We start from the raw sequence: 71,645 nt of genomic DNA, 5'->3' as shown, positions 1-71,645 counted from the left end.
TCTGAAACAAGCTATCCTCAGAAGCTGCTGTGTCTTAGAAACATGAAGCAAAATGCCTCTGAGTATGTACAAAGGGCTGGGGATGAAAACCAGCTTCTGATGAGGGCTTCAGCAAAGCCTCTGTTCAGAAAGCTTCAACAGAAGCCAAGACATTGTCTGTAGACACCAAGAGCCACTAAGTTGATGGTTCCTGAATGCTTCTTCCTAGCAGAGTTCTAAAGATGACTGCTCTGGGTCATTTCAGGCTCTCTCTCCCCCTATTTTGCCATCTACACAAACCCTTAGTGTGACCCAGAAGAGGATCTCAGACCTGCTCCCAGGTACAGTTGGGAAGGAGGAAAAAAAGGGACAGAAAAAGAAGTACTTTCTGTTTGTGGTTCTCTTTCCAAAGCTTGAAAAGTGGCCTTCTCCAAAGTCACCATTTCTCTCTCTAGTTCTATCAAACTCACTTATTCTGCTTCCTTTTGTGAGACTTTCTGGACCTCCACCTACTGGTGGAGTTCCCAGGTGAGTCTCCCAGCTCTGATCCTAAATAGCTGCCCAGCCAACAACACCCAACAGAACACACTGTGAGTTACTTCCTGGGAAGCATGCGCCCTGCTGCCTCTGCCAAACTCTTATGCGAAGCTCCAACCAGCCCAATAGTCCTTTGACCTGCAAGTAAGAGCCCTGGAAGACAGAGGGATTTGCTTCTGAAATGCAAGATATGTCCACACCGTCCCCTCGAGGTTTCAGCTGAGCCCCAACTTCCAAAGAGATGGGTGACGTACCACCTCCACACTGGCCTCCTTGTCTGCTGGTTTAAGCCTCAGGTAGCAATTCCTGAACTCGGATGTACAGCCCACCCCGCGAACAGGCCTCGGATCTGTCAGCCCGTGGAAGGCCTCTATTTCGGAAGGGGAGCAGCTTGTTCAGGTCTGGACAGCTCCCTCCCCACTCCCTGGACACAAGGATCGACTTGTAAAGATGCAATCCTATGTCCTCCCAGCTGCAGCCAGGCTAGTGTGAATACATGCTTTCCCTTTGACTTGATTTAGAAATGACTTCTGTCCAAGGCATTTCGGAATTCAGTCACAAGGAGTTTTTCTGGGGACAGATCTCTGGACTGGAACTTGGTTTCTGGAAAAGCCCGTATTCTCTGCACATGCACAGCATCCCCTTCCTTGGACCCAGTCTGCTCCCAGTCCGCCAATATTTGATGAACAAGTCATTACCTCTGAGCTTGGACATCTCTCTGAAATGCTCTCCAAGCCACACCAGCGAACAACACCTCCAGCTGCCAGCAACCTAACTGGAGTCCCGGACTTTCTGCACAGCAAAAATGGGACGGTGGACAGCCTATTCTTTCTCTCCCCAACCCTCTGCCAAAAGCGTGATCCAGAAGAAAGTCTGCAAAATCCAGGAGAGCCAGAGAAGGAGCCGAGCCAGAGATGTGTTTGCTCTGCAAGAGCTACTTTCTTTTAAATAAAAGAAATCAGAAAGTTCTCCTCGGAAGCCCAGCATTGTCGTGCAACCGATCTGAAAATTAATTTGTCTCCTCTTTGAAGGGTCGCTCCCTCTCTCTGAGGGCTGGCCTACCCTGTTTTTGAGGTGCATATCAGTGATCTCGCTAGGAACCCCCTCCGCACACTCCATCCCAAGGGACAGATACCTGCACCCCCAATTTAGAGAAGACAAACTTGATCTCCAAACAAATTAAGGCTGAGCCCACCGCAACCGGTTGCACTGTGTTGGATAACAGCTTTGCTCTCTGACCTTACAAACGTATCCATAGCCACTCAGAAATAAGTCCTTTGAATACTCCTAAGCACTGAACTTCATCCTTTGGACTGTCCTCAGGGCATGGTGACGCTCCCTTTCAGGTGGTGACATGCGCCCACCGTCGGTCCCACTGGCCTGCTGACAAACTGAAACTGGAGCCACTCAGAAGAGAACCCTGATCAAAACCCCGGGGAACCTCTGCCAGCACGCATGTCAATGGGCCTACTCTGAGTAGAACGAGCATGAGATACAACCCACTGTCTTTGGCAACCACATCCAAAGCAAATTTACTTCAAAGACCCCTTGTTCTCAATTGGATTTATTTCAGGGTAAAAATGCAACCTAGGATCTGTGTGTCATTCCAGTTCTGATTATGTTTTAATTTTAATATTTCTAAGCTACCTTCTGGGACTTGGAAAGAAAACATAACCAAGTTGCTTTGCCTTAACAGTCTCCTGTGCTCCACTTTTCTTTTATTTGGCTCCTTTCGGAGAGTTTTTCACCTAAAATCTCAAGACCATCGACTTCAAGCCCACCTGATTTCCCAACTGTGGTTTTTATGCTTGCAAACTTTCAGAACTCTTTTTCTCCCTCAGATCACTTCCAAATCCCCTCCTGCTGGGTCCCATCTTCTTCCCTTCCACCTCCACCCCTTTTCTGGGAAACCCCTTATGGAAAGAGGGGACAAGGCCACCAGGGAACATTTGCTCTCAAGTTAACATGCTACATAGACATGTGTTCACACACAATTTCTTTTAAGAACTTGTTCTGCATCCTGAACCCTTTAGCTGCTTCATCATGAATATGATGCCCCCCTTTAATTAGTGAGGTCAACCTCCTGAGATTCCCTTTTATTTGCCTGCATACTCATTATTATTATTATTATTATTATTATTATTATTATTTACCTTTATTAGACACATCTAACTAAAACAACCTTCCATTGTGAAGATGAGGAGGAAAGAGCATAAAGAGGCAGCCTTCCTCCGAAGGAAAACCAGGGTGATGCCATTTAATGCATTTAGCTCGAGGACAGAACACCCCTTCTACAATTCTTTGTCTGTCTCCAAACACTGAAAAAGTCCCACCAAGCAGAACTGCTGGTGAGATCCACTCATTTCCTGGCCCTTTTGGAAGCTTTCTTCTGTGAATGTACACACTGGGGAACATTCTTGAATGGCTACATGCCCCCACCGGCCATTAACCAACCAGTCAAAATCTGCTGAGTTTTGAACATCTCCAGTTTAAGCCAATTTCATTCTCACTGGTGCAATCGACACCACATTAAAACCACCTCTGTGCATACCTTGGTTGTGCCTCATTTTGTCCAAACTTGACATACTACAGTGAGGTACAGAACTAAAGCCTTTCATTTGTTTATTATTTTAAGGATTGTGATTGGAGGTAACTTTCACTGGAATCAGTGGGAATTACTTTTCCGGCAAAGAACTGATCCTAGTACTACTGTAACGAAATCCTTCTCCCTGGAATGCAGAAGTCTTACTTTCTAAATAATGCATTTGGAGGGGGGGAAGGTGTCAGGGTACGACATCTCTCTAAGACTTCCTCCCGGACAGATTTAAACCAACTGCAGTTTTCCTTTTAAGGGGTTCAGAAGTTCACTTTTGAGAAGACTGCGTGGATAAATGCATGTCGGCAATGTAATTTTTTCATTTTATATATGAATTCTCAACTTCCTTCAAATATCAGTTTTGGAAAAGGATTGAATCCTTAGAACATTAGGCCTTTAGCATCTAATCAAAAACACATTCAGAGCAAAAGTACAAATGTGTTTATGATGTCAGCGTAAATAATAAAACACTATTTCTTCCTGCAAATAAAACGAAACCTGCAAAGTCATTGCATTATGCTGGGAAAGCAGGCATGCTCCCTGTGTATGTTTTTCCTTCTCCCCCCCCCCTTGTTGTGTTATGTAAAGTGTGTACACGTGCATTTGTACAGTTTATGCTTGTTTTGGTCAATGTTATTCACTAAAGCAACCTCCACTGAATCTCAAAAAGTGGGAAACAGGCCAAGGTTGGAAAAGCACTGACCTACAAGAATGGATGCACTCTTAGGAGTGGGTACATCAAATAAAAATCCTATGGAGATTGCACATAAGTATATTGAGGACAGATCTTACTATCTAGACAACTAAGATTCTGAAGGAAATTTACTAACATATTTTGGGATTAGGTGCCCCCTTCCCAATGATTCCCAGAAGCAGGCAGAGTTTTGAATTGAGTGACAATTAGCATATTCTCTCTCTCTCTCTCTCTCTCTCTCTCTCTCTCTCTCTCTCTCTCACACACACACACACACACACACACACACACACACACACACACAAGCCCCTTCCATTATATCAAATAGGTGTTCATGGAAAATGTTGCTAATCAAAACAAAAACACATCATACTCCTTAGGAACTCAGAAACCTGGTCTGTGTTTATTTAAAGTATGGCCTGACAGAAGTCAAAGCATTTTTAAAGAGGCAACTAGTTTCCTTGAACAGAACCTTTGGAAATGGCTTATCTTCCTCATCCTATGCCATTAGATGACAGAAATTAATAGATTGGTGGCAGGATATTTTAATTTATTCCTCCTCCTTTCCCCTTTGCTTTTTGAATTTGTTAGGGCATTAATAAAAAACAAACAAACATTTATATTTCTATGCCAGGAACCATTATTACCCCAATAAATCGAGGGGCATCTATACCTCTGAAAAACTCTGACATTTATTTAGATACAGCTTGCAGCTTGAAAGAGATTCTGAATGTCAACTTTGTTTCTTAAGATAATCATATCCCAACTACTCTGACTGGTAGAGACATAAAAGAACCACCATCAACATCCCATAACCTTGGACTAAATAATGCAAAACTAATAACGAGCGACTCACACCCATTCAGATATTTCAGAGATCCCAAGAGAGTCCCTGATATATTTTGTAATAACAACGCATGCCAATGGATGCCAATTTGAGGTGCATTCTAAGTGTATCCCACCTGAATGAAAGGCCTGGAGAAGCTGGTAGAAATGGGCATCACTATAAACACTGGGGAAATCTTTTCTCGTGTTTTATGTGGCATTTTTAAGTTTACACTGACATGGACTGTACTGTGAAAGATTAACTCCACAATCCCATGAATGCCAATTCCAAAGGAATTCATCCATGCACACACACTCAGAATAATCCCTATTGAGTTCAACAGTACTTGCTCCAAGTTATGTGTGTATAAGATTGTGACCATTTCTTATCTAATCAGCAATTTAATGTACAAGCTGTATCCACTCTAAAATGCATGAGAAATCTTTGCCATCTTTTCCAATGTATGGAACTTGCTTCTAATTTATTTTGTTTAAAGGGGCAATTTCAGCTAAATGTACCTCCAAGAAAATTCAAGAATGGCTATTAATTTTCCCAACAAGAAAGACAGGAAAAGAGAAATAGTCTTATTATTAAATGGTGGGTCCCTGGCCAGAATAGCATTTCATTAACACCCAGTCCCCCACTTAATTAAAGGAAGTAGATGGAGGGATGGGTTAGTTTCATCTTTCTAAGGTACTTGGGAAAACAAGAAAAGAGAAAAACAAGACTGAGAAAGAAAACATGCATCTCCGAAAGAATCACGACACAGGGAGAGCTAAAGAGGCACTGCATCAAAAAATCTCAGGGTTAAATTTCCAGCGCTCCAAATGCTTTAGCAAACCAGAAGTCCGTTTTTCCTCCGCAGTCTTTCTTTCCCCTTTCCTCCCCAATGAGCCTGTGGACATCCTTGGGTCGAGGAGGCGCTTCTTTTCACTCTACCAAGGGGAGGGGAGCTGGGGCGGGGGAGGCAAGGCGAGAAAACTTCCAAAGATGAGGATGGTGCTTGAAATTCGGTACAAGTGTGACACCTACCTGTGAATTTGGGAAGCAATCCAAGGCGACTCGCCTCAACCTCCATTTGTACGTGCTAATCTCTGTATGGGAAATCCCCCCCGCCCCGCCGCCATTATTTCTGCAGTAAAAAGCCACCAATAGGGGGGATAATTTAATCACACTAAATTTGAAAATAGCGATGCAAGGTGCAGTCTCTCTCTTTCTCTCGCCATGCGTGTGCAGAAGACACAAACACATAAATGAATTTAAGGATGAATGATTGTACCTCTCATGCGCAGGCCAAGGGAAAGACTCACGACCACAGAGCCCAAAGAGACCGGCTCCCCCAGCGAATTCTCTTAATACTTATTCCCCCTTCTCTCTCTGCAGTAACTCTGCAGCCGTTTGAAATAGTAATAAGAGATAAATCTGGCATAAAATCGAACTCATTAGCAAAGTTCAGAAGCTGCCTGCTTTGCATAAAGCCCGACACTGATTGGAAGTAATTAGGTTAAGAGACGGTATGCTGAGACTACCCTGCGCCTTGGTGTGAGAGAGAGGGCCCCCTGCGAAAACCCCAATAAATTGCCTGAGATTGTCATTCGTGCATTGCTTTCCATTCCTAGTAGCCAGCTCCCCCTCCCCACTTAAAGCCAGGCACCGGGCACCTCTCGGGGGACTAGGTCCCAGGGGTTAGGATAGGTACCGAGAGCTTGCAGGCTGGACCCAGAGGCTGCTTTTCCGCATCCACCCAAATACTCGGGGAGCAAGTGGTGGCAGGACCTGAGGGCCTCTCCCCCGGAGATGGCCCCGGCTCACCTTGGGGCCCTGCCCAAGAGAGCTCTGCCAAGCTGTGCATGCACCTTCCAGCCCACGTGAAAACCCCAACCCCAACGACTGCTCCTTCCAAACTGAATTAACTTCTGCGATCGAAGCCGGCGGATCCTTCCTGGCCATCTGTCCACTTTTGGAAAGTCAATAACCTGCGCCTATCTGAGTGCCGCCTTCTCCCCTCCCCTTTCCTTTCTCTCTTCCTCCTTCTTTCTTCTCTCCCCACCCTAAATCTTCCCATTGAAACGCATCTCGTCTGCAGAGGCCTTTTGCAAATCACCCCTGTCCAGAGAACGACCTCTTTCTCTTGCCAAAGTTACTTTCTGCTAATGTTCAGAATTAATCTTTCAGCTCTCTTTAAAAAGGGGTGCAGTGGGCAGGGGAATGCCAGAGACAGAAACTCAGCGTATATATTCCTTTTTAGGGGTGCTTTGCCTGGCGGTTCAGCCTGGCCAACAGTGTTTTTTTATTTATTAAAAAAAAAGCCTAGGGAGAAATGCATATGTTTGGATGCACAAATGGTTTTATCGTGCAAAACCAATGCATGTCTCCCCAGATCTAGGTCCCATTGCTACCATTGGGGTTTATTCCCCTGCAAGTGAGTGTAGGATTGAGGAAAGAGTATCTGAGGTTTTACACCTAATACAGTGGTCCGATTGCCCGCTTCCCTCCCCTATGGCTGGTAATAATGTAATACTATTAATTCAATAGGCATTAAATTTTAATTTAAACCCGTGTGCGCGTGTGTAGCTCTTAAAACTAGGAAACAATCTGGGAAAAGACACCAATGTATATATATATTTATATTATTTATATTACCAAAAACCCAACATTAATGGCTGTACAGGTGGTTGGATTTAATAATTTACTTCAAAGATATGTGTTACCGATTTAAATACAAAAAAGCTACATTAAATATACAGAATAAGATTTCATACAAATTGCTTCTGCCTTTTTTGTAAATGTGTGTGCGGGACGCTCTTCCCTCCCCGTCTTGCGATCCCTTTTTAAGACTTCAGCCGTCCTTTCTCCTAGAAGCTTTCGCTTTCTCCTTTTTCAAATAAATTAGAAAAATCGATGGACAGGTTCGTGGCCGGGGCTTTACGCTTCCCCCTCCCTTCCTCGCGTCTCTCTTGCCTTCCTCTCCCACCCTCCGCCACGTGAAGAAAAAATACCGGAGCGCTCAAAATCAGGACTGAATCGCTTGTAAATAAATTAATAGCAGTAAAAGACCTCGAGATGGGGAAGCAGAGGGCGGGGGCGGCCTCCCGAGGGGAAGGCGTCCGGTGGCGCAGAGGGCAAGCCGAGATTAGATATGCGACATACCTTTCTTCAGTTCGTAAGGCGACTCTTTGCTAAGATCAAATTGGGACTGGCTTCGGAGGAGCTTCGTTTCTTTAGCCAGGGCCTCCGCTCTGCTTAGCAGGGTCTGGTTTAATCCGTTAAAGTGGGCGCCGGGCGCGCCCGCCGTGGCCGCGCCGCTGTGGAGGTGTCCGAAGGAGCCGTAGTTCGTGTAGCCCGGGTAGAAGGGGCTGGCGGCGTAGTACAGCGGCCGCGAGAGCACCGAGGCGCCGCCGGGGAAGGGGCAGTGCGCCGCGGAGGGCGAGCGCGCCGTCGGGGCGGGCGCGCCCCCGCCGCCGCCGCCCGGGCCCTGTGCGGGGGACTCGCCGCCGCCGCCGCCGCCCTCTTTGGCCTTGTCCGCTGAGGTGGCGATCTCCGCCAGCGACCACAGTTTGGGCTTGGAGAGGGGCCCCTGCCCGGCGCCCGGGGCAGGGTTCGGCGGCGGCGGCGGCGGCTGCGCGGGCGCCGGGGGCGAGTGGATCACCGACGCGCCGTGGCCGCCGCCGCTGGAGGACAGGATGGGGTGCAGGTCCGTGGAGGGCGGCCGGAACGGGGCGGGCAGCGGCTCCTCGCCGCCCGCGCCCGCGAGGTGGGGATGATGGTGGTGGTGGTGATGCGCGTGCTGCTGCTGCTGCTGCTGCGCCTGGAGCAGGAGGCGGCCGGCGGGCGGCAGGCAGTGCACCAGAGGCGGCGAGGCGCCCGCGGCTCCTTTGGGCAGCCCTTCGTCCGGCGTGTCCTTGCAATCCGAGTCGCTCGAGGCGCCGTCGGCCTCCTTGCCCGGCGCGGCGCCCTTCGGGTCTCCCGCGGCGGCACCTGCGGAGAAAGGCGAGCGAGGCGCCCGGGGCGCCCGTCAGGCTCCCGCAGCCCTGCTCGGCTCGGCCCCGTGCGCGCGCGCGCCCGCCCGCCCCCTGCCCCAGTAAGCCCCTTTCTCTTTCCCTTTCCCAACTGGCCGCGCTCAGGCCTGGGCCAGCCTTCCCGGGACAGCGTCCGGGGAAAAGCCCTCTTTCCTCTCCCCTCCGGCCTCCTCACCAAGTTAGGCCCAGAGACCTCCCCAAGCCGCCCCTTCCAGCATAACTGGCAGCCCATTATCCGCATCTCGCCCATCCAGCCATCCAGCCGGCCCCGCAGAGGTCCTCCTACCTATCTCGGGGGCCTCGGGGTCGGCCTTCTCCTCCAGCTTTTGCGGCTCCTCCTCGTCGTTCTTCTCCAGGTCGATGTTCTCCTCCTCCTCCTCATCCTCGCTCCGGTTCCGCGGGGTCCAGGTCATCTTGTTCTCCTTCTTGAGGCGCCGGCGCGCGTTGGCGAACCAGGTGGAGACCTGCGTGAGGGTCATCTTGGTGATGATGGCCAGCATGATCTTCTCGCCCTTGGTCGGGTACGGGTTCTTGCGGTGCTCGTTCAGCCAGGCCTTGAGGGTGGCCGTGGCGTCCCGCGTGGCGTTCTTCCGGTAGGCCGGGTCCCCGTAGGGGTAGGACCCCAAGGGCGCTGCGTAAGGGTGGTACCCCAAAGAGCCCGCCATGCCGGGGGTGTGGTCGTAGGGCGACCCCTGAGAAAGAAGCAGGAGAGAGAGGAGAAGAGGCGAAGCAGGCCTGAGGTGAGAAGGAGACTTCCTGGAAGCGGGTGGGCACGTTGGAGAGCCTGAACTTTCTTGTGGCGGTTGGTATACTGGAGTGGCAGGAAGCCCCCAGTCTTGCTCTCCCCGGGAAAAGCAGTCCCGGCCTAGAAGCCTGGATCTCCCCAAACTTGCTGCGGGGCTGGGCGTGGGGGAACGAATCAACCATCCGCGAACTAAGCGAGCACTGTCCACAGAAGAGGTGCTCCCAGCAAGGGGAGCCCCCCCCACCCGGTGCTTTCTAGGGTCCCGTGCAGTCAGTCACCTTAGCTCGTTTCCAGCTTTGCCATATTCTCCTGTTGTAAACAGCAACGAGTTACACCCCGCCTCCTTCTCCCTCTAATTGAATGCAACCTTTCACATAAGACCCCGCTAACCATTTTTCGCCTGGAGGCGTGACAGTGACCAGGCAGAACGCAAACTTCTCCCCCACCCGGCACACACACTCACACACACCCCATAGGCGCTAACCCAAAAATATTCCCTCCAGCTTGGTGCAGCGTGAAACTGAATCTTTGGATCCGCGACCGTTTCCTTCCGAAAGGCCTAATTCGCCTGCTTAAAAATGGAATGGCTGGTCTTGGAAATGCTCCTGGAATAATAATTCCAGCCCAGTTGGGACTGGGGGGCGGATGGGCGAAGGAGAAGAGGTCTTGTGCATTTTATGGGGTGGGGGCAGAAAGCAGAAATTTGCTTTCACCGTTCTGGTTTGTTGTGAAAACCTTTGACAGCACTTCTGAAAGGTTCCCCTTTTTCCGGGGGTGCTTTTGCAGAACATCTGAAGAGGTCGATTTGGGTGGGGGGCAGAAAAGGGGAAAAGGGTGCGGAAAACGTCACGAACCTTTCCTTTGTACCCATGCAAATAAAACTAGTAATAACAATCATTTCTCCCGTAGTCCGGTTTCACTATTTCCGCGCAGCCCAATTCAAAGTGGCGGAGAAAGCGAGCGAGCAAGCGAGCGAGGAAGCAACTCGGGCTACCTTCTCAGCCCCCATCTGCCACGGCAGTGAGACCGAGGGTCATTTAAACAGCTTCACTGGACTCGCAGGCAAACAATTGCGAGTCTCGTATGGGCGGGAGACAGAGGAGAAGCGCTTCTCTTAGGAATCTCTGGCTAAAGGAAGCGGCGGGCATGTTGCAAGCGCAGCCGGCGCTTTCGTGGCTTTTCCACCGCCTTCTGCACGGAGAAGAGAAGCCCTGGCCCTCCCGGCGACGCCAAGGGCAGCACTGCGAAGCTCAGCGCGCTCGGGAAGCGCTCGCTGGGGCGACCCCGAGCCCACGCGCTTGGTGCCGGGGCGCAGACGCCGCAGCCGCTCGGCCAAGTGAGCCCGCGCTCCGCTCCGCTCCGCTCCGCTCCGGCGTGCCCGGGAGGACGAGTCGGGCAGACCTCGGCGGAGCGGGCCCCTCGCTGCGGGGACGCGAGCGGGGGCCGAAACGCGCCGCCTGCAACTCACTTCTTTCCCAGAGGTCGTGGCGGGTGCGCCACAATTCGTTTGAGGAGATGCTGAGGCGGAAAGGGCGACAGCCGGAAAGACCTCTCGGGTCTTGCCTCGAACCAGCCCTTCCTCCTCCTCCTCGACTGCTCCTCGCGGGTTTGCTGGGCTTTCCCTCGCTCCCTCCTCTCGCCCGGCAGCTTCGCCAGACTCAAGCCGCTAGTCCTCTCGGCGAACCCCGCGGCTGCCCCGTCCCGCTCCCCTCCACGAGCCCCAGCCCCGGCTGCAGAACCCCTGTGCGCCGGCCCTCCGCGCTTACCACGTAAGAGGAGAACGCGGCCGCCGCCGCCGCCGCCGCCGGGTCGGTGCCGTACTGGAGATGCGAGTTGTACCCGGGCGAGGGGGCGCTGAAGGCGGTGGAGCCGGCGTACGGGGAGAAAGCTGAGCCGGACGACGACCTGCCCAGCTCATCCGTCCTGGGGCCCGAGATGACGCTGGTGCTGTAGGCCGGGCAGGAGTAGAGCGCCAGGGACGCCGACGGCTGGTACAGGTAACCCTGAGGATACGACATGGCCGGGAGCAGGCATATACCCGCCAGCCGGGGCTGCAGCAGCGAAATCCAGCACCGCCGCCGCCGCCGCCGCCGCCAGAGCAGCGCCCGCCTCGAGTGTGCGCGCGTGTGAGTGAGTGTGTGCGTGCGTGCGCGCGTGTGAGTGCGCGCGCGCGCGTGTCGTCGGAGCAGCCTTGTCCGAGGGCGCCTCTGCGGCCGGGGCCGGGGCCGGCGGGCGGAGAGCGCCTTCGCTTGCTGCGCGGCCTGCTTCGCCGCCTCCCCAGCGCAGACGATCTAGCCGGTCACTCTGGCGGACGGCTCCTTTTTTTTCGCTCGCTCGCTCGCTCGCTCTCTCTCTCGCGCGCGCGCTCTCTCTCCTTCTCCTCCTCCCGTGTCTCCCCCACTGTCGCTCCCTCCCTCCTCTGGACTGAGAAGGGCTCTCTCTCTCTCTCTCTCTCGCTCGCTCGCTCGCTCGCTCCCCCCTTTGCGCGCTCCGCCAAAAGGTCCTGCCAAGATGCTAAGTTAGAAATCGAGGATTCTGACGCCTGCGACGCAGCGCGACGAGGCTCCACCTCCGCGGGTGTTGGCAGAGCGAAAATAAAATAAAAAATAAAAATGGGGGGGGTGGAAGAAGCGGAGAGGGGGAGGAAAAGGTGGGGAGAGGAGGCTGCCTTCTGCGGGGCTTGCCTCAACCAAAGCCGGCCAGCCAGAAACGCTCCCTTTCCCCTCCAGCTTTCTCTTTGCTCTCTTCCCGGCTCAACTGCGCCGGCCTCTGGCTGGCAACCAGCAGCCAAGCTGTTTAGCGAAGATCACCTCCAACTTTCTTCATTTGCTAAATACACCATCAGCGCAATTTCTCTTTTGATTTATTGCAAGGAGTTCGCTCGCTCGCTCGGGCGCGCTCTCTCTCTCCTGGCTTCTTGCGCTGGAATGCAAAAGGCACTCAGTTGATGAAATAGATTTCATAACAAGATTTACTAGCCATTAAAAAAGAAGAAAGACAAGGTGGAAGGGGGGCGGGGGGGGGAGAAGCTAGGCTTCCCGGGTAAACCACTGGAAAAAGAACAGTAAAAAATAGAATTAAAAATGTATAAGAATCATCATTACATCACTCCCTCCCGCAAAGAAGAGGAGAACAAGCAACCCACTGGCCCGTGTTGCTTTGCGATTTACAGAACAGTCGAGATTCCGGGATTTTATTACTAGAAAACGAAGGATCCCCTAAAGGGGGACCCACCTTTACTTGGTGGCTGTAAGGCCGATGAAGCCTCTTACTCAAGAGAAATCCTGATGCGAATTCCTTAGCTCTGTCCTCCGCGCTACCCACCCCAAACTTTGATTCACAGACAGGCGCAAGAATTCTCCAGCCTAGCTCGGCCGCTGTAAGGGCTGCGAGAGCAGTCCGCAACCTACTTGAGCCGACACACTTGTGCTTGCCAGCGACTGTGGGAAAGGGTGGCGAAAACTGCTCCACCGACGTGCGGACCACGCCGCTGGGCCTAGAACGGCGCCGGACGCGCGAGCTGCAGGCCTGCGAAGTGGTCTGGGGATCGCAGCGTCAAGCACGCAAACTGTGCCACATTTTTGCCTGACTTGTACGTGTCTGTTTTGACGGTGAACGACGAGGCTGCTGACTTTGGCTCGGATATGGGAAATCCGGCGTGAAATGGCAACTCCGCTTTGGCTCGGAGGCGGCGAGGTCGCCAAGCCTCACCGACCTCGCCGGCGTGCGAGCGTGCGAAAAGGACAGGGCTAAACGGCCAGTTTCGTGGAAAAGTGTGCCTACAAATTAGTAATCGGCGTCCAGGCTGCGACCCACACCCGCGACCCCAGCGAGAGAGAATTGGATCAACTCCGGCTTCTTTTTGGCTGGCGGATCGGAGCCCGAGCAAACCCTCTCCGTTTCCCCCCCTCAGCAGGTTGTTACGGGAGAAGAGAACCAGCCCTTTGACGCCACGTTCGCTTGCCTCCCCCGTCCTCGCCTCCCCCCAAGTGGCACCCGTTGTTATAGGCGCAATAATAAAAGCCTAGAGGCTGCCTCATCTCCCCCTCCCAGTTCCCCAGATCCTAAGAAAACTGCGCTTTGAGTGTGCGTCGTGCGCGCCTGTGGGCTGGACGGTGCACAATCATTGTGGCAGGAGGGCACGTCGTCCTTCCCACTCCCCACCTCTTGAGGGGAGAGGACAAGAAGGGGGAACAGAAAAGGGGCAGGAAAGACCCGCGCTGAACGAGCCCTCGCTGAGAGAATGAGCCAGGTACCGTCTCCATGCCCCCCTTTTAACTCGTAAAAGGGCAGAAGAGAAAACTGATTGGAACCATATGGCGAGGGCGAAAATCCACGCCGATCGGAGACCCTAATCTTCTTTGATTCCAGCAGATACATTTTCCAGCAGGAATATATGTGGCTTGTTTCTTTCTCTCTCCCACTCCCCCCCCCACCACCTTTTTAGGGGGATGTTTGCAAAAGATGCCTTCGAGGGTGTTTTCTGTGTTCCTTTGACGCGCACAGCCGGCTCACCCGTTCCCTCACCTCCGGCTGCCGAGCCCCCGAAATTTCCTTCCCAGTCCCACCAGCAAGGACCGGGCGACACACGCGCGCGCACACAAGCGCTTACTGGCACGCCTGTGCCCAGCGCACGGCCGGAATCCAAGCACCCCTCCTTGCAAAGTTTCTTTCCCAGTTTTTGGGGGAGGGATGTGGAGCCTGAAGCTGGGAGGGGGGTTGCAGTGGGCTTCGTGCGTCGACTCACAGAGCGCCAATTACTGCGTGTTCCTCTGCGCCCCACGGCGGGGGACTTGGGCTCCCTGTCCACCGAGGCCACGGTGCCTCTTACCCTACCTGCATCCTGGATCTCTGCTTTGGTCTTAAATACAGATGAAGGGCGAGCTTTCTTCCCCCTACCCCCAGAAAGAGTGCTGTGGAATTCGGTGCCGCCTTAGTCTGTTTCTTCCGCACACGGGGGATGGGGTGGGAAGCATCTGGGTTCCAGCAAAGGATTTTGAAAAAGGGAAACCTAAAGGGTTGATGCTTCGCACAGGGAACTGAATCTCCCCTTCCTTGGCTCTGAGAGGTGGGTGTATGCCTTTGTCAACCAAATGTGTCCCCCTTTTTCTCTCTGAGTGGAGGAGGTTGGGGATCGCTGAACGCTGCTAATTATTACACCCACATGCATTTACTCTGGAGTAAGATCCCTTTGAAATCAGTCAGACCGCCTTTACCCAGACTCTCTGCGCATTTCAAGAACGGGGTCAGATATTCGTGGACCCGGAGTGGAACTTAATTAAGGGGCATTATTAAAACGCTTCCAAGAAAAGAGTTAATTTGAAGTCCTCGAAGCACTTCCCTTCTGATTTTTTTTTTAAAAATTGCATTAAAACTGAAATTAGTCCTCCGGTATGTGGCTCCGATCCTGAGACTCCAACCTGCGAAGGCTGCAATCCGACGCGATTTGGCAGGCAGATTAATAGGGCTTACCCCCGAGTAAACTCGGCTGGCTTCGCCGGAAGCTCAACACCGCCTTGCGCAGAATCCAGCTGCGCTCCAGCTGGGCCCGTGGCGCGTTTACTCAGCAGTCAGTCCCATGGAATTTCATGGGATGTCTTCGGGGTGCCCCCACGCGCTTCTTGCTTTCTCTCCGTTCCCATTTCTTTTTCAGGGACTACCTGCAACTGTCAGAATAGGAGAAAAAAAGCCACTCCTCCCCACAGAGGACTTCTGGAGCATCTTCCAGTGCCGGAGCTCAACCGGGCTACGGACTGAGGGGCGACAAGGAAAGAGCAGTTAAAACTTCTCAACCCCGCTCCGCACACCGGACGCAAAACTCTCGGGAAAAGTGGCGGCTTTCCCAGCGGCTCGGCCTGTAATTCCTAACTCTCCCTGATAAAAGGGGAAGGGGTGGCGAGCGCGGTGGAGGAGAGATGAAGATGCCGCCCCGCGAATCTAGGCAAACCTCCAAGGATTTCTCTCCCTGCATATTTATTGATTCCCGGCTCTGATCGCGCCTGCTAACGTCTTTGATGCGTTTGAAGGATGAATTCTTGACAAGAGGAAACCCCCATCACCAATATTATTACAGCTACGATTACAAACGCTCCTGTGTGTTTATGTGCCCTGATTACGACGTCATTAGAGAATCTGAAACAATACATTCGTGGCTTGCTTCAAGAAGGGAGAAGAGTAGGAAAACGGAGTACTTCCAGAGAAGCTTGAGACGTGCTCGCTTTATTGTACAGAGGATCTGGCACGAGCCTCGCTGCCGCTACTCGGAAGTAAGGCGTGTTCAGTGCAACGGAAGTGGGTAAGTGCAGGGGCGGCGGAAGGACTACATGTTTTAGGGTTCAGCTCCAGAGACCTGTCAGCTTGGCCAGGAATGCCGGGAGTGGAAATCCCAACATCTGGAATCCTGCTTTTTCTAACCTCTGCGTAACCACGTGGAACATCCATACCTGACTTGGCACCCTCCAGGGGTTCAATATCCATCAGCCCCAGCACGTGTGGGCAATGGCCTGGAATGCTGGGACATGTGGCTTACCACATGTGGAGCTGGGCAAGACTGGTGGACAGCGAAGGTGGGCTGAGATGAGCGCTCCAGACGCTTGGCACTTCCGCTCCCAGCATTCCTGACCCTTGGCCATGTTGGCAGGGCCTTCTGGGACTTAAAGTCCAACACATTTGAAATCTGCCTGACGCGGGTCTACAGGATTGCAGCCCAAGTCCAGCAGGAAGCAGTAAAGTCTTTAAACTCCACCTAGATGGAAGCAAACGCGGGACGATGCAGCGGGACATCCCCAAATTAAAATAATGCGCATCGAGGGTGCGGGTTTTCTCCTGGCGCATGCTTGCCAGCAGTGTGCCAGGAGTTTTCCAGGAGATCTTCCGCGCATTCCAGGGAGCATGGTGGAAACTTCTCATTCCACCTCTTTCCTTTTTCATCCTCCACTTTGAGGAGCTCCTTTGGCGGAAATCGCAGGAGGAGAATTCATAACTCCGTGAAAGTTGGATCTCTCCCCCCTCCCCACCGCAATGAGCAAAAGAGTCTAGTCCACGTTCACACAGGGCGCTTCGAATGACTGGGGTCAACTAACTGGCAGAATTGCACGCCCTCTCCTCTCTCCTTTTTTGCATGGGCTGGCCACAACTGCGTCACACATGAAGGCAGAATTTGAAACACTGAGCCGGGAGGAAGCCCTACTCAGGACCGCTCAGCTCCGAGGAACTTTAGTGAGAGGAGCTGGGCGCAGCGCGCTCCCAATCCGTGGGAATGTTACTGCGCTGCAAAGACACGTGGATGCGTCCCTGGACTTTCCATTGAAGGATTGCCTCGATCCGCGCCTCAGAGGTTAAATCCCAATTTTCAGAAGGTAGCCTTGCAATTGTCACGTGCCATTCCCGTGCAAGGCATGCCGGGATATGTAGTTGGACGAAAAAGCGCTGAGTGAACAAGAGGAAACTCAGTCGAGCCCAATCTGAAGAGTTACATCGGGTCAAAAATCCATTTAAGCGTCTTCACTAGAGATACCTGTTATATTTTCGCTGGAGAAGACCCCGGAAAGGAAACCCCGGAAAGGAAAAGGGAAAAAGCAAGGAAGGAAGGAAGAAAAGGGAAGGAAGGAAGAAAGAACTGCGGGGAAAATAAGCGGGAGAAAAACTGCGCCCACGGCGGGATGGAGACCTGGAGGAAAGACGAGGGGAGGCGTTGCTTTTCCGTATTTCTGAAGGCACCGTCAGGACTTCATTACCCAACAGCGCTCAGGGCCCAAGGCCCGCCCTTCGGGCTTTTGCAGCTCCTTACTGGAAGGGATTTTCGAGGGTCTCTCGGACGGTTCAGCGGGATTGGCTGGCCGTGGCTGCCACTCGGGGCCGCTCTCCGGAGCGCGGCGAGCCGGGCTGGGGCGCGCGGCGGAGGCGCTATGGCCCCGAGGGGCAGCCGAAGGCGCAGGGCGCTTCGCTGGCGGTTGCCGAGGCGGGCTTGGCGTGCGCAGGTGAGCCGGGGCTGCTGAGCGGACGCGCGGGCGGGCAGCTTCTCGGGGGATCAGCCGAGCCGCGCATCCCCGGCTCCATCGCTCGCGGCTGGAGGGGGGCGCCCCCTTTCCCAGCCCATCCTCCGTCTGGGATGCTTGCCGAGGCCAGCTTGCGCCGCGGCGAGGGCGGGGAGCGCCTTGCGCTTGGGTCTGCGCCTCGCCAGGGGTCTCCTGGGTGCTTTGCGCCGCGAAGGGCGGCGCGCAACGGGTCGGCGAACTCGTTTGCGCTTCCCGCAGGGACAGAGACCGGCGGGGTTGCCTGCTTTCTCCTTCTCCGGCTGAGGCATCGCGCGGGGAGGGTGCTTTTCCGCTACCCTGCACGTGAAGTGTCCCGCAAGGCCCGTTCATTTCGTCCTCGGGAGCTCACGGACTGAACGGGGATGAATCACCCCGTTTTCGTAACGGAGGGACCCGTTTCTGGCATGATATCCTACAAATCACCCAAGGCTTCCATACAGCCTCTCTATTTGATCCTCACAGCAACCCTGTGAGGTAGGTTAGGCTGGGAGTCCGTACCTGGCCCAAAGTCACCCAGGGGGCTTGCTGGCTTAGTGGGCTCTAGAACCTGGATCTCTTGAGTTGCAGCCCAGCTGTTGAACCCCTGTCTGTCAACACAGATTAGCTAGCTATCCCCTTGGAACTCTGCTCTTTTGCATGGGCTCACTTGTCTTTTTTGCTGAACATTTCCAGTAACCGTGACTGTCAAAGTACAGAACCATAGTTCGTTCCAAATTATTAATGCTGGAAGAAAATGTGCCAGTGCACATATGTTATGATGCTTATTTGAATCTGATTTGGAAGGATTGTGAGTAGAGAATTATTAGTATTTTCATTTATGTACGGCCGGCGTTTAGCACACATTTGGTTCTGAACTCAGTGTGAGTGTATGTGGTTTGCACAATCACCAGAGGATCTTTTCCCTCTGGCCTCATGCTTGCGGTGTGTTTTGCCCAACTATCTTCAGAGCTTGGTGAGGTTCGCAGTGGGATGGTTTTGACGGCACCCAGAGCTTCGTCCCCTCTGGGCTTGGACCACAGAATATCCACGTGGTGCAGATCACGTGGCCCAGAGCGGGTGGGAAGAGGATGGTTTGGAAACTCTGAAACAAACTTGGCTCACAACCCCAACGGCATGACTGATCATGTTGTGCCAACCAGGTTATAGCTGTTTATCTACATTACATTCATGTAAATGGGACCAGAAATATTGTAAGAGGTTCAGGGGTACTGTCTTTACTTGTTTCTCAAGTAATTTGGTACTTAGCTGCTTCCACACTCATTGTGGGTTTTAGAGACTGGAAGAAAGCTTTAAGGAATGCTTGGAATGACAAAGCAATCCAGGTGTCAAACCGTTACAGAAAAGCAATAAGGACAAACAACACGTCTTAGGCTTTCAGTAGGCTGAATTTTGCAAGGTTGGATTTACTCTTCTTTCTGCTCCCTTCTTCTCATGCCCTCCAGTCAGTGAGAAGTTTCCTCCCTCAGAATCTTGGTGGGTCTACATTCCTTATTTCTCCATAAATTTTGCAGCCTGGTGCTTGCTTAGAAGAAAGTCCAATTTATTCACTGGGTCTTTTCCCCCAGGTGAATATGCATAGGATCATATCTTTAGGCTGCGAGCCTGTGTTTTATTTATTTATTTATTTATTTATTAAAACATTTCTATGCCGCCCCTTGCCGAAGCCTCTGAGCGGTGTCCATTCATTTGGGAGTAAATACAATCAAATCCACAAGACTTGTCTTCAAATACATGTGGTATTTGGCTGCAGGAGCCCAAATGCAGGGCTCTTAGCACGAATACATGAAGGACCTTTTGCTGCTCTCCCGTCTTTGCCTTGTATGGATCACTGGGATGAGGCCAGGCTGACGGATCAGAGGGAGAACATGGTAGGTAGAAGATAACATCTTTCAGCTTAACATATGGTATATATACAGGGTGATATAGTACTGGTATTCTGTCAGAGTAGCAGTGATACATAACTGTTGCATTTGCATTGTTAGTATTTACAGTTCACAAAAACTTCGCAGCAGCTGAGTTTGTTTAATTTCCAAACAAGAGTTCCATTTCATTGGCAACAAAGTGCCTGCTTGTGTATTGCCAATTGAGGTTATTCCTTCCTTCCTTCCTTGCATTCTTCTGTTCTATATTTCAAGTAGCTCATAATCTGGGAAGGCCTTTGGCAGTTATAGCCTGCATATAAATATGTGAATAAATAAATAATTTTTATTAAAATGGCTACTGAAATCCTGGTTATATTAAGTCAATCAAATAGAATCACCCAGGCGATATAAGGGGATTGTTTAGTGTGTGTGTAGGAATATGCTGATTATTCATGCTGGGTTTTGTTGTTGTTCTTGTTGCCGCACTGTTGTCTAAAGGTTAAAAAATCTACAATGCTACATTCTGCAGAAGACTTCTACTTCCTGCAGAAGACTGCTCCTGAAAAGCGTATTGTTTCTCAGTAAGCCATATTCCTTGGCACTTTTACAAGCTCAATCCACACAGGTGTGCACTTTGATCAGTTTTCAGCTAGTCTGTGGCATGGATATTTGTCACTAAATTAATTTTTATTGCTTTAAATCTCTCTTCTCTTCACCTCTCCAAAGAGCTTTTCCCAACAACAGGAGATCATCTTGCAAAGTTTTTAATGCATTTAGCAGTGTGTGTGTGTTTATGTGAGAGAGAGAGGGAGGAAGGGAGAACAGGCAGATGAGTAACCAAATTTGTTTCTCCCTCCGTCCTCCTCCTAGCGAAAAGCAGAGCTGTTTTGAAAAGGGCTCCCATTCAGTTGGGGACATGGAAGAAGAGGAGGCAGTCAGATGATTGTTGTGTAATGACATTCTTTCAGCGCCTGGCATTCTGCTAAAAATGATTGACTCTGATTATCATATTTGCAAGCTCGGTGCTTGGTTTGATGAATGAAATGCAGCAGGGAACGTATGGCATCAGTGCAGATGTAAATGTCTATTGTGAGTTGTCCTTGCCACAGCAAACCTCTTGTCTAGGCGCTGCAGTTTTAAAAGCAGTGTAGCTAATTTTTGGAAGTATTGAAATATTTAGCCCAGGCTTCCTTCGCTTTGGTTGTCACCTCTGCTTTGTGTCAAATGGCAGATTCATTTCTTAAGGATGTCTCTATTTTCTGCTTTATCTGTACATTGATAGATTCTGCGTGACCAGACCTGAGTGAGACTTCCCTGAGAGAGGAGTGTGTTTAAAACATACAGACGGGCAGAAAGAGACTAAATCTAATCTCCTTTTATGGCCCCGTTCAACTCCTTTTGATTAAATGAAAATATGAACTTGACTTGGAGGATTTTTCCTGCATTCTCCCTGTTATGTAGCTTTAACAGATAGCTTTCCAAACACAGAAAGAACCATAACATCCTGGCTGATAAGTTTTGCTTACTTTGAGTGGATTGCCTGGAATTGCCTGCCTGCTTGCTTTTTTTAAATTCACACATTGCTTCTCTTTGCAACCTCTTACACCTGCCAACCTGTTTCAGTGCAGAAGTGGGATCTTTAGAAACGGAGTCAGGGAAAAATCCAGTGCAAAACATGGCATCTCAGGGCAATCGATTCCATTTGCATGTAGAGCTGCCCATATACAGGGGTTTTCTCACAACTTTTCAGCAGTACTCCATTCTGTTTCTCTAGGCTTAGAGAAGGCAAGAATAGGGTTATAATGAACCATATATGAATATAGTATAGTATGCAAGCTGTCCCCTTGCAGTGGGACTGAATGACACTTAGGAATATATTACCCTGGCTGGATTCTAAATGTATGATTTGAGAATCTAGGACTTTTAGGTATTTTTGGAATTCAACTCCACAAGCATTATTTCCCCTTAGTTTAAAATCATTCTCTCTCTCTCTCTCTCTCTCTCTCTCTCTCTCTCTCTCTCTCTGTGTGTGTGTGTGTGTGTGTGTATCAATTTAGTTTAGTTCTCTCTAATTACATAGGAGCTAATATTTCTAGCAAAAGCAGCAAGGACTTCTGTGACACCTTTAAAGCCTGACCACAGTGTAAAAAGCTTTCCTGGGTTTGCTGTGACAGTCCTAACCCAACTGCACCCATGGAATATCATATTTCCATTTTTACCTCTGGTGACACTGAGGCTGAGTGAGAGAATAAGCATGTGCCCTTTTTCTACAGAAAAATGTGACATATTTTCCTCCAGTGTTAATGGCTGTCAGGACATCACCCTGCTGGCCACCTGGCAGCAAGCTTTCCATTCAGTCATTTCCTTACGAGCGCCATTTCTGCATGTCTTCTCGATCTGAAGGTTCTGATTTACTTCTTCAGATATGGGTAGGTGGCGTGTTGAAGGCGATTAGGAGACAGACGAACAGGTTCCCTCCATCCATCTAGCTTGCTGCCCATTCCCGCACAGGTGTGTTTGTGACTTCCCCAGCCACAGTTGAAAACCACGGCCCTCTAGCCAGACCAAACTTAGCAACAGATTTCAAAATCCCCATAAAATGATCTGGGCATCTTTATAGTTCACAAATGATTGCACTGCATGCCCTGTGGTCCCCAAGGCACCAATCCAGGCAGATGGTACAACGTGGTTTTCTAGAATATATACCAATTGCTTGAACAGTATGATTGCACGACACAACTTTGCAATGGTAAAATGAACAGTGCCATGCAGTCTGGTCGATTCCAGGCACAGCCTTATGCTTTCTGCTCTTAAATTTCTGGAAAAAGGAAGCTTGCGTGCATCCAACGCAAGGCACAAAGGGCAGGAGTGGCAGTGTTTACCCTCCTGCATGGTGCTTCCCATATTTCACCTGGCTGGCCATTTCCAGCCATATAAATGAAGGGCTATGGGGAGAGGGGAAGGAACTGGGGCCATTGGATACGATGTAGGTGGTTGGACCCAGCCTCTTCCCCTTGCTGCCTCCCCACCCCACAGCATGCCCCTTTAGCCCTCTCTGAGGTTGATTTGCAACCTTGGAGACATGTTCAGAGTGTCCACTTGGAGACCTTGGAGGTGAGACTCTAGGTCCTACCCTCAGACAGCAGTATGAGACCATGGGGTTGCCCCTGAAAGAATAATGGAAATAGCAGCTAGAATCTTTCTCTTTCAAATTAAAAGTTCAAGCTCTTATTTTCTTCTTAGCCAGGAAAGGCATCATCATGGAGGCCTCATACTGACTGATTCGGCAGAGGTTCGGTGATTATGTTTGGTAGGCTGCTTATTCTTCTAGGATCTCTCTGCTCCACCATGTTCAAATTTTATATTTCTGTGATTGGAAAGGTACAATCCCATGCAAGTCTGGACATACCAAAGCTTTCAACTCCCAGAAATCTCCAGCCCGCATAAATGCAGTCTTAACTTCACTACGGTTGGCCCACCCCTTTGGTCTTAGGTAAAGATTTCTATAGCTTGCCTCAGGCAGGAGTTTCAGGCTGCCTCGAGAAGCGTTCCTGCAAAGACGCTTTGCCGGAATCAAATGCCTTTTGCTTCCAAGGCATACCCAGTGCTTTTTCCAGTTCCGGAAACACAGTTTTGCACTTAAAGCTACGTAGCTGAGACAACTCAACTGTTCTGCATGCATAATTAGATCACAGATTAAAATCAACATCACTCCCATGAAATCTGATACATGCCAGTCGACAGACTGCTGAATATTTCCTACTTTGTGGCTAATAGGATGTCACAAGTGAGAACTGACGTCTGGCAGGGCCAGGGTTGCATCACGGGGAGTGATGTGTATGCTGTAAAACCAGAACCTTTTTCTCTTCACCTGCTGAAGCCTGAAGGCCAGTGCCAGTTTGCAAAAATACTTCCTAGGTGAGAAACCTAGGATGGAACTCCGCTTGTCCAATGAACGAAGCAATCCTAAACACACATTCCCAGGGGACTTGTTTCTTGAGGAATGCATCTGTCGTTGCCTTCAGTTCTGTATATTATTATTTTTTGCATCAATGAACCTGCAGTCATTCCCCTGTATTGGCCCTCCTTTTTTAATATGTATGGAAAGCAATGGGCTCCCTTCCAATGCCGTCTCTATTTGGGGGCAAATCAGGGCCTTTGCTTTCCTTGGTGCACAGACCCCACCTCCACCTTTCATTTAGGTTCCTGGGCCAGTCGCTTTTCTTTTAGCCTCACCAGTTTTCTGCCTGGAAAACAGACGGTTTTGTGATCAGCCACGCTTGCCCTAGCGCCCATTTTATGAATTGGGAGCCCTCACCCATGGGTGCCACTTTGTCAGAGCACCCACAACACTCTCAAAATTCGAAATTTGAGGGGGGACCCAAAAGAAACCGGAATCATTCCCTGGTGGGCGAGCCCATTATAGTACATGGGTACCTCTTATGGGGACATTAGACATTATATGGGGACATTATAGTACCCATGGGTACATGGGTATAGTACATGGGTGCCTCTTATGGGGACCCTTCTGCATCTCTCTGCTGACTGGTGTTGTTGACCGAAGTCATGGCACCACAAAATGGCTGTTTTCAGCGATCAATAAATCAACAAACATGCAAGAGTAACAAAAACATTTACTATGTGTCACCACGACGTCATTTGGTGACATCGGTTGGCAGAGAGATGCAGAAGCGTCTCCGCAAGAGGCATCAAGCGGCAGAAGCATGCGCTACGACGGGCTCTCCCACCAGAGAATGTCTCCAGCTTCCTTTGGGTCCCCCCTGGTATATTTACCAACCGAAAAAGTTTGGGATCCCTGCAGTAGTAGGACAGAGAAGGAAGTGAGCTAGGAGTCCCTAACCCATGGCCAGATCTGTTTTCCACAGGGACGGGCACAGTTGCAACATCAGCTTGAAATGGGCAAAGGCGTTCCTGGTCGTGGCCATAGCCAATCTGTGCCATCAAGCCAGCGTTTACCTGCAGTCGGCGACCCAGTTCCATCTTGCCTCTTAGATTCCCTGATTTCTGTTTTGGTTCCTTAGACTGCTAACCTGATGCAGGTGGGATCACATTGCAGTGATGCATGCTGAGTTTCTTGGCCGCTGCTCCACGCCTTACGGATGCCCGAAGTGTGTGTGTACATGTACACTAGGGATGTATCAATCCTTTTGATCTGTGGCTTGCAGACTGTCAGACATCATTTTATCCATTGTCCGCTTGTTGGCAGATTTTTCTCCCCATTTCCTGAATTGGTTCGCGCTTGTTCAGATTTGCACTTTCAAAAATGCACGTCCTCCAAAATGCTTTAATGCTTTAGCCTATGTGGGGAACAAGGGGATGCACCCTTTCAGTTGGTTTTTTAAATTGTTTATATTTTTCTGTGACTGCATCTATGCAAAATCCTAGGAAGTAAAAACAAAACAAAACTGCCGAATTTGCGTGACTCAGGGAAAGCCAGTGCATTGTGGAAACTGCAAACTGGGTTCATAGAAATCTGAACTCCTGGGAATCCATTGAGGACTTCTTTGACATCCCAACTGTACACACGCAGATGGACACACACAGACACACTAATTTGTAGCTCAACTTTCTTTGAAAAAGAGGGAGGCTTTTATCAAGCTTCATAAAAGCATAGTTTAAAAATAAACTTTAAGTTGCAATTCATATATTAAGTCTTTTAGAGTTCACTCTTCCGGGGAACTGCAAATACTTGGTAGGATTATGAAACACAGCCAAGAAAAACAGCGGACCACCTATGGACATAACGTGTCCTTCCATTTTGTGGACTTTGGAGAACGGAGGTGCAAGATTTAGGTATGTTTGGAAGCAGTACATTGAGTTTTGATAATTTACTTAGGGGCAATCTGATGCCGGCTGAGAGGAAGAAAATGTCCCCTAGTTCCCAGCCGTGGCTGGCTGGAACATGCTGTAAGTTGTACGAGGTGTTTCTGTCTAGGCAGGATTGTGCCCTTAGGCATGCTCAAGAGTCAGGTCAAAATCATGTCTTTTGATTCTGCATTTTACAGGAGTGCCTGTAATGCTTATTGTTATTATCATTTAGAAGTTGTTAATTAGAAACTTGTAGCAAATTTCCCCTTGAGTTTCTTTTTCCTTCCTAGTCAGGCAGTGTGCTCTTCGTCAAAGATAATATTTCTGGGGTTTCCCCCAGATGACGTTTCCCTGCAAACTTTGAGATTCTCAGGAACCTGCTGATTTCATCCTCTTTGGTGGGGCTGGTGCCATTTTGGCTTCATGGACAACGGAATTTGCAGCCTAAACATGGGGATTAGATGGTCTGAAATCCTAGCTTTCCGGCTTGCAAAGCTCTCTAAGCAGAATTGGAAAAACATGACCATGGATGGAAATGCGATACAGGGAATATCAATAAAATCAAATGAGGTGTTGTTGTTGCTGGTTTATGCATGTTTCAGTGAGCTGTGTGGTCTTCACTGGATTGTGTCGGTATTGTGTTTTGCATTTTAATATTTGATTGCATGATCCAGGCCTTTTTCAGGTAGAGGAGGCAGGTTCAAGAAATAAGTCTCAGAAATAAACTAAACTAAATTGAGCTGGTGTCCTGCTCCAGCCAAGTGCCTGGCCGAGTTTTCATGGAAGCAGTTTTTCACATTTCTGTTGGAAATCAGTAAGGAATGGGGTATTAGCAATAATGAAATCCTACACATGGAGCAGTGTGAAAAGAGGACAGAGCGAAGAGTATTCTTTATAAGCGTTATTGAACATCTGGACAGTCAGTCCAAATAATTCTCCATAATGTGTGTGTCCAAGAATATTATGGAGAATACTTTTGTACTGATTGCCCAAGGGGATTTTTCATGCTTGACTGGGAGCTTCTTTTAGCTGAAACATGGGATAAAAGTATTTTAAGACAAACAAATCAATGCTCACATCAACACAACCGATATATTATTTATTGTCAGGAAAACCACGGGGCAGTGCATCGTGGTGCTTAATAGAGTGTCAGAGAAAGTATGTTTTCTCCCTTCAAAATGATTATTTGGATTTGCTAAGGAATGAATCTGTTAAATTAAGCGGTGAATACTGCTCTTGCCCACTTACCTGGGTATAAGCCCTGTTGAATGAAATAGGGCTTACTGCTAAGTAGACATAAATAGGATTGCAGAATAAACATTCATATGGTTAAGTGAAAGCCCAGTGCTATGCATGTTTACTCTCAAGTAGGACCTGTTGAGTCTGTAATGGAGAGACTGGCTCCTGGGATTTTGCTTTAAGGTTAAATTAACTTGGCTAACAATATACAGGTGAGTCTGGAAGTAGAGGTGGGGATATGTATGCTACCGTTGTAACATTTTTGTTATCCTTCCCAGATGAAAGTTCGAATTCCTTCAAGTTAAAAATGACAGGGCCAAATATTGTTGCTGTGGGCACAAAGCAGGGTATTTCTCACTCCTTTATGAAGCAGTCTTCCATGAATTACGTCTGTTTTAAGAGACGAGATTGTTTTTCATACTCTCCTGCCCTATAAAGAGAAAAACACTAACATGTTTACTTAAAAACAGGTTGGACAAGGGACGGAGGAACATTTTATTTTTATTTTTTGTAAGGTAGCATAGAAATTCTAGCTGAAAGGTAAGAACAGGATGTTCTGCCGTCAGTTAAATCAACACGTCTGTTGCTGAATGGCAGAACTGTTGACCATGTTGCACTGAGAAGCAGGTATATAAAAAATAATGCTTGCTCACTGCTTGTGTGCCCTCAGATAATTGCATACCATCGAAAGGTTTGTCCTTAAGTTGGGAAAGGTTCCACTAGTTGAGGGAGAGTCAACCTGGTGCCCTCTAGATGGCTTTGATTAAGGCTGATCGTCCCAAACTTCTGTTAGGTACCATATTGCCTACCCTTCCTAGTTTGCTACAACAGGCAAAAGCCTGGAGAAGAATCCATGTTCTCTCCTCTTTTGTTGTCATTCCAGTGCCTGCTGGCCTCTCATTTTCTTGTTATTTCCACATCTTTAATCACCTGTACCCTTTGCTCTTTCTGTCAGGACCTCAGGGTGCTGTGCCTGGATCCTCCTTTAACCATGTGAATTAAACTGAGGGAGAAATTAAGGTCATCTCTTGAGCAACATGGATGAGCTAGGATCTGAATGTGGGTCTCCTTACTTCACTTCTGGCGGCCCAGGAACCATTCAAGTATCTTGTGATACCTGCGTTGCTCTTTGCGTACTTTCCAACTGTTATCCCAACTAAAACTACTCCAAGCAACTCCCAGACAAGCTTTCAGCAACAATGACAACCAACAGCCAACAATTCCAGAATCTCCATCAGCCAGGTTGGAACCCCAGGTTGGCTGGGTATGCTCTTCAGACCTGCACCTTAATGTCCCTACTTTGGGACAAGACCTGTTTTGTGACTTCCTCTTTTCTTTCAATTGATTTGTTTTAAATGAGTACACACATTTTTAATAGTCCACTAAAATAGACATGTGCTCACTTTCTTTTAATCCTGTAGCCCACTCCGGCCCACTGTCCAAACTAAGAAAGAAACACCAGGTTGGCAATGAAAGAGTTGGTGCAGAGGTTCCCCAGGGCAACTGACTGCTTGGCTCAGACGTCTTATGCAAACAGCCACAGAAGCTTCATGGCTTTCTTGCTGAAAAGAGAAGTGCTTCATCAAACTTAGAAATATATGCAATCTATATCTGAAATTGTTCTATTATAGTCAAGTACAAGACATATGTGAAAGCTGGTCCATAAGGAAGGGTGAGTGCCAAAGGAATGAGGCCTTTGAATTGTGGTGCTGGAGGAGACTCCTGCGAGTCCCTTGGACCGCAAGGTGATCAAACTGGTCCATCCTGGAGGAGATCAACCCTGACTGCTCTTTGGAAGGCCAGATCCTGAAGATGAAACTCAAATACTTGAGCCACCTAATGAGAAGGAAGGGCTCCCTGGAGAAGAGCCTGATGCTGGGAACAATAGATGGCAAAAGAAGAAGGGGACGGCAGAGGATGAGGTGGCTGGATGGGGTTACTGAAGCAGTTGGTGTGAGCTTAGGTGGACACCGGGGGATGGTGGAGGGCAGGAAGGCCTGGAGGAATGTTGTCCATGGGGTCGCGATGGGTCGGACACGACTTTGCGACTAACAACAACATCTGAATTTGTTCTATTGTAGTCAAGTGCAGGATGGCTCCCATTCTGCCTTGGAGCTAGAATTGGCTTTCTCGGATCCTGGGGAGCGCTTTGTTGCCCACCCCAACCTTGGGACCTGAGATCCCTTTAACTGAGAGATGCCAGCAAACGTAACTGAGGCTGTTTGAATGCCAAAGCAGGGATTCCACTACTGCATTTCTCTACCATCCCCTCTGCAAAATTTGGCCCAGTTTTGTGTAACACATTGTCCAAGATCCACATCAAACAATAGCACCAGCTAAGCAAGAGTTTCCTGGCCATCTTACAGATATATAATCAAAAGCTGGGATTCTGAAAAGAGGGAGAAATCATCTGTCTGTCTGGGACTAGACGGGACTCTGTCTGGGACTATAAGGCACAATTCTTCCTGCCATCCCCCAAATTTGCTCTCTTTGGGCACTATGATAAATAAAACTCAGCCTGTGATTCTCGCTAGTATTGGAATTGCACTAAATAACGCCACCATCCTGTTTATTACTGGCTTCATTGGATAATAATGCACTATAAAGCCTTCTGGAGGGTTTTATATAGGAGTGCTCTGTCACACTTAGTGGGGCAAGAAAAAGGTGACTTTGTAATAATGGCCCTGAGAGAAGGATATAATGCTGAAAGGTGGACTAGGGAAAAATTCTTCAAAATAGCAAATAGGCTTTGGTGTCATGGGCTTCTGTTTTAACCCCTGGCTTCTATTTCTGGTAGTTCACTATGTTTCCAAAAGCTTAGGATCCAGAAGCAACCTAGCTCATTATTGAAAGTTTTTTCTTGTCACATGCAACAAAAGCACCTTCTGATCAATTGCATTAGTAGGGGGTAGAGGCAGAGACTTCTTGGTTGTGGCCCCGTATCAGTGAAATTCTCTTCCAAGACATATTTATTTATTTAAAACTTTTCTATACCATCCAATACTTAGATGTCTTGGGATGGTTTACAACCAATTAACACTGAAGCAGAAATAAGAATGAACAACATATATGGTTGATTCTGTAAATTCTGGTCTTTATATAAAGGAGTCTTGAGCTTTTGAGTGGCTTTTAGATGAGGTACTGGCTGGAATTCCTGATAATTTAATGGTTCTATGACTGCCTGTTTCTAAATGCATCTCAGATCATAAATGAGGGTTGAGTTGGATTGTGAGATTTAATAGCTGTTTAATAGCTTTAATAGCTGTTTTTAAATGACATTAAAATAAGAATATGCTATTGTTTCTTATTTTATTTTAATATGTGTTCCTTGGGAGGGTTTTCTGGTTGAAAAGTAGGGTGGCCACAAAAAAGAAGATAAGGACACCTGGTTTTTCCTAAAATAAGCATAAGCTAAATTTTATGTGCAGATGCTCCTTTCCACATTATTATAATGATCTCACTAGAAATATGTCATGCAGAAAACTATGTGCCCACCAGTTCAGTCTGGAGTCCAAGCACAAACTGATGGTAGAACTCAGTTCTAATGGTTCTGTATCTTTCCAGGACCTGGGTAAGACAACCCTTCCACCAGAATACTGCAAGAGAAGATACCTAAGAAAATATCTTAAGCGGACCAGAAAAATTCAAACTTGTGGTTGTTGAGGAAAGCATAGACTTAACCAAGTCTGGCTCAGGCTTTTGGAAGAGCTGTTTAACAGTGGAGGATGGGTTTGGAAGAGTCCTCCTAAATTGAGCTAAAAGGTCATATAATCCAGGTTCCTCTTTCCAGAAGTGACCAATCTCCATGAAGCCTACCAGGTTAAAACTGAAGGAATAGTCCACTTTCTGTGACCAGAGCTTAGTGTTGCAGTCTCAGAACACAGGTCATCATGGCTGATGGCCACCAATACTCCTATTCCCAGGGGCTTGGTCTAAGCATCTTCTAAAGCTATCTGCTTAGAAGAACCACATTCTCAAGGGGCATCTGACTTCAGGAAGGGAGTGTGCCTGAAGGTCACCCAGGAAGGGTTTGGGGTGTTGGTGCTCCAGTGTTCCTCTAGTGTCTTTTCCTTGTATCCATTCCTTAGCCTTTCTGCTTAAATGACTCTCTTTTTCTTTTTCAGATGAGGTGGGCAGAAAGACTGAGCGAGGACTCCTGAACCTGTCCAGTGGGTAGAAACAGATGGGTCACTCCATCCACGTTGGGAACATGATGCCACCCTTGCAATGCTCTCTAAAATGTGGTCTTGATGGGATCATCTGTCTTCGCTATTCATTCAAGGGCAGAAAACAAGAGAACTTCCTAATTTGTTCAGTAACCAAGCTTTGATAGGCTGTCAAGCAGGATCCAGTGGCCACGGCATTGCCTGTTCTTGCCTCCAGGGGGTATTTGGAAGCATGGTTTCCTCCAAATGTGACGATCCCATTGAACCTTAAAGACAGTAGCTACTCGCATCTCTATCTTCCAGAATATGGAAGAGCACTTTGGAGAGAAGCACTATGTCAATATGAAGTATGAATAACATTAGCTTTAGGGGTTCCTTGCTTTGTTTTTCACCGCTCGTCTTTATTGTATATTCAATTCTTGCATTCACCGCTTGCTTCTGAGCATCTTACTGCCAATGCTGCTTCTGCATGTCTACTAGGCAACAGAACAGCACCGGAGGTGCAAAAGTCAAATAATGTATTTCATTTTTAGCAGGTGACAGCTCTCTCCCCCCAAAAGCAACCAACAATTCACCTTGCTAATGTTAAATTGCTCGAAGCCCTGATGAAAAGTTGCAGGGAAACTTAACATCCGCAGGGCAAATCTGGTTTTTAATTCTTCATCTTCTTCTTTCTTTCTGTGTCTTTGCCTTCTAAATGCCTTGGGCACATTTTCCAATTCTTTCCATTTGGTTCTTTGGGAATTAGAAGTACATTGCAATGGGAAAGCGGAACTCGAGAGCAACATTTACCCGCTGGTAGGGTCCACTCAAATGTAAATGCTAGAGCTGGAACGTGTATCTTTGTCTATATCTAAATTGCAACCTTGATTAGACTTTAGAGCATAATCCATCTTCAGAGGAGAATTTATAGAGAATCTTTATGGGGAAGAACAGGCATTGATTTGCTCCGAGCTTGTGGACGGAGCAAAGAGACGACTTTTTCGATTGGCTAAAATTCAGGTTTTGCTGTGAGCAATTTAAATTTGGTTCAGTAGGAATGATGCTGCCTGCCTGCCTGCCTGCCTTCCTCCCTCCCTCCTTCCTCCCTCCCTCCCTCCCTCCCTCCTTCCTCCCTCTTTCCTTCCTTGCTTGCTTGCTTGCTTTCTTTCCCTCAGAAGGAGCTGTGAGTGACGGCAATGGCGGCCGCGGCCGCTAAGTGTTTAAATGATGACACCATTACGTGGAGTGATTTTCTGAAACAAGAGATTCCAGCCAAGAATTACACCTGCTCTCCCATTGCCTCTGAATCCTTCCTTTGCCGGCTGTGTGGATGATGATTGATTTGTTTGTGACAGGTTGCAGGAAACAGTCATTGATTTTTCAATATTTTTACCTTAAAATTATTTACAGTTGTAACCATGGGGATGTATTTCCATGGGCTGTCGGCTCCTGAAAGACGAGGGATAATATTCCCTGGGTCTCTGACAAGACAAATTATCTGTAATGAGCGCAGTAGCTGAAGGGTATACTTTTATTTTAAAATATGTCAATAACTTCAGTGACTAAACGAATATTGATTCAGCATAATGAAGCCTGAGTAATGTGAAAATGAGCTGTTCAAGGGAAGGCAAAGAGGAGAGGCGTTTCCCCACACCCGCCGCTGCTGCCCGCTCCGCTTTTTCCCCTTTTCTTTCCTAGCTTGTAGCAAAGAAACTTTTCATTCTTTATAGATGGCTGTCAAAAATAGGCAGCATTATGAAGAAATCATTGGTAAACAATGGAGAGTACAACCAGGGCTCTGGATGGGAGTAGCTACGAAGCGAAGGCAGGAACATGCTGCCAAAGTCAGCTTTCTGCCTTAATGGTTATTAAGAAGAAGGTAGAAGCTGTAGAAGAAAAAGAATTCCGTATAGGAAAGTTATGTCCAGCCTTGAACTTTATACAAAAAGTCCAAAATTCAGGAAGCTGTACTGCCTTACCTAGGACAGGAGTTGGTAAGCTGGCTCACCCCATCATCCTCAGCCAGTGTGTCCAACGGCCAGGGATTATGAGCATTGTGGGTTGGGAAATTCCTTGTCAAAATTTGCTGAGGTTGAGTTGGGGGACAAAACTGGTGCTCCAGATAACCTTCCCTCAACTTACTGTTTCCCACCATGGGTGTCTTGTTGTTGTTGTTGTTGTTTTAGTCTGGCAGCAAAATTTCTTCCAGGAAGGCTTTTCTCTCCTCATCTCAGCCCCTTCTGGGAATGCCGGCATTGCCAAAAAGGGACTTCTGGTAGAAAATGGAATGCGCTCCCCAGAGAGGTCCACCTGGCGCCATCATTATTTGCTTTTCGGCGCCAGGTGAAGACCTTTTTATTTAAAAGTTACTTTAACTGTTAATTTATTATTATTGTATTTATAGATTTTAATATATAGCCGAGATGGTACCAGTTTTTAAATTATTGATTGTATTTTTATGGATGTGAGCCGCCCCGAGGCTTTGTTGCAATGGGGATGTTTTAAATAAATTAAATAAATAAACAAATAATGCCGCTGGTACCCTGGGGTAAATGTCCCCTCTGGGTGGGGGGGGGGCACTCTGAAATTGCCCAGTTTTTCCCACAGGGCAAAATAAGGGAGGCCATATTGACATAGCCCTAAATCACAGCCTTCAGGACATATGAAGATCCATAATATCGAATCAGATCGCTGTTTCGTCTAGTTAAGTTCTGTCTAGACAACTAGCAGATGCTCTGCAACATCTGTGGTGCTCAACTCAGCTCCCCATCTGTGCCATTTCTTCTTACCTGTTGCCTTCTGGGAAATGACTGCTTTGTGATGGGTGAGGCCCACCATGGCAGACATATTATGAAAGGGCATGTTTTGAAAATGCCCGCAACACTCTTGAAATTTCTAAGATGCTCACCAACTCAAAAATATATTGACAGCAAGTTTCCTGTTTAAAAAAAGACATTTACAGATAAACGCAGAAACAAAATTGACAAGAATTACAGCTTTAAAGGTGTTGACACAAAGAAACAGATTCTCCCTGGTTGTCTCAAGATACTTGTTTCCCTGATGTGAAGGACATGGCCATATACTCTCTCATTCAGTGTAGAAAAGCCATCTGGAGGGGCAGTTAAATCTTTCCTCAACGCTGGCACTGGGACAACATCTTCCACCACACCTGGAGGCAGCAGGTGAGCTGTGGGGCCACAGGCTCCATTACATAACTCCTCCCTGCATCTACAATCTGAAATAACCACCTCGCCGTGCATCACGCAGACCAGTCGTGGAGTCCTAGATGAATGCTTAAATCAAGTATAACAATGGCCAATGAGTACGTTTCTCTTCCTACACAGAAGCAGCTCCAGATGGCCATCTCTGTTGATGTTCCTCACACAACTCTGTTTGACCTCTTTTCTTCTAAGGAAGGAAAGACATGTTTCTGGTAGCAAGCAACATTTTTCACGGCTCTCTGTTTTTTTATATATGTATGACTACATGCTTATTAAACACAGACCTGCTAAGTTAATCACTTTCTAATTTCAAGATTTCTCTCTTCATGAGCCCTGCCCAATTCTTTTAAGCTTCAATATCCATGGTTTTGTTCGTTTGTTTAAAATGCAAACAGATATATTCCCCCTCTCTTCTCTTAGGTAGTAGTAAGGAAAATGATACTCTAGTCTGTACAAGACACTGTTATTCTCCTTCTTAAATGAGTTGTTTTTTATTTCATGTAGAGAAGGGTCTGTTTCCCAGCTGAACAGACGTCCTTGGGTTGATGGGAACAGCTGGAGCTGCAAACCTCGTTCATAATTCAAAGACAAGAGGCATTTTCCCCTCCCTCTTCTTTATTCACTGTGCACACACATTTCATTTCCAGTGTGGTTCAGTTTGCCTTCATTTGATCTGATCGTTGCTTTGACCTGTCATATTTTATCTTGGTGTCCTTTTGGAAAGATCACGAGCTCTTGTTTGGTGGGAGAGAAGGAAATAAATTTTTCCTGCCAAAAACAGAGCAGAGCTCCTCCAAAAGGCACCAGTGGCTGGAGTTCAACTGTTGTGTTTCCTAGCGGTCCATGGATGTGGTGGTACTTCTGAGAAATCTTTCAGGGCAAGCAAAACAGATTGGTGTCCCTGCCTTTTGCCATTAGACTGCAAAGGCAAGGCTGGGGGGTCAGCAGGAAGGAGAGTCCGAGGGCAAGTGCGTTGGAGTTCTTTCAGCCTAAGAGCCAAATTCTCTCTCTGAGGAGCACTCGGGAGGAGCTTTTCAGTGGAGCAGAAGGCAAACGGGCTGTGGCAAAACCAGAGCAAAACCAGCATTTTCGCTCCTGCTCCTTGAATCTCCTGCCTGAGTCATACGCACCTCATTCTTCCTAATCTAATCTATTTAAAGCCCTAAATGGCTTGGGTCCTGGCTACCTGAACGAGCGCTAATGTCCGTATATGCCCGACCGCCCTTTGAGATCTGCGGGAGAGTCCCTTCTCCGGGAACCCTCCATGAAAGAAATTAGGAGAGTAAGTACCCGGAGGAGGGCCTTCTCTGCGGTGGCACCCAACCTATGGAATTCACTCCCCAAAGAGGTCCGCCTGGCACCGTCGTTACTGGTTTTTCGGCGCCAGGTAAAGACCTTTTTATTTAAACATCATTTTAATTGTTAAAACATATGATCTGGCCAGGGCAACTTCTTCTTCCTTCTCTTTCTCCTCCTATATTTTTATTTACTTACTTTATACTGATAATTTTAATTTTATATTTGTAAATCAATGTATTTTTTGTATTTTTTATTTAATGGTAATTTATTATGTACTATTGTATTTCAATGTATTTTATTGTGTTGTAAGCCGCCCCGAGGTTTCGGCAAGGGGCGGCATAGAAATGTTATAATCATCATCATCATCATCATCATCATCATCATCATCTTCGGGCCAGCCTCAGCGTCATGCGTGTGACGTTGATCTTCGAGGCCCTCTTCTACCACTGGATTCTTTCCTAGCCTGCATTTGCATCAAGGGACAGTTTCACATGTGTATTTCGACGCAGTTGGAGTGCCAAATGTCACAGTGCTGGATCAGCCTTTGGGAGCATGTTCCCGTGCTCAGCGGACAAAGGCGAAAGGAGGCAGGCTCTGAATTCCCAAGCATCAAGCATCTTTCAGCTTAATGTTCTTGCTACCACTAATTAACCCTCAGGGGAAACTTTTCAACCTCTGAGAATAAGGAATAAGCACCGAAGAAGGCAATCCACAAAAGTTAACTTGTCTGGGATACTGAGTCTGTAACTTGCTTGGGTCTCTTGTAGCTTACCTATATAAAAGAGAATGTCCGGCTCTTTGTTGGTGGACTAAAGGCACAAGGGAATTAAATGATTAATGAATTGTCCCCAGTGAAATAACAATTCTGCTTATTGACTCTTGTAAGTTCTAGACCTTACTATCAATAACCAACTGTCCCAGACATCAACTTTGCACTTCCCTGCTGAGAAATAGCTTTCATATCCCTTAAACTTAACATTTTGACAAACAGACCTTTTTCTCCTGTGGCTGGTTCTTTTCATTAAATAAAAGTCTAAGAACGTTGTTGATCTTTGTGTGAAATCTATCACTTTAGTTTCATCTCTCTGAAGAACTTCGGAATATTTTAAAACACTTGGTGGCACAGTCCTCATAGGAACAATTATTAGTGATGGTTTTGCTGATCCTTTGAATTCCTGTTCTGCTCTGAGTCCTGCAATCATGGTTGTCATTAGAAATCTGAGATTCTGAGCAAGATAGGCCAGGCATATTTCTGCTCGCCTCCCTTTTCATGCATTGCCTTCTCTTTTCATTCGGTCAGGGAATATTCCTTTCGTGGATGCTTGTTATGCATGTGTAAAGTCTGGAGTTTCTCCCACTAAAATTTGGACTTGGGAATTCCCTTTAAGCATTCTGTAGCACCAATATGATGCAACAAATCAGAATATGGAAACTCCGGTATGCCAAGATTGTGCTACACTCTTCTCAGACTTTGCTGTTTGAGGAGCAGTAGAAGTGAGACTGAGCACTGGATGTTTGGACTGAGAAAAATGGAAATGTGTTATCCTGTTCGCTCATTTTTGTGTGAATGTGCACATAGTGGTGTGTGTGTGTGTGTATGAAATGATCTGCAGTTAGCTAATTGTGTTTCCCTTTTATTTTAGGCTTGCTGTTTCCTGGCCATCTTCTTTCTTTATTCCATTATTATATTTATATCTCACCTTTCTCCCACAGTGGGACTCAAGGTGGCTTCATGCAGTTTCCAGCTGGTCTCCCCTCCAAGGTCAGCTGAGCCCCAGACCTGCTGAGCTTCCATGTCATGGATGCCTTATGTGTCTTCAGGCCATACAGGATCTCTGGTCTGAAAGGGGGGCTGAAAATCTTCCAATAGGTAGCTTGGCTTCTCTACCATCTGGTGCCTTCCCAGATGTTCTGGGCTTCCCACCAGCCCCAGGAACCATGGGTGGTGGCTTGAATGCTTGGACCGGTAGTCCAAAACCTTGGAAAGCAGGGAATTGCAGCAGGAAAGGAATAAACCAGCTTTCTGCTTGAATGCAAGCTGCTCAGCAAAACCTTTGCCATTAGCCCAAAGGCAGGTGTGGGAGGAATAGCCTCGTGTCTGATTTTTTGCTGTTCACTCCCTTCTTTATTTTCAGTTGTCCAGTAGATCTGAACTCTGCCACACTGTGAAATAATGGTAAAAAATGAGCTTCCCATTCATGTCTGGTTATCTTTTTCCAGCCACACAAAGTGTGGGCATTGCTAAAGCCTAATTCTTTGGTTGCCACACACACAGTTTATTTTTAATTCCCATCTTTCCAGAAAACAACCTTTGAAATGGGTTTGCTACTGCTTCTGCTTAATCTTCCATGTGTGCCTCAGTGGAACACCATGTAGTTATCCCTAATTAAACCAGCATAACACTAGTTTTGTGTGTTTCATATATAGCATAGGAAAAGGCTTGCATTAGGTCAGTGACTCAGAACGGTACTCTGAGTGCACATAATGACCTGGCATTAGAATTTAGGATTGCAAAGCTGTTTATTTAGCACTCAAGATAGAAAACAAAGTGTAATCTTGGAGTAGACAGAATCCATTTTTATATCTATATATATAAATACTCCAAATAATAGGTTGGTTTCAACCAGACTTCCTGACTCTACAATGATTGCTGTATTCTGTGTGAATATTTCTAGATCCCAAGCATTTTCTGCTTGGTTGTATTTCGGAGTGTCTATTTTTGCCACACACACAAAAACATTTGGACAGAGCCCACAATTTACCTTTTTAACCAGGGCTATAAATTTCGTTTTGGCACCATTCTAATTCAGGGATGGGGTGTTCAAGCCATAAGGCACTTGAAGGAAGGAAGTGGATATAAATTGCCACTGCCGTGTGTTTTTTGACAGGGTTTCCCTCCAGATGTGTTGGACAATAAGTCCCATCATCCCCAGCAAACACAGGCACCTTTTTAAGGTAGTCCTTTGAGACTCCAGAGGGGAGGGACAGCAAGCGTTCCCTCCATGTATTCCTTAAGTTAACCACCACGGGATCCAAGTTGGTAAAAATGAAATCTCGTACAAGCAAAATGGGACTTAAAAGCTGGCACGGTAAAGTCAACAGCAGTGAAACTCATAAATATTATTTATTTTATTTATTTATTAAAACATTTTTATGCCGCCCCATTCGCCGAAGCCTCGGGGCGGCTCACGTTATGTCTGAATGGGGACACTGGAAATGTCGTTCTGAAAGCACATACACAGGAAAGCACAGAACCTGGAAGGCAGAATGGGACTGAAGTCAATGAGGTGGGATACACAACCAAGAAGACCCTGTTTCTCTCTTGCTTTCTCTCTGTGTGAGAAAAATTTTGGTTTTGTTTCAAGCTGAAGTTCATCCATATTGAACAGCTGGGTTTCAGTGAAAAAACAGCAACTGTCCCCTGTTAGAATGGGGCAGCCTGTTTTGTTTTGTTTTGTTTTGTTTTGTTTTACCACAGGATCCCAGTTGGGCTGGTTAATAACAGTTAAATATTATTTTAGAGATAATGAAAGCCTTAATTACTGCTCCTAGGAATAATAAAATAATAATGACTTCATAGAATACTCGAGGCTGAAATAAATTGTGACAAATTTAGTTGAACTGGTTTTCTTCTCACTAATATTTTATACTGCATTATATGTTTGTTGTGAACTGCCAAAAGAGCTTCAGCTATAGACCAGTATAAACATGTAACACATGAATAAATAAAACTGTGAAATAAACATGTATGAGATTGTGTTGATTGGTCAGAATCCAGGATGGGTGAACATTTCAGTTCAGTTTTGATGAGAATTTACTAAGATTCCCAAAATTTTTCACATCTGGGAAGCAAAGGACTTGAGTCAGTTTGTTTTTAATCAGATGGGGGAGAAAATAATGCTGACAGTTCCATCCATTCCTATGGGAAGCACTCAGCTTTCCCTCGATAAACCACAGTGGAAAAGACATCTGTTGCCAGCTCAAGAACAAACTGGAGTCTCTCTTCATGGCTTGCTTGTTTCAACAGAAACCCATGATGTTGTCTAAGCCTGCTTGTTTATGAGCAGGCAAAGGTGATTTTACTTAGTCCTTTGGTATATATATTGCATGAAGGAATATTAACTGTTTCACTTCTATTTCACTTTCTTTTATTATTGGGTTTTTAATGTGTTTATGATAATTTTAATTAAGGGTTTATTTTAAACCCATGCTATTGTCGGTTGCCTTGAGCACCTTTTTTGTCAGAAAGGCAGGATATAAATTAAATAAATAAACAGTTATCATAATTGCCTTTGGGACTTGGACTTTGGGCAAAACAATGTAATACTTCATAGGCAAATTTCATTCAGTCTCAGAGGAGTATGAAGTCATCATCCATTTGTATTGCCTTTGTCCAATACATCTCTCATTATTAGATTGTTAGTATGGTGCACACTGATCAGCCCCTTTAATTGATCTTTTATATTATTTGAAATTTAGAGCAATGCCTTGTTGAATTAGTTTCCAGGTGAAGAGAGCAATTAAAGAACTGGAGCACAATTATTGAAGCTCACACACAGTGGACGTTCCGGTAAGTCAGCAGATGGGAGTGGAATACTTTGGGGACCGATTGAACAGGAAAATATTGAATGTGCTAAAACTGCATTTGGAGAGCTCTTGCTCATTCTGTCCTTGGATCCCCTGCAGCGAGGAAGCATGGAGACATTCCAGGAATACAGAGCCTCTGGAAACCCCAGGATCTTCTGTGTGACACAGTCAACCGGGGTTGGGATCCCCATCTTTCCTATGGGAACATGTGTAGATGACTACAGGCTGGTTTTATATCTGCCTCTGAATCGCCTTAAGACAAACTGATGGGATCATGGCCATCGTGGAAGGTCTTCTGCCCCAGATCTTCACTAGATCTCGCTGTAAATGCAAAGCCAGGGTGATGTAATCATGTTGGAATGAGACAAGGAACAAATAGTCCTTCTGCTGTAAACAGTGACATAGTGGAACCAAGGCTTTCAGAAATGAAATGCCAATGCTTTTAAAAAAGGATTACTAGTAAATGTTGATATCCTCTGTTAATCCCATCTCAAATCAGAAATTCTGGCTTTCTCTGAATGTAGCTGCAATCTTTGCATTAGCTATGGAGCAGAATGGGGAGAGAACTTCCCCAGCAACAAGGTATGGAGCAGAATCCAATAGGGAGCTTATGCGCCTACCGACTGGCTTTAGCTCCATGGGTTGCCACTGGGCAAGTGACCCTCACCACCTGTGCCACTGTAAGGGAGCACTTCTGGAGAAACCTGAAATAAGCAGGACACCTAGAAGGAAGCAAGTCACCAAGCTCACATGAGGAAGCTCCATTGACTTTTCTCCTTCCAGAAATGATCAATGAGGGCTGTGAATTGTTGGCACATGGATGCACATCAGCTTCTTTCAAAGCCACACTTCGCACGTCCTCCTACAAACAGCCACAGAGATCTTTGAATCAGAGCTCCAAAAACCCTTCACCGTTTTCCAGTTTCTACCCTGAAGCTTGTTCTGGCCTATGCCTGTCTCAGACTGAACCCATTGCTTTTCTTTGTGCATGAAGAGCCAGGCATCTGTTTGTGCACACGTCCTCAATGATTGTGTACCTCTGTGAAATGCTGTGCACTTTCTCCATTGAATAAAGTGTGATTGTGCACATTTGGAAATGTATGCCTTTTAACATACTTTTTCAAACATATGCAATGTTTGAACACAGTTTGTTACTAGGAATCATTTTGCAAGCTTGGGAATGCCTGGACTTCAACTGCAGACTGAATTCAGGCCTTCATTTGGTTCTGGGAAGCTGAGCTGGGAAAAATCTGGCCAAAACTGAACTGAAACAAATACTTTCCACACCTCTAGATAGGTCCTTTTGGCCATTTGGCACAAGGCAACTCTGATTTCGACTAAGATATTGTGCGTATTTTGGATAGATACGTAGATCAGTGGATGAATCTCAGAGGTAGAAGCAGTAACTGCATTCTGAAGTTAAGGTTTTATTTACTGGGGACCATGAAATGCATGAAGTTGTTTCTAAGACGATTTTGCATGTGACCTCAAATGCCAGGCTGATGCATGCTCTGAGCATGTTCCACCAATCACCTCTCTTCCCTGCTCATTTGGTGATCATAAACATTGTTTGTGTTTGAACACCAATTTGTCGTACTTTCTCCATTTTCCCGAATAGCACCAAACGTACTATGCCTGTAACTATTAGGTTATCGTGTTGATTCGACAGCCCTTTTAATTTAATAGAATAACAGTGAGCAGAGTAGCATATCCGTTAATTTTTCAAAACATTTTTATTCCACACAAATTAGCGCAGGTCCTGGAGGGCAAAATGACAAGAGGTTACTAGTAGACTATGTATTTAATTAATTGAAAAAAATGCTCAAATTGCTTTTACAGTTGTTATTAAAAAGTAGAATCAGTGTTGCCACTGCACGACCATAATTAGCACCCCAGGGAATTAAATATTTAGCATCAGTAATGTAACAGCACTAAGGACACAAATTTCTATTTTTGTAATGAAAGCCACGCAGTGTAAGTGCAAATGGGTAAGTCGACAGCTGTGACAAGTGAAACGGCCTGGGATATTTCAATAAGACAACCTCATTGGACAGCTAGTCTTTCCGCATTATTGTTTGGAAAAGATCTGCGAGCCGAAATCCCAATAGAAGCCCATTACCCTGAGTATTTAGACTTCTAATTGCACACTGTGAAGAACCGTTGAGCAAATGTCGCAACGAAAAGTCGATATTTTCCCAACCAAACCTTTGAAAAAGTTTCTCTCTTTTTTATTATTTTTACTATTTTTTTTCTGCTGGGGGCAGGCAAATGGATGAGGGGCATGGTGAAGGAAGATTTGTTTCTGAAGATTAATTACATTTTAAGCAGAAGTGCTTTCAGGGAAACAACAGGAGAAGTCAGATATGGGGCCTTAATGAGCTCTGGTTGGTAGACGGTTATGGGGACCCAGAGGGATTCATTGACTAAATTAATGGGATAAAAGGACTTGGTTTAAACATAGTGCAATGGTTGAGCTGGGCTTAAACCCCAGTTCCTGAGTTGTGTCTCATCACAGTTTTCATTCTTAAGAGGCCATGTAGCGATTTTAAACAGCCCCCCTGTTATAACCATTCAGCTTGTCAAAGGGTATTATATTACCCTCTTACCATGAATTCAGCAATGGAGGGGGTGTTAAAAGGAAGAGGGAGAAATATCCAAATAAAATCCAGCTGCATGCCATTTTTTAAAAATGCAATATTTAGATGCAATTCTTTGATATTGTTCTTTTCTGAAATGCTAATGAGGGGAAAATAGCTGAAGGAATGTTAATGAAGACTCTCCATTTTAGTTCTGAAAATGTATTCTCTTTCTATTTTGTCCAAATTATACGTGCACCAAAAAATACATTTCAGGTTGGATCGAAAGAGACTTTGCTGTGGAGGCAACATCTGTTTTAATCTTCGACATACATGAAAGCAGCCTAGTCAAGTTGGAGGTCATCTCATATCATCCTCAGACAACATAGGGGTAATGGAAGGTTTTACCCAATACATTTAGGGGGGGAGGAATCAGGGCGGGAGGGTGGAAGTATCCTATATTATGGCCAGGGCATGCAAAAGCGCTCTGGTATCTGATGTGCTAAGTGGGCCCTTGTCTTACATTTATGACATTAAAACATATTCATGTTGAGTAAAATTAAACAAACTGGGCTATTGTATTTAGTTCACCATGTATTCCTGTAGGTTCCATTGACTGGCCTAATTTGATCCGTTGATTCCTGAGCAAGGATGCCATCAAAATCTACTAATCCTGATGGCCAGATGCTACCTCCAGTATAAAACACAGGATGCCTATGTGCACCAGTTGCTGGGCAACAGCAACACAGGTCCTTTACAACACTATCGTACAACACTATTGTACACAGGTCCTTTGTGTGGGTTTCCCATGGGCAGCTGGTTGGCCATGGCCTGAATGGAGTGCTGGACTGGTTGGATCCTTGGCCTAATCCAGAATAGCTCTTCTTATGTTTTTATGGTCAACCATTCCTTGCTTCATGTATAGAATGAAGTTAGGTTTAGGGCGATAACATTCCTGGCTACAGTGCAGTATGATGCTCAGGGGTTCCTTGTCTTCTGCTGAAATAAGTGGACCTGGTTGTTCCTTTGGAAGGTGATCTTCACCACATGCTTGTAGCTCAGTGATGGACTTCATGCTTTGCCTGCCCAAGGCTGCTGGCTCGATCCCTGGTAGGTTGGCTGAGAAGAACTCTCATCCAAATTTTTGAAGAGCCATTGCCAAATCAGTGTAGGTAACAGGCCGAGCCCTCCAAGGTCTGCAGAAGGTCCTGCTACATACCCCTAACTTGTATACACTGAGAGAGAGATTAGGATGGGCTTAAAGGACTGGAGTACAGCCCCCAAGCACTGCTCTCAAATTGAGGGTGACTCTCAGGTTGAAAGAGGCCCCCCACTCCTGGTGAAGATAATTCTGAACTATCTAGAACCCCAGTCTGAATCTCACTGTGACTGCTTGTGCTTCATAACCTCTGTGCCCGTTGGGCCAGACTAGTTTTGTTGATTCCCTGTGCATTGTATTTGCGCTTCAAAGAACTATAGTGCATCCTCTGAGCAATTGGAGTTATTGGGTAGATAAGACTGTGTCACTGCTGAAGTCTAGCATGTGGAAAAAATTCTGGCCTGACCACACTTACTGAGATGGGAGGAGTTCGTTTGGCAAGCCTGTTTCCCCTTGCCTCATGCCTGTCACCAAGAGGATCAAGTCCTTTAAGCCCCATGCTAATCTCCCTCTCTTAGTTTAGGTATGTCAGGGTTGTGTAGCTACAGAAATCAGCTTGCTTAGTGCAGTGTGGTCAAGAAGGCAAATGTCCCATTCTCTCTTTCTGGCTGTCCTCTAGAGTGGGCTTTGCTTTGCCTAGCTTTGCCTCGCTTTGCCTCACTTTGCCTCGCCTCGCTTCGCCTTGCTTCACTTTGCTTCACTGTTTCATGCAGAGCTGCTCATAGATTTGTTGACTTCTCTGCAAAAACAATTGATGTGCATTCATGATCCCACATTCATGAAACTTTGCAGGGTCTATTTGCAACATCTTCATCTTCCAGGACTTTTTCCAGCCAACCATTTTCTGTTTGTTTGTTTGTTTGTTTGTTTGTCTGTTTAGCCAGGAGCTCCAGCCATTAAAATTCCAACTGGAACAAAACCATCCTGAAAATTCACACATCTGCCCTATTGCAGCAGTATCATAGCATCTCCTAGTGGTGGGTTACTAGAGTATGAAGAAAGGCAAACAAGTACAAACCCAGGGGTGGGGTGGGGTGGGGTGGGGAAAAGATGTAAAGGATGCATTTCCCCTCCTGCACTGGAAACAGAAGAAAAAAACCCCAGTAAAGTAGTGAGCTAAAGCCCTTATCAGAAGAAGCCTGATAAGAACATCAGGGCAGAAATTCTGAAATGAGAACTTTTCCTGACCTCTTCAGTACCTAGAGAAGATCACGTTTTCTTTCTTCAGGCTTTTAGTTTCCTGTTTTAAGTGTTAGTGAGGCTTCGGCGAATGGGGAGGCATAAAAATGTTTTAATAAATAAATAATAAATAAATAGTGCTGTTCTTAGTTTTTGGCACTGCTGTGAACTTTTATCCTAGTTCCCACTTGGGTTTTACTGTGTTTGAAACTTCAGATATTTCTATTGTGTTTTCTTATGTTGGATTTTCTGAGTTCCATTTTGTGAGCCTTCCAAAGAGCTTGGACTGATAGGCAGTATGCAAATATAATGAATGCACTGATTACAGAGGCAATCTCATCTAGTCCAGAAGCCTCTGTGAAGTCCACAAAGAAAGCATGATCTCAAGCATGTGTTTCTTCCTGGGCAGAACATGCTTACAACATCTGTGTGGTGCCCAATATTCATAGGGTGATAAAGACATCCGCTTCCCACTAAAAACCATATGCATCTATCTGGTCTTTCCGAAATAGCTAGTATTTTCCTTTGACTGGTACTTTGAGTAATGACTTCTATGATGCCCCTTTTTGTATCTAAAAGCCAGACTGGGGAGTCTTAACATGATATGAACTGCAGTGAGAAGCCTCTGAACTTCATCTGGTTGGAAGGTGAGTTGGGAAGTCTAGGGTTTGGCCAGAGGGCCTGCCTTAGTCTTTTGTTTCTGCGGTGTTGCAGACTCACATTAGGAATCCTGGGGCAAGGAATTCAGGTCGCTATCTGACCCACGGATGGTGTGCCTGAGCAAAAAGATGAATGCAAAACCAACTGCCAAAATACACAGTTGTCAGTCCTCAAACCAGGTCTTCATCAGGTGACACCAGGTATTTTCCTGCTCAGCCACAACTTGAGGGGATGGACAAGCAAGCCGTCATCAAGATTCTCCAAATTCTGTGGTCTCACTGAGTGCCTCATGCCCAGCAGTCCTTCCCTTGTGCAATTATGGCTCGCTCCGCATGAACGGGGAACTTGCACAAACTAAGTGGCAGTGGAAGGGGAGTGAAATTTGCACAGCTTCCCCCAAATTTGCCCAAGTTTCCTAATCCGTGTAACTTTCCTTTGTAGGTTAAAGAGGGACTGAATCAGTCAATAGAGGAAGGGTGCAAAACTTGAGATATTTGTGCGTAAATCACACTGGGAACTAGAAATGTGGTGAATGTGAGCACATGCATAGCCATTTATGAATATTTTCAGTGGGCACATGTTTGTACTTGCAGGTAGAACTTTGAATGCAACATGCTCACATGCCTTGTGAGCAAAAGCCCTTGCAGGCAATATCATGGCAACCTTTCAGGGAACATGAAAGGGTGTGATATGACCTAGTCACTTCTGAATCAGGAAACCTCTACGTTCATTTATGACTGTGTATGTGTGTGTGTGTGTGTGTGAGAGAGAGAGAGAGAGAGAGAGAGAGAGAGAGAGAGAGAGAGAGAGAGAGAGAGAGAAAGAGATTGCTCCAGGGTCCATAATTCCTTCCACTAGCCCTACAGAAGATTGCATTCATGAAAATCCATTATCCAGCACATTTATTGTTTCTAAAAGCAAGTAAACATTATGGTCTTTCAATGTGTGTGTCCTTTTATAGTTCTGAACTTTCTCAACTGCTTAATTTTAGTTGGTTGGATCCATGTAGCTTTTAAATGTTATTACAGTCTTTTCATTGCGACTTGTCTCCTTCCATTGGAATCTTGTAGTTGGCCAGTGTAATATGTAGAATGCATGCGCAAGCAATGAGTTCATCCCAAAAACGAGACGTGACAGGATGCAAATCAAACATCGTGCCTACTTTTTTAGATATAGCCAAGGCACCGGCAGGGATGTGGTGGCCACAAGGAATTAATGCAACCATTGTAGATCAGGTGCTATATCTCATAGGAAAGCAAATAAGGTATAAAATGTGGAAACAAATGAAAAACACACCTTCGAGTTGACTTTCCTATCTCCGCATTCCTATTGCAAAGCCACCAAATTGTTTTGGAACAAGTGTCAGTTCTGGTTCAAATGTCACTAAGATGGTTTGACAGCCACCTTGCGAGTTTCAACACAGCCGAGCAAGGGTAGCAAATGAGCAAGCCCGTCTCTGCTTGGCTCATGGCTTTGCTAATAATTTTTTATCTTCGGGAGCATAAAAGAACAACAAACCCTACAATGCCATCTTAATCCCAGCTATCATCTGCTAGCAAAGCCCCCTTCTAGTCAACCATCCTTGAAAAAGTCATACAGAGCTTTAAACCTCCTGAATTGCATTCAAACTCTAGTCAGCAAAAGAAAATTGCAATTCTTTGAGGTTCTGCATGTCTCCAGGCATCTGATGTTCTGTGCTACAGAGCTGCACTACAGAACCCTGCAATTATAATAATTTAGACCAATGTTTAATTAGGGCCCTTTTGTTATGCAACATAGTGATGCGTGAGAGTTTTGCTTGGGGTTCATTTTTGGATAAGAACTTGTCAAAATAGCTCCTTTCTCTGTGAACAAGATAGAAAGCAGTTGAGATTTTTCAAAAATTGAACTTGGAAAAAAAGCGAAACTGCTTAGCTTTCAAGTCCTTTTTTTAAAACTCCTGAATCCTTCAATCTGTAAAAAAAAAAAAAAAGAGAGAGAGAGAGAGAGAGAGAGAGAGAGAGAGAAGAACATGTTAGCAACTCCCCCTAATATTTTCTGCAAAATGATCAGTTTTTACCCTGACAAAAATGTCCCAGGAAGGAAAAGGCTGCATATGAAAAAGTATTTACAGTCACTTCTCTTTTAAGCCAGACTCCTCTTTTTTAAAAGGCATATGGTAGGCACATTGAATACGGACCTTTTCATGTTGGGTAGAACTGTAACCACTAAATTTGCCCAACGCTGATGGGTAAGCATTTCATTCTGATCACATGAAAAAAGTAATATTTCTGTCCCCAGTTTCATTTGAAGCAAATCCTGAGACAGTTTATGAAAGATAAACGAAACAAAACAAAATACACACAGAGATACAATTTCAGCGAACATTTAAAATACACCGATGTTGAGGCCCAATGTGGAAGAGAGATTATTCCATAGGGTGCCATCACAGAGAAATCCTGACTCCATCTTGCTGCCAAATGGAAACCTGTAGGCAGTGAGACTAAAACACACAACAGGACCTCCTCTGGAGAGTACAGTGGCTTGGGAGGTTGGTAGAGGGGGAAATGTTTCTTGAGGTAACTTGGTCTTCACTTGTATTGTGCTTTGTGTCCCAAATGCCAACAGCTTTACCCAGCCCATTATCAAACTGAATGTAAGAACATGCTAAAATCCCCAAGGCTGTTAAACGCTTATGTTGACCTGAGATGAAGCATCCTGGGAATATGTGTGGTCAGTTAATCGGTGGCATATGCATGATGGTGCAATTATATTGTGGGAAGACTGATAGACCATACAGAACCTACACTATGTATACCCAAGTTCTCTAGTACAGTTACTGTTTTTTTCCAATTACTTAAGGCGGAAAAAGCTGGCCTCAAGATCTTGGGGTTGGGAAAAAAATGATCTTTGGTACATTCCTTTCAAATGGACAAACAAAATAACCCACATTGAAACTGCATTCTTGCCTTGCCAGTCCATCACTCCAGTTCCTTCCTCCTTTGACAGTGGAAATCACTTTGGAAATTGACCAGCCAAGACTGCATATACCAGGCAGCTGTAAAAGAGCTCATTTCTGCACTTGTGAAAGGCCAGTGAGAGTAATTATGAATGCACTTCAGTTGCAAAATTTTCACGGGATTGATGATGATGAACTACAACCTCAATTGCACTTTTTGAGGATCCAAAAGCTCCCCAAAATCTTGTGGCAAATGAAAAGAGGTGGGAGTCAGAACAGGGAAGGGAAAGCAAGATGGTCCTGCCATGAGGATGCTGGGATACATGCCAGAGCAAGATGGAGGACTGAGGGCCAACATGGGGGAGAAGATCCATGGTGAATCCACCTGTCTGTCCCAGGTGGCTTAGGGTGACAACCCCAGCTGTTCTTTCTGAACCCAGAGAGAACAAGACAACTGGAAAGGTGGGGTGGTAGTGATAGAAAATAACTGAAGACCTAAAATTCCAAGTGCTTGGACCCTGTGAGCCCTGCACACATTATACCTAAATGGGGAACATCCAGTAACCCTCCCTGAGTTTTGAAGTGGTGCAGCCCACCAATGGACCCCTGTCCTGAGAATTAGATGGCATGGTCTAACCTCCAGGATATCCCAGATGTAAGCGATGCAGGATACCACTCTATTCATTTGAAAAACATTATCTGCTGTCTCTTAAAAATGAAGTAACTGCAGTGGTTTAAGTGTATGTAGCAATTTTTGTTAATGAAAGACTTTGGACTAGAATGACATTTTTAAGTGCATTTATTACAGGACGTCTGCAATTTTTCCATGTCTGCAATTACTTAAAGTAATAGCATTGGCTGTAAATGAGTAATTTTACAAGGAGCTGCTTGATGGTCTGGTGTCTTCATGTCTTTGTAAGTTCAGAGTGTTCTCAGGCTTTTTCAGAGCAAGGCACTTCTTGGTTAAGGGGCAGAAACATGAGCCCGACCCTCATCCTCTTTTCCCAGGTATTGAGTGGAGAGGAAAAGGAATTTGTTGAAAGATTGCTAGCTGAATTTACCCAAAATGAATTTATCACAGCCCCTGCCAACCTTGCAGTTCGAAAGCATGTAAATGCAAGTAGATAAAAAGGTGCCACTTCGGTGGGCAGGTAACAGCGTTCCATGCACTTCGGTGTTTAGTCATGCCGGCCCCATGACCACGGAGACTTCTGCGGAGAAACGCTGGCTACCTCGGCCAGGAAACGGAGATGAGCACCGCCCCCTGGAGTCAGGCATGACCGGACTTAATGTCAAGGGGAAACCTTTACCTTTACCTTTTAAAGTAATGAAAGGGACAATTCTTTGGTCTTCTGGTCTTCAGCTCAGAGTCCAAGTCCCTTCCCACTGCCTGCAACATCAGCCCACAGCTGTTGCTCCCCATATAATGGTACAACTAGACCTGGGAAAGAGGAAAAGGGTTGTGGCGGGGATGGAAAGGGAGGATGGAATTGGCCATCAAGTGTGCCCGTGCCAATCTGCCTTCCCTCCTCCTCATTGGCCATAAATCTAGCTGGCCAAAAATGGTAGATAAAATGCAAGGTGCAAGACATGGAAACACGTCCTTTGCCCCTTGCATCGGATGCTTGCAAATTTCCAAATTTAGGGGCACACGAACATCCGCTGCAATGGCAATAGGATTGCACACAACGTCATCTGTGTGATCCTATCTGAGGCTGCTCCGTAACATTCTGCAAGGTCACATTTTGTGCATGCACAATATCAAACTGTCTCTTGAGAGCTGTAGCCTGTAGTTGCATAATGTGTCGTGACAGTAAGCATCTGACCGGTTGTTTACAAATGGCTTCTTTTGTCATTCATTGCTGATGGGTATGTAGAGCAGAGATGACTGCACAGTCAAGCGACATTGTGATCCTTCCCCTGAAAGAGGCAGGAAAAATCAGACCAACCAATGAAGCACATGGGCAGAGACGCTGGCGCTTGAGATGCAGGGTGCATATGCTCCAGCATCTGCAGTCTCTGTTCTGAAACTGAATAAGGCTCCTCAACTCAGGAGAGATTCTGCTGCTCTCAGGTCATCCTCATTGAGACAGACCAACATGGCCTCCTATGTATTTGAATTGTCTGTGCAAGGAATGGGGAATTGCTCCACCCACTGTCCTTGTTCTGCTGCATGGAGTTCTGACGGATAACTGGTCATAACTCGGATGAACTCTATGTTTGAACTTTTAGGGTTAATGGGACACTTTCAGACTTTTTGTGCAATCAAACTATCTGAGACTATGCTACAAATCAAGCTTTCGGTCCTTCCTGGAAGGAGTGGCCTGACAATTTTTAAATCTTAGAATGATGCCAGGCTACACACCCATCTTTCTTTCCTTCCACCCACCCATCCATCCATCCTTTGGTTTCTCCCTCCCTCTTTCTTTCTTTCTTTCTTTCTTTCTTTCTTTCTTTCTTTCTTTCTTTCTTGACTGTTAGTTACTAACAGTTAGTTTCTCTATACTCTCTTGCAGTTTTTCTCACACTTTCCCCCCTTGATCCATCAAGCAGGTCTTTTGCAAGTGTCTGGGCAGTCCATCACTGGAGTTCAAGGCCAATACGGCTCCCCGCTCGTTGTGTTGCTCTGTTTACTACATCGCCATGCCCTCAATAAACATTAGAAACAGCATGTTTAAAAGGCTTGTCTCCTGAAACTGAAATGGCTTAACCTTGTAGCAAGTTAACTAAGATGGGAAATCCATTTTGACTGATCATTTGCAAGTCTGAAATCCTACTTTGCTAAATAACATGTAATACATTCCCCTTTCTCTCTCCCCCCCTTTTTTTGAAGACTTGTATATGATAGTTAATTAGACAACATTTAATTTGGCTTAACATTTTTATGTCAGTTTTGAGAAAGGGAGACTCTATAATTAGGGAATACAGATCAAGTTTCTGTCAGACTTATAAACTCTCACTCTAATTTAATGCTCACTTCCACAGTGCAATGTCACACACAGTGTGCAGAATTCCCTTTCTTCTCCGCACTGTCTTTTACGCATGGCTAGAACCAAGTTGCCCAGATTACACAACCTGACAGCAAAATGGAATCACTTACATGGCTTGTAAGGACACTCGCTTTGCCAACACGTAACAACAGATTTGCCCATCAAACAGGTCTATCTCTGAATATGGAAAAAGTATACCAATGAAGAACTTCACTCTTCAGCTTGTTCATATCCAATTTTGATCATCCGTTCCTTGGTAGCTAGTAGCATGAAAATGAAAATAATACTAGTGTGTTAAAATTAGTAATACTAGTAGTAAGAGAAGCACCAAAGGCCCATTTCCCAAACAGGTAACCTCACATCGGAAAACCATCTATAGAAGTATCTAAGAACAGCCACACTGTTGTCAAATAAGAAAATGATAGCCATGATGGAGTTAGGTGAGGCTCTTTGGGGAAGGAATGTGTCCATTGCCTGGTGCTTTTGCGATGCAACAGGTTATCTAGACTGATTTCAGTCTGGATTCAGGCACCAACACAGCCTCATTTGTACAGATTAGTGACTATGGAAGGAGAAGCAATTAACTGTACTTGTATTTTACTGTGAAAGTTTCTATCTTGTACTTTTGAGCCAATATCCAACCAAAACTCATGCTTTATCAATTTCCTATTAGTTCAGTATTTAATTTGGTTCTTTCTTAACTCTGATCAGTTTTCCAGAAATAGGATATTATTACTATAGTCTATTTAAATCCATCCAGTCTTCTTTCAAGGAACCCAAGGTGGTTTAGATGGGAATTCCAGGAGTTGTGGTCCAAATGCCTCTGAAGGCCACCTGGTTGGTTTAGGGTAAGGGTCTAGAACTTTCAAATTAATCAGTCAAGGCTGGTCTAGAACTTTCAATCACTCAATCAATGAACAGGGCAAATTGCAAACAGAGCAGCTGCAAAAAGAAATAAATAATAAACACATGGCCTGCTGGGCAGTGACCGTCCCCCTCACTGCTCCCTGGATCTGAACCAGATGGTACTTGAAGCAAGAAGATCTTGTGGTCCCATAACCATGCTTGGAGTCTCAACTGGCTGGGGGACTCTGAGCGGGATATTTCATGTTCCTTGGAATGTGGAAAAAAGTACAATATTATTCAATCCTAAAAAGAATAATATAAGGAGAAGGAAGAACAGGATTCCTTCACTTCTTAAAGGGCTGCCAAATTGGGGAACAGAATGTACAAGTCAGGGGGCAGAACTGACAGGAACATCAGAAACTTACCTGAGAAATTAGACTTCCTTCACTTATCTTATCTTTCATGAAGATTATACAGAATAGCCTGCATTATTTGGCAGGAGTCCATGCTGCTAAAAGAGTTGCTATATCCTATCAAAAAGGCATCCCTTTTATATATCTTGTCCTATTCTTTGCTCAGCAGAGAACAAAGTTTGTCATCCAGAGGCCCCGGGCCTTTGATGAAGCTAAGGCAACCTCTGCAAAAAGAGAGAAGAAACACATATAAGGCACAAACAAAAGAAACACTGTCAGCTTTGAGCTATGTTGTCAGCTTCAGCTTTTCAGAAGACATGGAAATACAGTAAAACGTGCCAGAATGGAGTTTCACGGGTTCGATCCATTCACGGAAGCTGGGATATATCTTGGCATGCCGATGAAACAGCAGATGAAATGCGAGTGGCTGCCAGAACCCAGAAGTCATGATCACAAAGGCAGCTGAGGTGAATGATAGACAATACCTGATATACAATTCCTTTTGTTCTTTACAAGTTTGATAAGTCAGAGCCAAGTACATTGTGCCCTTTCAAATGCGTTTCTTCTAATTTCTCTTCTGTTTAGTTTTGGGTGTAAGAAAACTCCTGCAACTATACCAGACACCTCACCTACTTTCATGTTTTCTTCCCCAGAAACAAACCAAAACAAAATAAAAACAATATATATATTAATCCCCTGCACTCTTTTAACTGAAAATCTTATTATATGGTCTTTCCAAAATGTGTGTTCCACCTCCTTTTATATTACAGCATGTACACTGGCATAAATTAAAGTTTGCCATGGTGACTTTGCCAGCCTGTAATTAATTTGTCTTAAGTATTATCACAAACTGAAATCTTGCATTTCATTTTTCAAGACAATTGGAATGGGGGGCTTGGAGAGGGAAGAAAAAAAACTTAGCATTGGAACATCTCCTTGAGACAATAAAATAGGCCATGTTTTTAAAGCAAGTGGATCAGGTAAATACGACTTAAACAACCTGTGGTCTATCAAGCCAAAGGCAGTCCAAAACAAACCCTATATTTTGTACATGGAATAATAAAGGAAGCCGTACTGTCCTTCGTCCAAGGTAGCAAGATACTGTGGGCCAGTTCTGTATGTTGTCTGGTGCATGAAAACTTGCCTGTTTCTCCAGGAAGCAAAAATAAAAGGTTGGTGGAGGTCTTGGTAAGCCATTGTGCTTCACCAGTGAGCTGTCACAATGTTGGTTCTTCTACAGTTTCAAGCCCTGTCCAGAATGACTTTCCTCCAGATCCAGTAGACCTTCTCTCTGGCTTTGCCTCTGGATTAAAAAAGGCCATTGGACTTCCATTAAGAATGGAGTCGGTGATGAATGAGAAGGACCTTCTTGTCCCGTCAAATTGGGCCACAGTCTTGTACTTGTGGTGCAGACCTCATGCGGCCTGAGGACTGCATTCCAGTTCAGAGCAAACTCTTGGGAACCATGTTCAGTGATGCTCAGGAGGAAAGGCCAACGACGCAAATTCAAAACAAAACTGCATATCATGGCTTAAAGCTCTTACAGCCTTACAGCTGAGCCTTAGGAGAGGAGTTTCAGCGTCTTAGAGAGGGAAGAACCTGCATAAAACATCAGATGACTGGTGGTGAGGGAGAAGAGGGTGAGACCACATGAAAGCAGTATGACCTTCAAGAGAACTTCAAGAGAACTAGGCCAGGGACCTAGGTGGGACAAATTGAGGTTCCACACCTGAGGTTCTGCTTTGCTTGTTGTTGTTGTCATGTGTCCCTGAGGTTCTGCTTTGCTTGTTGTTGTTGTCATGTGTCATCACGTTGTTTCTGACCTTTGGTGACCTGATGAATAAAAGCCCTCCAAAATATTCTACTCATGATGGCTGAAAAGCTCTTGTAAACTCAAGACAGGGGCTTCCTTTATACCATCAATTCATCTCAAATTTGGTCCTCCTTCTACCTTCAACTTTCCCTAGCATGATTGTCATCTCAAGTGAGACTTGTCTTCTCATGATGTGCCCAAGTACGACAGCCTCAGCTTTGTATTTTTAATTCCCAGAAACATTCTCGCTTGGCTTGATCTCAGACCACTTGTTCTGTTGGGTTAGGAGATCTTAAGTCCATTGGCTTCTGGAAACTGCAGGCTACTTAATTCTGTGCTTGATGGCAACAGTGAGTTGTCCAGTGAAATATGGTGACAGAAGAGAAATAGCTCACCTTGTTTTATTTATCTTGTTGGGTTTCAGGACCAATGCGACTTTAAAGTGTTGTTCCCCTGCATTCATCATCTCAGTGAAACCCAAATTGTTTTAATATTTGATGCTAGATCAAACAGTGCAAGAACCAATTCATTTTGTATGCACCATAAAGGAGATCCTTGCATACAGGGGTCTCTTTGAAATGACATATGGGCACCAGCAGTAGATCAAGTCAGGCAGGAAATGATGTTACATTGTACATGTGGCAAAGGAATATAACCTCTGCAGGGTCATGTAGCTAACTCGTGTTTTACATAAGTCAGGATTCTTGGTGCATTTTCATTCTTTCTCATGATGAATTTAGGAAATACTAATAAATCGCCAGGGCTGCGACATGCGATTTGAACTTCCAGAATACATTGTTTTACAAGGGCAGACAACAGTCCCTCCTAAATGGGTGCCTGAAAGACAGAGTTTTGTGCTATTAAAAGCAAAGTGAAGGATGACAGGAAAATAAACATGCATGCTTTGCTAAGGGAAAGAGAATGACTCCAACCTGAGGCAGGCTGCCTCAAAGCAGACCTCCCGTCCATCACTTCTTGTAGATCAGCCAGTGTGGATTGGAGCTAGAAGATAAACCAACTGCAAGGAAAGGGGATCTGGATGATTTTGGGCCAAACTGGACATGATGTGGGAGAGACATGCTGAGATATCCCTGCCAGGGTCCACGGAGAGTGCTTTTCAGTAGTATAGGTGAGAAATGATTAAAGTGCTCATCACTGTCGCCAGCTGGTGCTGTAGTTGAAGCTGTGAAAAGTCCTCCTGGCCACAGCAGTCATGTCAGGGCCCTACCATGCATGAGAGTGAAAGAATTGCTTCCGGCAGTGGATGAGGGGAAGAACAGCAAGGGATTGGAGGAAATGCCTGTATGTCATGACCTTGCGGTGCACATCCCGTGTTAGACAGCTGCCTCCAGGTGGTATGGAGGATGCTGTCCCATCATCAATGTTGAGGGAAGAGTCAACTGCCAGTCCAGTTGGCCCTCCAGTTTATACAAGGAAAGGGAGGATACACCTCCTTGTCCTTCTCCTCAGAAAGCAACATGCCTTAGGCTGCCCCCGAGTCTTCAAAAGCAACCCCAAGGTGCAAGTGATCCCACTGAGAGAATGCAACCTCATCTAGAGGTTATCTTGCCAGCTGATCCTCAGTGCCTCCATCTCCTCTGAAATAAACCTTTAGCCCACATATAAGCCACCTTCATTCAGGATTTCAACAGCTTTCTTGGCATAAGTTGAACAAAAGGACAGAAACTTTGCTGGGTATCTTCTGCATCAACATGGGACTTAACTCCTAAGTTCCCCGACAGGCTTCATGAGGCTTAATGCTATCAAAACAATAGCCCTGAGGTGTCCCACAGGCCAATGGTCAAGTGGCCAGGCACTAATCTCTCCATGCCCCCCACCCTGGAACATTCAGTCAGCAGTGGCTTCTTTGCCACATGTGCCTCAAGTCCTGTAGTGGCCCGATAAGCCAGATGGACACCATCACCAGTGGTGCTGAGTGAGGTCCAGTGGAACCCACAGGGCTGCACTCACGTTGTCTAGTTCTTAGCAAAGGCCACACATTAAGCTTCATAGTCATCTGCAAGAGCACAACTTCCAGCTGTTCTTTTCACAACAGGAGCAAGAATGGTGATCTCATGTCTCCTACTCCCATTTCTAATCCCATCCTTCTTCCCTAAAGCATTCCTGGACTGTCAGCACTATTAAGTGGTGAGAGACGATGGGAACTCGAGTCTACTCGCAACATGAGACAGAATTACCCAATAGACCTCCACAGAGCAGGACAATCCCACCACCTGAAGAACTCAACTTTGAACCTTGCCGTTGCCGTAATGCCCCATTCTACTGCTAGCCGTTTGCTCCTTACCGAACTCTGCTAGAACGCAGGGCAACTGAGTCAGCACCGCTGCAGATCTCCGCTGTCCTTTGCTTATCTACCACAGAGCTTCTTAAGGGCTGATTCCTCAGCCTGCGGAGGTCCTCCTCCCTTTCCAAAATCTCATTGATGTATGCAATGTGGATTATCCTACCACATTTAACATGCCCTTAACGACACATCATCAGATACATGAAAAAAGCAAGCTAATAATGTAAATGCCCGCTATCTTTCTTCTTCATCCATTCCCCCCTTTTTCAGGGTGGTGGGGGGTGGTAGAAACCATTCTTAATTTAATCCATATACTAAGTGTGCTTTCCAGTTACAAAAATTTATGATATGTATCAGGCAGAAGTGAAATGGTGATACGAAATTGTGACTGATGTAAAACAGACATACAAAATGAGAGGCATTAGGATGTTTGCTTTGAAGTTGGATAAAGCCAGGAAAACGATATTCACTTTAAATTAAACCTGCTGTTACAGATACCTACTGGGTGCGGGGAACATTTTTTTTAAAACTTCATCCCACCCTCCCTCCTTCCTTCCCCCTTCCCTCTGTCTTTGTGTGTTGCTTTGTCATTTGCTATGCAAGTTTTCAAAATGTGGTTTGAAGAGAAGCAATCTGGCTCTAAAATGGCTGCGAGTCAAGACAGAACATGAACGGAAAAGTTGCCAGGGCCCCTTGCCCCCTCAACAAAGCCCTTCTGAAGCTGTTCCTCTTTGAAGGGAGAAATGTAATGAAACCTTCGAATGCCACTGCATGAAGCAATGTCAACAATAAACTTGAATCTAGTCTGTCCCAGCCAGGGCCACCCTCCTGAATACATTTCTGATGCTGCAGCGATGTATTCCACATTCTCCACTGAATTTTACTACACGAATGATTTCAGGCTCAGGCACAGAGCCCTGCTTTACATGCAGAAGCCCAAAGCTCATAATTTCCTCATTATGAATCCCCCTCCACCTCCCTCCCTCCAAAAAAAAAAAAAAAAAGAGGATATGAATGACCCCAAAAGAGGCAAATTAAGGACAAGGATGCTCTTATCATTTGCTAATTTAGGTGTATGTTCACATTTATAAATACATATCAGAATTTAAGTAGAAATTCAATTCATCTCACCATAGTGCAGATAACTGTGGGTAGTATTCTGTGGAATTGCCTGTTTAATTGTATGTTCGGGAGCTAACTCTTAATGGACAAAACCTTCCATGATCTTTAAACTGGAACTGGGCAGAGTAGCTCTTCAAGTAAAACCCCTCTTTCAGCAGAGGGCCAAATTCCACTTTGGAGAAGGCCTTCAAGGACAACATTCCAGTGATGGCAAGGCCAAAGAGAAAGGGGCCGTGACCAAAATACCACCCTCTTCCTGCAGCAATTCGGCCATGGGGAAGGTGATTTGAGTGGAGGAAAGGCTCTGTGGAAAAGCTGGGAAGCCCCCAAGTGGTTGCTGGTTGAAGAAAAGGGAAGTGACCACCTGAAGAAACATGCAGGACTGTGTTTGGCAGACTTGTCCCTGAGGTTGCCTACCTGTGAAATAGGAGGCACGGCCTTGTAGCCCTTCAAGGAGGACAATCCTTGTTTGAAGAAGACATTTGGCTGACCCATCTCTGGGTAAGGGCTGGTTGGGCCAATGTCCTGCTTGATGCAAGGTTGCTTTCTAACATGATAAGAAATAGCATCTCCTCCCCCTCCACCAAAGCCCTCAGACTTTTCCATTTTTAATCTCTCTGTTTCTCCACTGAATTCAAAGAAAGGAGAGAGAGAAAGGGAGCTGTGAAGTGGGAGAGGCTGAAAATTGTTTTGTAGTAGAACCAGTACACATCGCACTACTAGGAACCTATTGGAAACTAGCACAATTTAATCTGAGTGAGGGAAACCCATCAATATGCACCCCATGGGCTTGCATGCACCCAAACTTCTTCCATAACCATCACTGCTATTCCAGCAGAGAGGAATTGAGATACGGGAGGGACGTTCTGTGGCATCTGGCATGCTGTTTGGATTGCGTGACAAGTTCCAGGAGCACAGTGTCCTCAGTGCTGGGGTCAATGGATGCTTTTGTTGCAAGCCGTCCTGAGACGTCAGTGGTTATAAAAGCATTGAGTGGATGGCAGGATGGATGGATGAGGGTTTCTGGGTAGGGTTCAGACCTCCTGCTGAACTTGTTGACTTTACTTCGCTCCTTTTACCTTTAGCACCTTCCACCACTTGAACAAGCACCCAAAAGCTTCTCTAACCTGGAATTTGGCCCTCAGGTTGAAAGAGCTCCAGGTTGTTTCCATCCACTGCAAGGTCAGTGCTATCGCACTGTCTCTGTAGGGGATGGGATAGAAAAGCTTTTAATTAATAAATAAATTTAATACCAATATACTTTGTTTCCTGCAGTCATGGTTAAAGAATTTGTCCTTTGTACTGCTGCCACCCCCGTTCCCATCATGCCCATGGCATCTCACTAGTCCTTGTCTTTTCAAGCCCAGCCCAGAAATAGACTTATCCCAGTCTGGGTTGACTGCACATATCTTTGGGTGTGTATATGTCACAGTTTGTGCAGATACACCTTGCCTCTGTTTACTGAAAGTCCAGCTGATCTTTTTCCCAGCCTCTGAGACTTCTTTTCATGCTATTGACAGAATTACAAACTTCCTAGTCATAAGGACCAGAACCATAGGTTCTAAAAAAGGAAAAGAGAAAAAAGCAGAGATTATCAGGTGCTGAAGACAGTTACATAGTCATAAGATTAGAGAGACACGGTTTGCACACAGAGCTGATTTTATTCCACATTTGCTGTGCTGCTTGCAAGGAAAAATGATTAAGAGATAGGAGGAGCGGAAATGATTATTGGGGAAAAATATATATCAAAAGAAAACTTATACCGGTGGAGAAGAAGGTAATGAAAACCATGGGAAATGTTGGCTGGGAACAGGCAACAGATGTAAGAAACAAATTCAAAGCGGGCACATTCATATTTGACTTAGAATCCGATATCATCCCTTGACATACTAGCTCTCGAAAAGATAAAATTGGCCAGTCCAACTTCAAGAGAGTAAAAAAGTGAGAGGGACAGAGAGAAGAGAAAGGAATTCTTTTGACTTTGGTGGAGCTGACATGGGTCAATGAAGTCTTGTGCTACATGGAAGCTTGATTAAATTTGTGTACCCAGCACTGGGCAAATTGTGATCTCTAAAACAACTTAACTCACAGGAATTTTCTAGTCACTCTGGGAGTAAAAGGGATTACCATTTGTGAAGTACCATTTTTCGAGGAACAGCTATAATTAGCAAAGTATATTGAAGGCTATGTTTTCTGTAACTTCACACAAAGCCCTGTGATATGGGGCATCATCCCCATTTTACAGAAGGAAACTAGAGTTATTGAGACTTACGCACAGCTCCAGACATAAAACAGCTGCATTTCAAGTCTGGGCTTGCAATGAAATGTGCACCCTGTATCTTTCTGCAGTGGCATCAGTTATTCTGGGACTGGTCTGATCCACATGGTCTAAAATTTGAATAAAACAACCTTCTATACAAGGGTCTAAAATGGCCTGAGTGGGTTCTTCCGAAGTGGTTAGCACACTAGATTAGGACTCAAAACAAAGTATCAAAAGTCCAACAGTTTGCCACTGGGTTGGAATCATACAACTAGAGAGCAAGATTTTGAAGTTGTTGGTCATGCTCCTATAATATTTATTTATATCCTGTCTACGCTCAGTGATTAGGACTCAAGGCAGAATTTGGAATTCATACAGTTAAAACATTCAAAAGTATACAAAGGCTAAAATTAGAATGAAATCGATTAAATGTTAACATGGAAAAGCTACACAGATTAAAAACACTACAAAAATGCAAACAGTAAAGGAATCCAGTGCAAACTCACAGGCCGTTTCCAAATGCGTTCTGGAATGAAAAGGTTTTGCCTGCTGACGGAAGCTTAACAGGGAAGGTGACAACCTAGTCTGCCTGGAAAGGGTAATCTAGGCCATGGGGGCAGCCACTGAGAAGGCCCTGTATGCATTCCCACCAACCGTGCCTGTGAGTTGTCCTTCAACAAGTAGCTCAGGGATGTAAAACAACTGGCCATCCAGATGTTGTTGACCCACATCTTCCATCAGCTATTCCTGCTGGAGTTGCAGTCCAACATCTGGGTAAGTAAACACTCCCCACCTTGAGTTCGCACATGGACCTTTGTATGTTCGTCTGTTAAATTAAATTAAACAGCTAATTTCTAAATAAGTACATTAAAATTGTATGGAATTTCTCTTCTTATTTTGAAGATAAAGTGACCCTTTTGGCAATGCAGTTTTCACCTATGCAAAGCTTGCGGTCCGCTGCTGAGCTGCATTGCCTCCTGGCAGAACAGGTGCTCCCTCTTTTTGCATTCCCTGCAGGTACTTTCTGCTTTGGGATTTCCAAGGAATTCGCCGTGGATTCAGAATTAATCCATTCCAATTCTACAAATCTGACCTGTGGATTTGGAAGAAGAGCAGCTTTTCCCCAGGGTCATGTAGATTCCACGGAGGCAATTTTTCCCACTTTCGAGGAGAAATTGTGCTAATTTGTATTACTGCTTTAGTGCAGGTGTGCTTTATTAGAATATGAATTTGCACAAGTAAAACAAAATACCGGTAAGGAAAAATTAGTTCTATCGATGAACAGATGATGGAATGAAAGATGCTGAGAAGCTGTGCAGGAGAGATGGAATGGATGCAGCAAGTCAGTACAAGGACCTCCCTGCACTCTTGTCCTTGTCCTTGCCTCTCCGTCCTGCTTGACTGTATTCTCTATCCTCAGCTGTTGTTGCCAGTCGATTCTATAGCTGTTATGATGACATTTGTACTGAACCAAAGGTCTAATGGTCCACAGCTGTAGGCCGTCCCACAATGGCAAGTAGTGCTGGTGAGATTTTAGTCCCTTGTTTGATGGCAAGATTTGCAAAATTGTCAAATTTTTGCAAAGTGTGCTTCACTTATTGCTTCATTGATTCAATGAATGTCATAATCTTTCTCTCTCTCTTTTTCTCTCTGCTGATATACATTTCCATCAGAAATTCATAAGCAAATAGATGGAAGGGGTAGATCCAAGAGCCTGAAGATTATTTCCCTAGAAATTTGGCAGGATAGCTGTCATTATGGCATATCGCTCTCATCAAACTCCACCAGTATACCTGAGGCTTCCATAATTACTGTGACAATCACACAACATTGGCTAAGTGGAAGCTGAGCGAAAGAGCGAGCTGGCATGAATACAGTAAAAAAACGCGTGCACACACAAGAAACCCTTGGGCATTTATGCAAACTGAACTGTGGATTTGCTTCAGCTGTGTTTCGTGTCTGAGTGTTGCAGAATTTTCTCCAAAGAACTGCAACTGCAGATTGAATTTCAGCTCGAACACATTCTGAGGTTCCCACCATCAAGATGGCCATGTTCTGGGTTTGGACAGGATATCCCAGCAAAACCTCCCATGGGCCATTAAATCAGCTGCATCCAGTTGCTCGTCACCAATTAGGATGCTGTGAAAAATCAGGAAACTCAAGGGCTGGTTATGCCTGCCAATGCATCTTGCTTGTTCAACCAGAAAGAAAGAAATATGTTAACACTTATATAACTGTTTAAAAGGCAGCTCAAGAGTAAAGTATTAAATCCAACTGTCAAGATCATTTATCAGTGCTTGATTTAATATTTCTTTGAGAGGTTTGGCTAGGAAAGGAAGAGCTCATTGCTCTTCATGAGCATGAGTTTGTCTTCAGAGCAGGGTTGTGACAGTGTGCTGTTTATGTGTGTATAGAATTTTCAGGGGGCATCTTGATTTTCTCTCCTTAAACTAGAAACTCCAGTGGCCTGAAAAAACAACTAGATGCAGTTAAAGTCTCTTTACCAGCCTTCTGCTTCCTCTCTAGATCAGGCTGTTATCCATGGGGTTAAATGGGTACATTCTGCATGGTGTCATTGGCTGCTGAGTATATTGTCAAGGTCCCACATAACAATATGCCCAGCTTCCGAGAGATGAGGCATTTGAAGACCTGCAGCTTGGACTTTGGTTTCATGCAAAGCTGGTGTTTCTTTCAGGGATAGTTTATTTACAATGAGCTCAGAATGAGGATCCACAGTGTTCCCATTCTGATGGACTTCTCTCTTCATATCTGCTGCCTGGGGATTTTCCCCCAAGATCCCACCCAAGATCTCAAGCCAAGATCCTTCTTCTTCTTCCACTGAACACTCTCTAACCTGACTTGTTGCCATACGAGACCAGTACAACAAAACTACCAATTCAAAAGGGAGCTGGGGGAAGGAAAGCTGGTTCACTCTGTAGTTAGAAGTATTTAGATTGACCCAAGCACGTAGCAGTATCTATAGCCATCTGGTTATCTATTGGACACTTTGATCCATTATACTATAACCAGGGTGCTGAACAGAGAGTTTTCTTGAATGGCATGTTTTAGCATGTGGTTGTTGTCATGGGACAGTTGTCAGGTCAGCTCCAACTTATGGTGTCCCTGTAAATGAAAGCCCTCCAAGATGTCCCATCCATGGCAGCCCTGATCAGCAGCTAAACAGGGCTGTGGCTTCCTTGGTGGAGTCCATCCATCTCTTGTTTGGCCTCCCTCTTCTCCTGCCCTCGACTTCCCCTTACATGATTGTCTTCTCCAGGGTATCTCGCCTCTCATGATGTCTCCAAAGTAGGACAACCTCAGCTCTGTCTTTTAGCTTCTGGGGAAAGCTCTGGCTTGATTTGATCTGGGACCTGCTTCTCCATCTCTGAACCAGGGTATTCATAAAGCTCTCCTCCAGCACCATGTTTCAAATACATCCGTTGTGAGGATAATTTAGTGTAGGGCTTTTTTCCCCCATGGACTGTGCTGAGGCATCTGGGATCCACTGGGGATCTGGGACCATTCTTGTTTAGTGAATGCAGGTACCCAGAAGTTCTGGGCAACAAGGACTTCCTGAATTTGATGGTGAAATGAATGCTAGTGGACGGGATTCTCAAGGGGATGAAAGGTGAGCAGTGATCATCTTTCTTCCATTTTGTACCTCCCACAGTACACTAATCATAGCCTTATTGCTGGTTATTGTGGTGTGGGTCCACCACCACTCCAAGAAATATGGGATTAAAATCCCCCCCCCCCATTTTGTGGGGATGGTGGCAGTGAGAAAATTCTAAGGCATTTTTTCTGAAAGCTGTCTTAGAAATGTTAGCTCAGTTCTAGAACTGGCATGAGCGTCCTTGCAGTTTCCCTCAACTAGTCAACGTTTGATTCCATCCGATGCCAACATTAGCAGAAATCCTGCAATGAACCACTGTCTCCTTGGATTAGCTTTATTCTCGATCTCTCCAAGTACTTTCAGAGCATCAATTATGAAGCATGCCCAAGGTAACTCAGCCCACAAGAGTAACTAAAGAGTATGCTACTTCTCGTTACCAGTAAGCACCATTTAGAAACCATCATGCTCTTATTCCTCCAAAAATTCATATCGGTCTTATTACTGGATTGGCATGTTTCGGGTTCTATTAATGTGGCTGGATGAACAGTAGATTTAGCAAAAGGGAGGGAATAATGAAAGGTTTTACATAGCTCAGCACAGTCACCAGTTCAAAGGGAGATTACAGCAAAGAAATTTGAAGCCCAAGACTGGGAAGAGCAGCACTGAAGGATGTAGTAAAGATCACCAAGTTTTGGGATGTTTAACTGGAGCCCAAGACCAAGATAATCCACATTATTCTATTTCCGATTGCTATGTATGGATGTGAAATCTGGACAGCAAAGAAAGCTGACAGAAAGAAAATGCATTTGAAACATGCATGGTAGACATAGATGGTAGATCCAGAATTATTTAACAATGCTCTTCTTCCCATAAAATTATGCAATAGGTTGAATACATGGCATGTGGCTGGAATATGTTGTGATAGGGACCTCACTAAAATACGTTTTAGTGGTTGGTGGGGCTAGGAAGGTTGTTTGTATTTTACTATGCAAGACCTAAAGTTTAAATATCCTCCCATCTTTAAGATTCAGTCAGTGTTGTGCAGTGAGGTAATTTGTCTAGGGCTGGACATGATGGCTATTTTTTTGCTTGACCAAAAGCCAATTACGCAGGTTCGTTCTAGTCCCTTGTTAAAAGAGCACTTCCGCTCCCCCCTCTTTTGGCATTAATTTTAATGCTTAAATAGCATGTGCATTTTCCTAAGGCTGCATAAAGATACATTTTAAGTAGAAGGTTAGCCTGGTTGGAAAGATCTAATGCTCAGTGAAGCTTCTCGCATATATAGAATACTGAATATCTAAACCGTTACTTAGCATCAGAATCAGTTCTGGTTGTCTGACTGATGGACAATTTTTGCCTGACCCAGTCTGTTTGTAAGTGACCTATGCTGTCTAGACAGTTGCATGTTATTTATACATTCATTTCAGAGTCTTATGTAGTTCTTTTAAACTAAAGTTAGGGATACTAAGTTTGCTACTGGCTTCATATTCAGATAACTGGGAAATCAAAAGAAAACCAAACCAACTGTTTGTGGTTTAACCTTTAGCAAGTGTTCACCTCAGTTAATGCCTTGCTTTTTCCGATGCATATTTAACATAACTATCCATTGTCACTGGTTTATCATTTATACACCCCACTATTCTTTTCATTTTGTACTGCATTAACCAACAAGGAAACTCCTTTGCATCTTGCTGATTTCAGAGTGGGGCAATCAATTCTTCTTGAGACTATCGGATGGCCACAGCATTGCACAAGCCATTTTCCGTTCCTAGTATCTCTCTGCTGGAAAAGCCAGGAGGCTTAAAATAAAAGATGTTTTCCCCCTGTCTCCTTCCCTGCCAAGTGATTTCCTACAGTGTAGAAAGGAGGTCATGTTGAAACAACCCTGAAACTACTTGGTACGAGAGACGCCTGCAAAAAGGTAAGCTGTTTCAGCCCTTGATAACAGGAGACTTTCTCCCCTGAAGCATGATCACAAAGAGGGTGTGTGTGTGGGGGGGAAAAGGGGGCAGGAAATAACATGAGCCGTTGATGTTCAGTGGACATCTTCTTGAGAACCTGTAGCTGATCGGTGGATAGATAGATATATTTTTTTCCTTCCAAAAGACATTGTTGTCGTTATGTGTCAGTTACTTTAAAGCTTTCGGTGAGTGAGAATGCAAACCCTACCTATGGCTTTAGGTATTTGCATCTGGCCTTCATCAAGGTGACTGCTGTTCACATTTTTGTTTTTCAAAAGATGACAGTCGTATTTGATATTTTTAATGGAAAACATCTGCATAAATATAACAGCCACAGGCTGACATACAACTGTTGAGGATATTGTGATAAAGGGAGAATAGAAACCACAGTTCTGTTCACATGATCCTTGAAGATAGTAATTGGTTTTGCTATCTGCAAGTTCAAACATCAGCATAAATGGTAGTTCCTATTCCATCACTTAACATGGGCTAGTCACTCCCTTAAAGGGCGGTCCCTCTATTTATTCTGATAGGAGTTTTAAAAATCCATTAAACAAACAAAGAATAAGGCTGCAACCTTGTACACAGTTAGCTGTGTGTAAGCTCCATTTAATTCAACGGGGCTTACTTCCAAGCAGACAAGCAACAGGAATGGGATGTAAACCGTTTGCTCGCAGGCTCATTTCTGTAAAGAGGATGATAAAAGGGAGGATTACTGTCCCTTAACATGTTGGACACATGACCAGCCTACTCAGCAGCAGTGGAAACAGGCAGAAGTTCTGCAGCAAAGTGACCGCTTCCGTCCCCATCTCTCCTGACACCTGGAGAAATGAGTCAGGTTAAAGTGCTAACTGAATGCTACTTCTGTTCCCACACCGAAAAAGATACCCATGGCATGTACTGGGCAGGCAAATACATTCTTGTATATCATTGTCAGAAATTAGTTATAGGTATCTGATTATGTTCAAAGTGATCCTCTTGTATTAAATATTTTAAGCGACCATTTAATTTGATCCTGCAGGGTGTGTTGGTGAGAGTGGCTTAGATGGCTTGCAAAGGTCGACTAGACACAGTTGTGAGAGAAGAAGAAAACTATTAGTCATGATGGTGAATTGAAGTCCCATGTTCACAGGGTTCTGTGGAAGCAATGGTAGGTGAGATGCATAATTTCAAACTTTGCTTTTGTAGGCTTCCCAGGGGCATCTGAATGGCTGGATTAGATAAGCCAAGGATGTTGAACTGGTACCCCTCCGGTTGTGGAGCCTCATAAGCCAGGATGCAGGATTAGGTAAACCAGAGACAGCAGACTGATTGCCCTCTACTTGTTGGAATCTGACGTTGTCAGCCTCACCCACCATGGCAATGATCTGGGTTGGTGGGGGCTGTGCTCCAACGATATCTGGAGGGATACAGGCTCATCATTCCTAAGAAAAAATATTTTGTGTTGATCCCCAACATGTAACAATATAACCTCCTCCTCCTCCTCCTCCTCCTCCTCCTCCTCCTCCTCCTCCTCCTCTATGAATGATAAATAATAATGGTTTAAAATTTATTAACTGAAATCTATAACAAAACAGATACATGCATATCAACTTTTCCCTAAATGTATTTTCTAGTGGCTGAATGTTGGGAAGAAATCTAGCATGGACACTTGAGAGCTTGTCTATTCCATCCTTTGAATCTTTCTGTTTTGCAAATACAGGGGGAGATTAATTTCTTCCATGGCATACAGCCTAGACTTTGGGGGCTCATGTTTAGTGATGTGTATAGCTCTCCAATAGGTTTAGTAGTTTAGTGCTGCTGCTTTTTCCCTCCATCTACCATTGGGGAAGTATATTTAAAAGCAACTGCCTTTTATAGATTTAAATTGCAACAGCCCTGATAGCATGTAAAAAGCCCTGCAACTCATGCAAGCATACAAATGTGGAACTCTTATGGGCCCCCAGAAAGAGACTTGGGACTAATAGGAATGTAAATAGGATTAGATACCTGCATTAGTGTCTGAAATGCAATTTAAAGTGCTTTGCTTTCTGGTTACTCTTAAGATATAGTTGGAAATATATATTTTACTAGCACTCAAATGTCCTGCTAATGATCAATTTCCTCCATCCACCCCAACCCAGTAAGCAAATCTGCTTTACAAAGTTGATATTGTTTATTGACAACTCTGTTAATAATGGATTTTCCCCCCTTACAGTAAAGGAACTGCAGTCACTTTAAATTTGCTGTCAGAAGATATCTGAAACCATAGAAGGAGAGCAGAGAACAAAGGGGTAGTCAGGGAGGAGGGGGAAACCTACACACGGAGGGTAAGATTTAGACATACACTGAGCTTTGCACTGACACGCTTGGAGAAGACTTACTCGGCAACTCAATCTCCTAGCTAGCTGGCAAAACGTGGTGTGTGTGTGATAAACATATTAAGAAGAGGATGCAGATTCAATTTTTTTCCTGGTATTGGAGCACAGAGTTGGGGTTCGGGTTAATTTTCTCTGGCAGGAAGAAGGGGAGACTTTGAATGACAGCCTTCAGTCTGCACAGATTCTGAGATAAGGAATTTCTGGAGGTTTTCTGATGTGGAGGGGGTTAGTAAGAATTCGATGTGAGAAGGAAAATAATAATAAAAAACTGGAATAGGACTGTTTGAATAGGTTGTAGAAAGATCTTCATTTGATGGGGGAGGAAAATTTATTGCTGGCATTTTTAGATAGGCTACTGAAATATCTTCTTTTGCTGGAGAAATCTCAATTTGAAAGCTGTTTTTTTCTGTGTTGAGACAAGGAGTGCCATCAAGTTAAAGCAGCTTTCCTCACTCTGGGTGCCTTCCAAAAGTTCTGGACTTTAACTCCCATTAGCCACATCCAGCATCATGGTCAGGAATGCTGGGAGTTATCATTCAAAAATATCTGGAGGACACCAGATTAGGGAAGACAGCTGCAGAATATGGCCATGGAATTGCATGGAATCTTCCTCTGGTTCTTTTAGGGTACCCTTGTTTTATGGAAGAACGTTGGCTGTTGTTCGATTAAGTGACGTCCTCCTTGCAACACAATTCAGTCAAGTGCATTCACTCTCAGTGCTTGGAGTCTTTAGGGAGCATTTTAGCCCCAGCTTCTAAGCAGGTTCCACTGCTGATGCTGTTTTTGGGGCCTATATGTGGGACGCCTGGGTCCAGCTTCCCCCAGTCAGTTTCCTCTGATGCCCTGACGTACAAGCCCCCTGCAAACCATGTTACTCATATATAGTGAGGGAAAAGGCGTGCACTGGGCTTTTGGTTTATGGAAGGGCCTGGCATGAATTTAACTTATATCCAATCATGAAAGAAGCAGGACCATAAAGAGATAGAGAAAGTTGTCAGCAGCACTTCCTTATGGGGAAGAATCTAGTCAATCATGATATTCTCCAAGTGAAACTAAACATTACTCTAATGGTGTGTTAGGTAGCTAAAGGTTAACATTCTCTGTCATAGAGTAAGATTGCATGGCTCCAGTTCACAACTGAATTGGGGGAGGAAGACTAATCTCTCATACCATTTTTCCCAGAACCCTGATTGGGAGGGGGGGGAGGAGGAAGGGAGGAGGAGGAGCTGCTGCCACCACCACCACCACAGCATCTTCAGTTTTATTCCCCTTCACTGGAACAAGGGGGTTTAGCATGCTATGGATCCACCACCTCCCAGATACACCCTGCAATTGTCCATTCTCCTCCCCAGTGCCGATGGGTGGGTGGGTCACAGGAAGAGTCTCCACCATAGACATTGCTGTGCTTGCATCTTCCACAGAAAGGGAGGTCCAAAGCAGCTATCCTTCCAGGTGGGTATAGAATTGCCCCATCAATTTTGTGCTTATCCTAAATTGTATTAAGTAAGACAGTGGATGAGTGCTCTCTCAATATAACATAAAGGAAAGGACATAATGGGCAGAGCAGGCCTGTCTGTCTTTCAAGTGTTGACTAATGGGAAGTGCTCCACATGCTCCCAGACACTGGGGAAAAATAGCAAAAGTGTTGGATCAACATATATAACATCCTTTGTTATCCTGTAACATGATCAACAGTTTTCTTTTGCTCTCTGCTCCTCCCTTCTCTACCTCTGCCAAAGTCAGTATGTGCTTTCACCCTGAGGGAGGTGCGTAACCATATCTTGTGCTTCCATTTACATTCACACACCCAACTTGGCACTTGCAGTTTATCTATGTTCCTTAGCCTTCTTCATTATGTCAAGGACATCACTAACTTCTCAACTGGCTCAAACACATGTCCATGGCTTGCGACACTAAGGACTGTGTGGCTTTCTTTGTATAAGGCAGCTTTGTTGCAGGTCAAACCTTCCGACACCTAGCCTGATTTTTTCTGATTCAAAAACAAAGCAATCCCAATGCTGGCATTGGGATTATTATAAACTTTAGTAATATGATTTGCCTTTTCCTTTCCTGTTTTAAAGCTTACCAGCCAATTTACATAACCTCCTGCTCCTCCTTCCACATCTTCTTTTTTAAAAGGACATTCAAGTCTGTCAAAGGCTTTTTCTGGATTGATGAATAGCGGGACTCTATAGACTTTCTTTGTATTCCTAAAGATCCATGTTCTGCCCTTTGTGAGAGGAAGTTATTGCAGAAAATCCCTTAACCATTTCTGGGGGAATCAGCCCTTTGCTTCACCAGCACAATTCACCCATTCAGGGCCTCCCGACAGTCTGTATAGCATTTTTGAGGGACTAAAGAGGCTGTCTTGGGAAGGAGGATGTGGGCGAGACTCTATTGCTGTCAGTACAGTTGATCCAATGTAAATCTGGATCCAGTCCATGAAATCTTTAATAGAGAAAGGAGGACAGAAGTCCATCTTTTGAAATTCAGGCTGAGGATCAAGGCAGGATTTAAGCCCCAAGAGAGTGTTGGCTACTGTGTAGTAAAAATGTCATGAATGAACACTTTAAATTCAGTTATTAAATTTTATTCCATACTTCCTCCAAGGAAGTGACTGCAAGGAGTTTAGGGTGCTTGTTCCCAGATATACCGTATTTTTTGCTCTATAAGATGCACTTTCCCCCCCCTCAAAAGTAAGGGGAAATGTCTGTGCATCTTATAGAGCAAATATGTGTGTGCAGTAAGTCTGTCAGATATGCAGCCCATGGGGAAGTGATGGGGAATGTACCTGTGATTATGTGCCCATTTGATTCAGAATATTTTTTTTCTTGTTTTCCTCCTCTAAAAACTAGGTGCGTCTTATGGTCAGGTGTGTCTTATAGAGCGAAAAATACAGTAATTTATTTGTTATATTTTATCCCATCTGTATTCAAGATGGATAAAATTGTTTTATCATTTTCCTTGATGGTGGAAAGAAATTCTCTCATTAATCATATTTGTAATGGCATCAAATAAATATAGATATTTTATAATTAAATCATACATTCATGTTTTATTTGCCTTTATCCCTGAAGATTGTTTTATGATTTCTGTCCGTCTGTTTATCTTTATTCATGGGAACTTCCAGCCATTTAACTTTTTATTGGCAACTGTAGAAAATCACCTGTATTGAAAAATTAAATTACTTTATCCAAGTTTTCTCTTACTGAGTTTTTCAGACTTACTTGATTCTTTTGCTAGAGAGCTAGTGCAATTATTTTTTCTTCTAAGAAAGAATGTATTCTCCCACCCACCCTCAGTAACCTATTAGGTAAGAGTTTTCTTGGTTTGATTCCAAATTCCATATCCTTTTTTTTTAGATATTTCAGGGACCTTTCCAGCTGATAATGTTTTATCTTAAACATTTGCTTTCATGATGTGCAGGACAATGAACATGGAAGGTGATGATTGCGATTGCAACAGCCCATTTTCATGGCCCTTTGACCTCTGTATCTCTGCACAAGTGTTCCACAAGTGAAGTCTGTGCTCATACATTTATCAACTTATTCTCATTTAAGACAAGGCTCCCTGTTGTCCTTTCACCAGTGTCTGATTTTATTTTTATTTGTTTATATTTATATCTGTTTTTATTGTTTTTATCCAGGCAGACCTTTAGCATTTAAGTAAGTCCATTGCTGAAGAGTTTCTTTTTAAGTGGCTGGAGACTGACTGTTTCTTTTATTTTTATTTTTCTTGCATTTTTAATTGTAGTTACATAGATCCATTTTATGCTATGCAAAGTTTTTTAAAATCTGTATAGTATTATTGTTAATACCTTGAGTCCCATAAAT

At 45.2% G+C, this 71,645-nt stretch overlaps 1 protein-coding gene and 1 long non-coding RNA gene across 2 annotated transcripts; one reads left to right on the top strand and one right to left on the bottom strand.

Moving 5' to 3' along the window:
- Positions 1 to 7,162: 7,162 nt before the first annotated feature.
- On the bottom strand, positions 7,163 to 11,480 carry IRX5 (iroquois homeobox 5). The gene is made up of 3 exons (XM_044428067.1): positions 11,163 to 11,480; positions 8,938 to 9,343; positions 7,163 to 8,610 (listed from the first exon to the last, which is right to left on the bottom strand). The coding sequence occupies exons 1-3, from the start codon at positions 11,412 to 11,414 to the stop codon at positions 7,766 to 7,768; spliced, it is 1,503 nt and encodes a 500-aa protein (XP_044284002.1). The 5' UTR covers positions 11,415 to 11,480; the 3' UTR covers positions 7,163 to 7,765.
- A 5,792-nt stretch (positions 11,481 to 17,272) lies between these two features.
- LOC123022303 lies at positions 17,273 to 31,617 on the top strand. Its single transcript, XR_006414507.1, has 3 exons — positions 17,273 to 17,375; positions 27,318 to 28,034; positions 30,487 to 31,617. It is a non-coding gene; the product is annotated as an uncharacterized LOC123022303 (long non-coding RNA).
- Positions 31,618 to 71,645: the final 40,028 nt, after the last annotated feature.

Source organism: Varanus komodoensis, unplaced genomic scaffold (assembly GCF_004798865.1).
Source record: "Varanus komodoensis strain SLA01 unplaced genomic scaffold, ASM479886v1 scaffold19, whole genome shotgun sequence".
NCBI classification, from domain to species: domain Eukaryota; kingdom Metazoa; phylum Chordata; class Lepidosauria; order Squamata; family Varanidae; genus Varanus; species Varanus komodoensis.
This window is presented reverse-complemented; position numbering and strand designations above follow the sequence as displayed.

Coding starts and splice junctions, on each gene's coding strand:
- IRX5 (XM_044428067.1), bottom strand. CDS start 11,414: ATGTCGTATCCTCAGGGTTACCTGTACCAGCCGTCGGCGTCCCTGGCG. Junction 9,344..11,162: donor CCGCGTTCTCCTCTTACGTG/GTAAGCGCGGAG, acceptor CTTCTTTCTCAG/GGGTCGCCCTACGACCACAC. Junction 8,611..8,937: donor CCCCGAGGCCCCCGAGATAG/GTAGGAGGACCT, acceptor CTTTCTCCGCAG/GTGCCGCCGCGGGAGACCCG.